The sequence below is a fragment of the Raphanus sativus genome, chromosome 9 (assembly GCF_000801105.2).
Source record: "Raphanus sativus cultivar WK10039 chromosome 9, ASM80110v3, whole genome shotgun sequence".
In the NCBI taxonomy this organism is placed as follows: domain Eukaryota; kingdom Viridiplantae; phylum Streptophyta; class Magnoliopsida; order Brassicales; family Brassicaceae; genus Raphanus; species Raphanus sativus.
Window position 1 is genome coordinate 29,042,667 of NC_079519.1, and position 72,089 is coordinate 29,114,755.

Here is a 72,089-nt window from a genome sequence, read left to right on the forward strand (position 1 = left end):
ACCCGGGTTTGCGGACGAGAAGGAGAAGAGGCACAGTAGACACCATTGTAAGAGCAAACATCCGAGCCATTCCAGTTAGCTGTGAAGTTAAAAGGGTCAGAGAAAATAGCTTGTTTCCATGATTGAAGAGCAATGTAGGCTTGACGAAGACTCGGGTTTTCGAACGTGAGACTCGGGTCAACCTTGATATTGTCACCACTTATATCACCTTGGCCTTCTTGAGCTCTTGTATGCAAGAAACAAGTGGAGAACAAGATGAAGAGGAGGAAGAAGAAGAGACGAGGAGAAGGTAAAACCAACATTGTTGTTCTTTGTTTTCAAAAGTTTCAAAATTCAAAACAAGAAAATTGAAAAGTTTTGAGAGGGAGAGAGAGAGAGAATAACATGGGACAAGAGAGACCCACCTCACTAATTGTGACATCTAAGATCTCCATGTGCTTCTTTATAAAAACAGCAGAAATTATTTCAGAATTCGTATCTTTCTATTTGTTTATGAATTTTTTGTATTCATTAATGACAAGTTGGCACGTCGAGGAAAATACAAAAGAGACAAGAGACTGGCCTTTAATTACGCGGCCATAGATAGAGCCACCGTCACCGACTTTACTATATAGCTTGGATGCATGTCCCCAAAGATTCTCTCTCTGAAAATATAATAAGCCGTCACAGACCTACAAAACGCGTCTATCGATAATTCAATCAAAAATTGTTTAATAACTCAAAAGGACATGAAATCACAACTGGAGTTACAAAAAAGTCGTGGCCACGGAACAAAAACTTGGATGCATGTCTGTTGCAACGTATATTACGTTATATATTATATCTTCAAATACAATTCATTGTAGAGAACTAATTAACACATGTTGTTGGTAAGCATTCCTCTGTTTTAAGCTACAAATGAATTTTTTAACTCATTATACAAAACGCTCTGTGCATTGAAAGAAAAGTTTAGACTAGCCGTTACTACACTATCTCTAGAATTATCACCCTATATTCTAAGTAAAGCGCCCTCTTCGTGAGATATTTGGGGAAGAGTTCCTCTGTCTGTTTAAAAATAAGAAAACATAGAAGAACAAGAAAATCGCAATCTAAGCGCATTAATATGACCTTCCACATGCTGAGATTTCAAAAATCCTTCTCGATTATTCTGCTCAGTATGATGATCAGTTTGGTTATAAGAGGGGCTGTCATGTATATGTGAATGGATAAAGGTCAATGAATTGTTTCCTGAAACCAAATTGGTCTTGGAAACAATAATAGGTGATGGAATTCCTTTTATAATAGTTTTTTTTTTGAGTTAGAGTAGGTAAGGTATCTGGTAGTGGTGATGAAATCGACTAAGAGTTAGAGCTAGTAGCTACTGTTATTTTAGAGTAGGTGGAGAAGTTTGCTAGCGTTGAAAGATCTCGGTTTAAGACTCACTTGTGATGTGAAGTTTTTGATACAACATTCTAGAAAAGTAAAGCAATGTGAATTAAGAAGATTAACAAGCGAAGATTTGACAAGAGCACCAAAACTATTTTTTTTTTCTTTTTTTGTCACTGAACTAAATTATTTCTTCTAACTAAAATAAATGGAATTAAAAGAGTTGTAGTTATATATGACACTACGATCGAGAAAAAAAAACTAGGATAGCTACTTTTAGGGTAAGACGCTTTCAGCATATCAGCGAATCTAAAGGAGAAATTTGACTATATTAAGTCTTTTTAGTCTGAGAAAATTGGCCTTGATCTCTAAAACTTTTAAAGGTTTTTATTTTTTAATATAGGTATAGACTTCTATTTTTTTTTTTTAAGAAGGTATAGACTTCTAGATACCAGATGAAACATTGGCATTGATCTCTAAATTTTTATACAAAAAATTAATACAGGTATAGATTTTCTATATTAAAAATAAATTATTTTTTAAAATATTTCAAATTCCCAAAATCTTAGATCGGACCCTGAATGTAAGACTTATTGTATGAACATAAGATACATTGTATTAAACACTAATATTATGATAAGAAACAGCAAAATTAATTAAAATTAGCGTTTTTTTGGAAACTCACGATTTTCGAAATTTGATTGTAGTCTGCCATGCTCACTAATATTGTGAGTTGAATGCTGCGGAACGGTATATAATTTTGATAGGTACATAACACGTCCACTTTTTCTATATACATATGAAAAATTACCGTAGAAAAAGTCAGCTGAAGACATAAACAATATTTATAAGATCAGTTAAGAATTAATTTACAAAAAAGGAGATCAGTTGAGAAATGTTACAAAACAACCACTTAAGTTTATCCATAAATATGTTACTAATTGACTATAAAATATTCTCGTATAAGGAAAAAAGTGTGGTAAAAATGTAAACCTTTATACTTTAAATCATTTTTAGTAAGGTTTTCAAAAGTGTTGGTTAGATCTTTCTTACTAAAACAGAAACAATCTTCTCGACTAAACTTTTTTGTACGTTTTTAAATTAAATACACTTCTCTATGAAAAAATTATTATACTACTACTCATGTTTCCAAATAACATAATAATTAATTTTGTGTCCAAATGATATAAGCACACTAGATCTCATCCTTTTAATAACTTTTGTCAATTTTCTTTTTAATTAATTAATTTAGATAAGTGGCTAAACATTCAAATAATTTATGAAAAAATAAGTATAAGTTGTTTTCAGGTTTAGATACTACAGAAGAATTTCAATTAAATTAATGAATCGTTTTATTTATGCTTTCATAAATAAAAATAGATTCATTTAAATTTAAATAAACTTCTTTCGTATTAATACAGAAACAATTCCTTATACTAAAATTTTTCATACGTTTTTAAATTAAGTATACCTTCTATTATAAATTAATTATGTAAACAATATTATACTACTATCTATGTTTCTAAAAACACTGTCCAAACAATATAAAACACTATTTGTTTCATAACTTCCTGTCAACTTTCTTTCAAATTATTTGGTTTATATAAATCAAATAATTGACTGAAACATTCTAATACTTTTTGAAAAAACGAAAGTAAGTATAACTTATTTTTGCACGTTTAGATACTACAGAATAATTTCAATTAATGAATTGTTTTATTTATGCTTTCAGAAATACAAAAAACATTTAAAGTTAACTAAATTTCTTAATAAATTAAATAATTTATAAAAATAACATACATTCAATTGACATCAAATATTTTTTAATTAATATTTTATGAAAAAATATTATACAACTAATCAAATAAATTATGGAGATTTTATTAAAGATTCATAATGAAAAGAGTTAAAATAACTAAAATTTAAATTAAATAATATCATATAAAATTTCATTTTTAATAAATACAAACAGTATAATTATATATATAGAAATATTCAAAAACTATAAAACCATTTTTTTAAAAAAATATTACTTTGGTAATTTTACTTTATTAAAAGATATTTGGGCTTTAAAAGTCTATTAAAACAACTTATATGATTGAAACAATAAATAATATGCGTAATAGTGCGGATCCAACAGAAAAAAGCACAAAAGATTATACAAACGTTTATTTATTTTTCCTAGTGAAAAATTGCTAGATGATGAGTTTCAACTTAGAAATGGACAATTAACAAAATTTGTTACGCCAAATATCTATTTATATTCACTTTTCTGTTGGGTCAATTATTTTCAAAAAAAAAATCATGATGATTTCATAAAAATGTATAAAAAATAAAGTTATAGAATATTGTAAAGATAATTGAATAGAATTTACACACATTTTAATCAATTGATTTTTTTTAATTTTATGTTGTAATTGAAATTTATAGAGCAATAGAGTATTTATATGAAATATAATTAGTACAATATATATATATATATATATGAACACAAAAATTTATTCATATTTCTGTATGTTAGAAACATCAGTTATTTTTGTTTGCACTAATCTACAATTTAATGAAACAATATTATATTTATTTAAGAAACATAATAATTTAATAATAGGCTTAGTATCTATTGCACAAAATATAAATATATATAAATACAAATATTATATGTTGAAAATAACTACATTGTACAATAAATATAATAACAAAAAAAAATACAAAGACGTTCAAAATATATATTATATGTTTAACATTAATCGTAAACAACAAATTTAAACTTATTACAATATGAATCAAATTATTAGCAAGATAAATTTACATAAAAGATTATATTAGTTTAATTAAATTCCATAAAATAAATATTATACAATTACAAATTTTTAATACTAACAACATTCAATTAATTTATAAAAAAAATATAACCAATTTAAAATAAAATCAGTGTTAGCATACGAGTCATAATTTAGTTATGGATTTAAACGTGTCATCCTTCTACAAAGTCATGCTATGTTTTTTAATGCGTCATTCCAATTTTGCTAAAACTGACGTTTTAAATCATTATTTCTGAAAGAGAATTATATGTTGTAAACAAATACTAATCAAATTAGAAGAAAGCAAAAAATAAAACAAATTGAAGTAAATATCCATTTAAAGTTTATATATTAGTGAATAATTTTACAATTTTTCAGACTCATATTTATAATAGCCTCAAAACTAGTTTTTTTTATCTTTTATATGAATACATATAAATTTAGAAAGAAAAAAAAATTTCTGAAAACAAAAAGATAAACAAAAGATTTAAAACATTTCCAAATACAACAATATCATTTCAAAATGGATGAATTATGATAAAATATTTTATGTAAAGCAAAATTACGTATAACCTATATGCATATTTTGTCAGATTTTTTTTTTCTATATATTGATAATTTTTTATCCATATGAACGATAAAAACGGTTGTTTCCTAACATATCATGCGAAATTATCTGCCATTGTTTTTTTGAGGTTGTAGTACTTATATAACTTCTAAGTGATTGAAACATTACCTAAGGATCTGGATAGGGCTGGGCAAAAAATCCGAACCCGAAAAACTGAACCGAACCCGATCCGAAAAAGTAGCACCGAACCCGAACCGAAATTGATTAAATATCCGAACGGGTTCAAAATTTCGGTATTTAAAGAACCGAAACCGAACCCGATCCGAACCGAAGTATTTTGGGTACCCGAATGTATCCGCAATAAATTTATATACTTAAATATATACATTATTTTTATATATAATGTATATTAAAATATTAAAAATATATAAAATACCTTTAAGTTTTCCAAAATACTCGAAATATATGCAAATAGTCAAAAGTAAATATTTAAAATAGTTAAAGTATACTGAAAACACTAAAAATAGTTAAATATCTATTGATTCTTTATCCAAATATTCAAAGAAAACCAATTTATATGTTAAATTAAGGTATTTTGACATATATGTTATGAAAATTTATATGTAATATATTATCTTTCTTATAGATTTTGAAAATTTAAAGTATATAATGAATTTTGAAAATTTAAAAACATTTTAAATGGGTTATCCGAACCCGAACCGAACCCGCAAAAATCCGAACCGAACCCGAACCGTAATTTAGAAATATCTGAATGGGACTGAAATCTTTGACCCCGAAAACCCGAAACCCGAATGAACTGAACCGAAACCCGAATAGGTACCCGAAAGCCCAGTCCTAGATCTGGATATGTTTCAAATAAATACAAAAGCAGACCATCATCTACTTTATAATAAATAAACTCTTAGCTATTAAGGTAATGATTGTTTTTCTAATTTTTAGATTTTGGCTTATGATTTTTTGTTTTTAGTTATTATATTTTGGTTTATGATTTTGTTATAGACTTTAGTTTTGAAAAAAAATTAATAGTGATTTTAGATTTTAGATTCCAGATTTTGGCTTTTTAGTTAATAAATAAAATAAAATTTAAAAGTAAAATATAATGAAAAATAAAAAGAATTAAGATCATACATTTGATGAATTCGTTTCTAAAACAAAATTCTGCATTCATATTTCGGTGGTTATTCAAAAACAAAGCCAAAAGACATTTTAAAAACTACAAGCAATCAGTCTCTAAAATAATAAGATTATTCTATTTGGGAGACAATTTGTCGAATTAAACAGACCAAGACAGGTAAGTCCATGTGTCCAGCAATTCTGAGATGATTTGGCTTCTTCTCTGTTTATTTTGGGATATCCAAATACTGGATACTCATTTCATTTCTAATAAAATTATATCATAAACTGATATAAAATAATAATAACTAAAAGTTTAGTTTATGCAACTTATATGTTTTTCTAAGCATTGGCTGTATTATATTATCTCTTTATTCGGTACTGTGAATGAAATTGGAAATCAGTAGTTGAAATTATCATATCACATTTTCTTTACTAAATTTTAAACAGTTGTCTTTAATAAAAATTGTTTTTAGAAAGAGTCTTTATGAAAGTTAAGGGAATACGAATTTCCTTTCTTTTCTTTTTTATTCTGGGAAGCGCTTTATGAAAGCTAAGGAATACAAATTATTCAAAGTTGATACTTTTGGTCTCCATACATATATATGAGAAAACCGCATAGAAAGCTTCTAAAGTGATTAACCACTTACGATTAGGGCTGGGCAAAAAATCCGAACCCGAAAAACTGAACCGAACCCGATCCGAAAAAGTAGCACCGAACCCGAACCGAAATTGATTAAATATCCGAACGGGTTCAAATTTTCGGTATTTAAAGAACCGAACCCGATCCGAACCGAAATATTTTGGGTACCCGAATGTATCCGAAATAAATTTATATACTTAAATATATACATTATTTTTATATATAATGTATATTAAAAATATTAAAAATATATAAGATACCTTTAAGTTTTCCAAAATACTCGGAAAATATATGCAAATAGTCAAAAGTAAATGTTTAAAATAGCTAAAATATATTGAAAACACCAAAATAGTTAAATATCTATTGATTTTTTATCCAAATATTTAAAGAAAACCAATTTATATGTTAAATTAAGGTATTTTGACATATATGTTATGAAAATTTATATGTAAGATATTATCTTTCTTATAGATTATGAAAATTTAAAGTATATAATGAATTTTGAAAATTTAAAAACATTTTAAATGGGTTATCCGAACCCGAACCGAACCCGCAAAGATCCGAACCGAACACGAACCGAAATTTAGAAATATTCGAATGGGGCTAAAATCTTTGACCCCGAAAACCCGAAATCCGAATGGACTGAACCGAAACCCGAATGGGTACCCGAACGCCCAGCCCTACTTACGATTATATAACTAACATTTTTAATCATTAAAATGATATTTATATACCTCAACATTTTTAAAGTAGTTTTATTTGTTCATCACATCATAATTTGATGAGTACTATTCATTTACTAGTAAAAAAACAAAGAAGTGATAGATTTTATAAGTTTTAGTATAAATAAAATATTAGAATTCTGTTAGTCTAGTGGATAAAAAACATCTTGCGCACTCTCATTTTCATAGGTTCGATACTTTCCATATGCATTTTTATTTTAGTTTACAAAAAAAAATGTAAATAAAATAATAATTATAGATAAACTTGATTTGTTTTTGTTCTTAAATACTTAAATAATAAGAAATCTCGATTGGGCGTCAACTAAACTTTTTTTTTGGTTTTTAGTAGCAGCAAACATTCTCAGTAGAATTTCCAGGAAAACCACAAGCAAACAGTTCTATGATTTTGTTGTTATGATTGAATGTACTAAAACATTATCTATTCACAAACTATATCAGTATCTCATCGTCTATAGTTTCCAAACAAATTGGTACCTATTCGAACTCGTTTACATATGATTCCCTTTTTAATATGATCGATTTTTTTCAGTTTGAACAAAATTTTGATTTGCTGCAGAAACCTTTTTTAATAATTGTAAAATTAAATAAACTCAAAAACGTGTTTCTTTTTTTTTCAGTAGAATGTAAAATTAATTCGTGATGAAAAAATGGTTTTTTTGTTTAACTTGTTGTATCATTTTCTTTTACTTTTTTTTTGAAACTACCAGCCATTTTTCTTAGTTTTAGGGGCTATTTGATTGTTTGCACAATGAGAAGTGTGTAGTGATGAGTATTTTTTTCTACTTTCTAGTAACACCAAAACTAGAAAGAAGGCAAGAAAACAGAGGGTTAAATCTGAGCAGGCAGTTCGAGGTCTTGCGGCTAACCATAGTACCATACCCGTACTTCGTCGATCAGTTGATCTGCTGACTGCTGTGGTTGTCATGAGTATCATGTCTCCAAGCATTTCGTTCCCGCCATATGGTATGAACAGAGACTTGGAAGACATACTAATGAATGTTACGAGATGATCGCATGTAGTGTCCATGATGAAAGCCATGATTTCCCTCCAGTCTATAGTAAAATCATCTCCTAGCAGGCTGCGTGTGAGCGAAGTCCAGATAGTCTGAGTGAGAAGGACCATGAATAGAATAAGTGGTCTCTAGTCTCTACTGGGTCTTGAGAGAATCTACACACCATGCTGAAACAAGCGTTTCGCTTGTGCACTGCAAGCCAAGTGCAGAACATCTAACGAGGAGTGCATGGGGAAAACCATATACTTCTATATGCCATTGAACCTCCGGTGATGATTGATGAACCCATAGATGGTTCCATGTTTCCTTTGTACGAAATCTTGGTTTGTAGGTGTCTCCTTTAGCTTTCCATAGCACTTTTGTCTTCTACCAATTGGTCATGCTCTTTATACTTTGCTAGAAGGAGTTGCTCAATCGTTGCAACTGATCATCCCTGTGCCTCCGCCTTTGTCTGATGGACCATACTTCTGTTACTGTTGCGTTAATTAGTATATCCATATCGATCACTCCCCTCCTGCCTGTAATATCAATTAAACAGCCTTGTTATGAACCAAGAAGCTGTAGATTTAAACCACATATCTTCTATCAGTATCTACAACGAAAGTATAGGTAGTCTTGAGTTTCCAGCGGATTCTTGCATAGAATATATTAACTTAATCTTCTGTAAACATCTTTTGTGTATTGGCTAGGGCAAAGTGATAACATAGTTCATAGTTCTTGGGAATGGCATACGAGAATCAATTCTCAGTTTAGTGCACAATTAGGGTGCGCTGCATGCTAAAATTGGCTTGACCTACGTATCTCCTTTTCCTTTTGACAACCTCGCATCATCCCTTGGTGTAAGGCCTTGTGCACGCAATTTTGTATATATGAGTATGTTCAAACTCGTAACTCTATATATGACGCCTTCTTCTGTAAGTCTGTACTGCCAGCAGCCAGCTCCACTTGAATATCCACATTGATACCAAGTTTAACGCATGTTAGGTCGATCAAGTTCCTAATTCTCTCGGTCTTCTCTTATCATTTTTAATCGTTTCTACAATAGTTGAATAAAATTTAGCGACTCTGGAGGGTTTTGGATAGATATACTAATCGCAAGAGGCAAAGACGTTTATATTTTTCCTCATCATCAATCAATTGAAAAAGAAGGACCACTTGCTTATAATATGAAGTGTTAAGATGACTTCATCAAAAGGCTTATACTGTGCTAGTAAATAAAGACAACACTCTATAAATTAAACCATGTAGCAAATCTCACTGAAGGAGTAAATCGTTTCACATAAGTTTGTGTCCTCGGATGAAACTGACTAGCGGCTTTCCTTCAATGAATGGTTGTAGAAAAGCAAAGGAGATTCTGGCAGGGATTGAGAGTAACAGCCAAATACCTTAATAAAAATGTCCCAACCAATAATATGGAGTTATATAGAGACAGATAGTTGTAGTTTTACCAACCTATATATATGTGGGAATATAATATGTAATAAAAAATAAAAAGCTTAAAACAGTTAGCACTGAGACAGAAGATTACAACTAGGTTTTCTATATAATTTGAAATCTTCTTTTCATTTTTCATGGATAAAATTATAGAAAAAGCCAACAAGATAGAATTTTCAGATGTGTGACCAAAACAAAAACAAATTCCCAAAATGAAGAAAAATAAACAAAATAACAATTCTTCAGTTTTTGTTAGGTCCAATAATTATAATTAAAATGATTTTTAAATGCCTCGTGTTTACTCTCTCTCTCTATTCCAGAGAAAGGAATAAAAAAAGATCTCTTGGCTGATATTTTTTTTTTCTGCTTGCCTTCGCTTTGCTTTGCTTTTCCTCTCCACAATATTCTTTTTTTTTTTAAATAAATAATATTGAATCTTTCGCTTCTCTGCAAATCTCATCGTTCTCGTCGCGCTGAGTGTGTGTGTTTCTCCGATCTCCGCCTATTCAAAACCTCGCGAAAAAGGTATGCGCGAAAAAAAATCAAACTTTTGAATTCGAATTGGTCTCACTTGCACACTTTCGAATCTCTTCACTCTAGTCTAGTATTAATCGTGTTCCGAAGCCGATTAAAATTAATTTCCTCTATTGGATGGAATCTGAGTTGAATCGAACCCTGGTTGCCATGCTAAAATCCAAACACTCGTTCTCATCTTCGAATCTGATGGTTTATGTATATATTTTTGGTTTGGTTTGTAAGCTCTTTGGGAAGATCAGATGTTCTCCTCTTAGATTCAATCCGGCAAAAACCTAATCAGAGAAAGACATGGAAGAGGAGAGCTCCCCTTCGACACCAGTACAAAGGCTTAGGCATCGAAAACGCTCCTCTACTGAGGTTCCTCTCTTTTCTTTTCATTTATATGCCTTTTCAATCTGATATGACTATTAATTAGTTGGAGATCTGTTATATAGACTGTGGTGTTTAGCTTAGTTACTGCTAATAAGTCTGTTAATAAGCCTCTAGGTGGAAAACGTTACTGTCTCTGCCCAATGAGTCTGTTACTGCTAGGGGTTCTAGGATGCCAGATACTAATGACAATATGTCGAACAACTGCTGTGCGGTCCTAATAATAACAAAAAACATATAGATATATTGAGATTTTTGTTACTATTAACTGCCATGTGTAAAATATTTCTTGTAACCGTAACGTATTCTGAAAAACTACTTCCAATAATAAAGATCCCTCTTTACTTGTGGACGTAGCCAATTTGATGAACCTTGTTACATTTGTGTGTTATTTTTTTTTTAGCCAATAATGACCCCACTGTATCATTCTCGCATCCGTTATAACAGTAACACTCATGGTAAACTAGTTTCATCGATGTTAAAAAAAAAAGGTGAAAGTAAAAGTTGATGAGTTTCTTTTCTTGTCTTGTTTTGCGGTTATTTTGATTAGATTCTGGATGGGGATAAAGTGAGTGCAAGCCCTCTGCTTGTTAACGATCGAAACAAGTACAAATCTTTCATGGTCCGGACTTACTCTACGCTATGGATGATCGGCGGTTTTGTCATGGTTGTCTACATGGGGCATCTCTACATCACTGCCATGGTGCTTGTTATCCAGATCTTCATGGCCAAAGAGCTCTTTAATCTGCTCAGGAAAGCACCTGAGGATAAATGTCTCCCCGGGATCAAACAGCTGAACTGGTACCTGTTGTTTAGACTATATTGGCTCAGATGATTTATTAATAATCTTATTAACACGTGTTTGTTTGTTTTCTCTGCAGGCACTTCTTTTTCACTGCCATGCTTTTCGTGTATGGCAGGATCCTTAGTCAACGGTTAGCTAATACTGTGACTGCAGACCAGTTCCTCTACAGGCTTGTCAGTGGTCTAATCAAATACCACATGGCTATCTGTTACTTCTTGTATATTATAGGTTACTCTCTTGCTTCACTATCTTGTTTTTTTTTTTTTTGTGGATTCTGGTTTTTAATCGTCTGCGAAAAGGGTCTTAATCCCTTTGATTAAGGAGTCTGCTTTTAATGTAATTGTAATGAATCTCAGGTTTCATGTGGTTCATTCTGACATTAAAGAAGAAGATGTACAAGTACCAGTTTGGCCAATATGCATGGACCCACATGATTTTGATAGTCGTCTTTACTCAGTCCTCCTTCACTGTTGCCAACATATTCGAAGGAATCTTCTGGTACGTTTATAACAATTCCAACATATTATAAAATTAATAATCTCGACCACCTTGCTTCCTACACTTTCACATTTTTGGCCCCAATCTGGTTTTACTTTTGTTCTTTGTTAAAAAAATGTAACTGTCTTCTTGATTGATCAGTTTCCCCTTTTGAACTGCAGGTTTCTTCTTCCGGCATCTTTGATTATAATCAACGACATCTTTGCTTACATTTTCGGTTTCTTCTTTGGAAGAACACCCTTGATAAAGCTGTCTCCTAAGAAAACATGGGAGGGCTTCATCGGAGCCTCTGTAACAACCATCATCTCTGCATTTGTTGTGAGTATTGGTTACCTCTTTCCCTATTATTCATTTCATTGTAACTTCACCAAACCCTCTGAATGTTCTGTATGCGTAATGTTTCAGCTGGCAAATGTTTTGGGTCGTTTCCCATGGTTGACATGCCCGCGTCAGGTTAGTCCTTAAATTGACACTGATCTTAAACCTGATCTTTGAGGGAACTTACATTAAATCTTTGAATCATTCTGCAGGATTTGTCCACTGGCTGGCTACAATGTGATGCTGATCCATTGTTCAAACCTGAACCTTTTACTTTACCTGCGTGGATTCCTGGATGGGTAAGATTTAGTATAATGTTACATTGCTTACAAGAAACTCACCCATGTTCAAGAAGACATAATTATAACTGTTCAGACATTCTGGAAACTTTCTAAACTTGTTACTACAACTTTTGCAGTTTCCTTGGAAGGAAATGGAGGTCCTCCCTGTTCAGTGGCATGCTTTATGCCTCGGTTTGTTCGCATCAATCATAGCACCTTTCGGAGGGTTTTTCGCTAGCGGGTTTAAAAGAGCATTCAAAATCAAGGTTTGTAATCAACAACCAATCAATTTGAGCTAAAGCTTTCACTAACGAGTTAAGATACACATCTAACCTCTAACAAAACCTCTGTTACATAAAAAAAAATGTAATCGCAGGACTTTGGTGATAGTATTCCAGGACATGGTGGAATCACTGATCGAATGGACTGCCAGGTAACTCTCTATCTAATGAACTAGTTTCTCCTCATAAGCCATTATACTATCTAAATCTATGCTTACTAGTTCATTTGTTTTTTCAATAAAGTGACTTGATGAAAACTATACATATTCTCTGTTGTTTACTTGCATCTTTAACATATTAAGACTTTATTCTTTTTCTAATGTTACAGATGGTAATGGCAGTATTTGCTTACATATATCTCCAGTCCTTTATCGTCTCCCAAAGCGTTTCCGTTGACAAAATCCTGGACCAGGTAACTTTAACTTGTCTTATATACATCTGGACTTTGTTATCTTCTGTAAACGAAGCAATCCAATCATGTGATGTCGTTTCGTTGTAGATATTGACGAACCTTAGCTTCGAGGAACAACAAGCTCTCTTCACGAGATTAGGGCAGATGATTGGTAACTCGTAGTTTCCACTGCCCAAAAAAACTTCTCTTCAGATTCTGCTCTGGATTGTCCTTTTATCTATATCAGTACTAGAGACAAATAAGTTTGAAAATTGGATAAGATTTGTTTGCTGGCATTGTAAATCCTCTTGAAGGGTGTCCAACGTAGAAGTTTATTTTTTAAAAGTCTTCACATTTGATACAAATAGGTTTGAAGGTGTATCTTACTATCTACTTATGTAGTAGCATCGGTGCTTCATTTGTTTTTTTTTTTGTATATGGTTAAAGTTCAATCGAACCTTTTTTCATTCCATTTTTTGGTTTCGTGGCTCTGTTTGTTGTGAAATTTGAATGCATTAAAACGATTACGTATTGAGCAAGGAGGCTTTGGATTGTAATGGGCTTTATTTCATGGCTCAAATTATTTAAGATTTCAATCTTTACAAATTTGGGAACTTAATTTTTCTTTTTGAAACGACGAATTCTCTTTCTATACAATTTGTTGGAATTAAAATTAATTCATAAATCAATTATTAACACGAAAGAATCACCTCAAACATTAATTGTAAGTAGACCTGGACAGTTTAACGAACCGGAAGACTCAAACCGGAATTGAGCCAAAATACAGGTTTGAGTCTTGGTCCAGATATATGCTAAAAATACAGGTTTGGGTCTGGATCCAGATATATGCTAAAGTACTTTTTTTTCCGGGTATATTAGAAACTATAAGAAACATTACATAGATGATATTACAGCTGACCATTCTACCTGCTTTATGAGAATTCATGTCTGATTGCATCACCCTGAGCTGCCCTATGAGATTCATTCCTGACGGTATTCCTTGCGCCATGCTAAAGATCCTCTGTAAAACTTGTCTCCAATATTCTGCATAATTCGCCTTCTCCGAGAATTGAAATCCAGACCTCTTGGTGTAGAAATTGCGTTGTCTGGGATTCGAACCTCAGACCTGGGTGTAGAAGCCTAATCCTTGACCACTAGGCCACGGTGTTTCTACAGTGCTAAAGTACTTGATGAGTCTTTTTTCTCTGGATTCCACGGGCTTTGGTTGAGTCCATATCTTACTTGAGATTCGGTTTGGTACTGGAAATAAAAAAAAATTACTGTATATATTAGATATATTTGGTATTTCAGATATTTTTAAAAATTTCATATTTGGGTGTATGATTTCAGGTTTTAGGTAAATTTTAGATTTTCAGAAAATGTAATTCGGATATTCGCATAAAATCTCGGGTGTCTTTGAGTTCTTGGGTCTAGTTTTGGATAAAGTTTTGGACATTATTTTGCGGTTTTCGGTACTTTTGCAGTTCTTCGAGTATTTTTTGGAGTTTTTGAGTATTTTTTTAGTTTTTGGATGCAGTTCGGATATTTTATATCTTTTCAAGTTTTAAGTACCCGAACTGATTCAGATCCAGATCCGAAATATATCCAAAAATAATGGATATTTCATAGGTATTGGACCTATACACCCGAACCGATTTAGATCTGACAACCGACCTAGAACCGACCCAAAAAATTATAGAAACCTAATATGGATCTAAATTTTCAGGACCCAAAGAACTCGGACTCGACAAAACCCCACCCGAAAATCTGTATGTCCATGCCTAATTGTAAATCATCACCTATATTAACTCTATTTTAAAATGTAACCTAATTTAGACAAAAACACAGCTCAAACTTAGGTTATATTTTAATTTATGGTCCAAATTTATATTATTAAAACACAAGACTTGTTTTGAGATATCTTTAGTTTTTTAAAATATTTACAAGTATACTTCTACTATCTAATCTATTAAAATTGAAGTACAAATATAAACTAACCCTTAAAACAATCTTTTAACTACACCTAATGCCATTTTCATTTTTCATTTTAACCATAACTAATTTTAATAAATGAACTTACAAAAACATAACAAATATCAGTCTCCTTAAAATTGTTATTTGTTACACCAAATTTCCTAATTTTATGCTAAAGTCAATCTTCTTTTTCTAAAACAAAATTGCAATCATTTTCAAAAAGCTTTTATAGGTGTCAAACATTTGGCCATATAATATTCTTTGGATTTCATTTCTCCATGAGGTCAAGCGAATAATTAAACCAAAATGTAGATATATTATTATTCAGTTGAGAACTTGAGATAATTTGAAATGTGTTTACCATTTAGCCATCTTTTCCACTTAGCGTAACTGTTTTTAATATAAAACTTAGCTTATGTACTGATTATTTTTTAGTTATATCTTATTGTTATTTATAAATTTATACATCAAAGATCTATTATTATTAGTTAACGGGTTCATGCGTAAATTTGAGGCCATTAGAAATTGATTATCAAACCATTCATTTTAAGTTAAAATACATTTATATATAATTATATAGTTATCAACCACTGTTATTTCTTGGTTTATATATCATACATGTATCAGTATTTATACATCAGACAAATGTCAGTATTGATATTTATATACTATTTTATACAAAAAAATATTATCTTATTGCAAATGGACATAAAACTTATACTGTCAATTATCTTAGTGTAAAAACACTAAAACTCATTTATGATGCACTAAATGAATATTTTCAATTGAAATATAAATAATATCAAATTTACACTAGAGTTAACAGAAAAATTTACTAGATATAATCACTAATCTTGATCAACGTTTAATGTATAGATCATAAAAAATAGATTTTCTACTTTAAACAAAAAAATATAAATAACTCCACCTAATTAGCATATCAAATATATAAGTGAATAAAATAAAAAAATCTCAATAATAATTTTTCAAAAAATATTATGTACAATATTTTGTTTAATTATTTTTAATAGATAAATAAATGTTTCATATTAAAATAAACACAATATTCATATTTTATCATTTTTTACTCATAAATTTCCTTTATTTTAAGACTTTAAATTAATTATGTTTTGTGTAAATGCTGCAAATATTAAAATTATTTATAAAACAAATAATGATCCACATAAAAGGGAATAATATAGTATATTACTTTTCTGTGAAATCTGTGTATTTTAAAAATATCATTTTTCTTACTTGAATATCTAAAAGTTATTACTTGAACAACTAATACAATGTAGAAAAAAAAATTAAAATCGATCTTAAATTTTAATTATAAAAAATGAAAACACCTGTGCGGACGCACAGGTTAAAGTTTAGTTTAATTTTTTTTGGGCAACAGTTTAGTTTAATTTAAAAACAAATATTATGGTAATTATTTGAACTAGGCAAACAAATATTTCCTATTAATATGGCATATTTGGTACACAACTTGATTCTGCTTTTCTATTAACATGGCAAGTAAAAAAAATCGAAAGACATGTTTCATTTGTCCTTATTAATCGCATATGTAACATGTATTGATTATTTTTTTTAATGTAAAAGTAATGCCACTAACATTTTTGTATTAATAACATTTTAACTTATATTCGTAAATTTAAGACTGAAAATTAAACTTCTAAAACAGAATAAACTAATATTTTAAAATCTAATCTGGATATTAAAACAAATTATTCTTTGGGATATCAAGTCACCGGGTCGACTGTGATCAAATCACATATTAATACATTAATAAATTATAATAATTATAATAATTATTTTTATATGATTATACTATCCTTAACAGTTAAAATTTGAGATGATATCAAAAATTCATGCTTTGAATCTTTTTTATTTAAATTTTTATTTGTGAAAATAAAAATATTTGACAAATTTGTAATACTAAACTAAAAATTTGGCAAAATGTTTAGATAATAAATAACTACAAAAACATTGTAAAATTAAATTTATAATCTAAAATAAAGAAAAATACAAACTTACAATAGATCATATCATTAAAATATAAACTAATGATGTTATATTCATTAGGTTTCTCATTTTCATCAGTTTCTTAAAATGACATAATAAAAGTTTAAACAAAGTCCAAAAATCACAAATTAATTAATTTATTAAATTTATAATATAAAAATTATATGAGAAGTTTACTCAAAAAAATTAGAAATATTATCAGATTTTTCTCTTAAGGTTCTATCGATTCAAGCAGTATCTGGTGAAGTGGTAATGGTGGGGTTTTGAGTTTTTACCAAGTTTTAACAGGTTTTTAATTAATAGTTCTTTCCATAAAATATGAACCATATTATATACGAGTTTCTGAGTTTATCGGTATAACATCATATTTTAGTAGGGCATGAAAACATTAAATAAAACTAGAAATGACAATTATGATGATTGTTTCTCATATTTTTCTTAATATGAATGAAAAATTTAGTGCGAAGCTCATTTTTTCTCTTTTCAAAATTCAAAAATTTAGCACACAGAAATAACTGAAATAAATCATGTATACGAGTTTTAAAACACGGATCAAAATCTAATATTTATTAAGTGGGGAGAGAAAATTTCATTCCATCCGGATAAAATCTCTTTAATAAATCATCTAAGCATTATCACAAGTAAATGATACTGTTTGTAATCTGCTTTTTGAGTGGTGGAGGCGAGTTGTGTGTAGATGGGTCTAACAAGGTTGATGATGACTTCTTTTTTCTCACTCCCAGTCCAATTGACAATTGCTTGGAAGACCGTTTTGGTTAGCGACTTAGGGTTATCCACCATTGTTGACCAATCTGAATTAGTCCACGTTTGATGTCAGTAATTCGGTTGACTCTCCGCAAAGACCACATGGTCGAAAATCTCCCACATACGGAGATTCAGCCATGAGATTTAGAGTCATAAATAGTTTATTAAAAAATTTACTTGTTACAAATTTGGGGACTTAAATTTTCATGTTGGATCTATATGTATTTTTCTTTCAAAAGGTTTGAAGCCATAAGATCAATGTTTCATTCGGCTTTGATCCGGACTGACCCTGCCACCATACCACGCTGCTGACAATTTTTGTTGATCTTCTTACTGATTTAGTCTCAAACTTTTTCATGATCTTCTTACTGATTTGGTCTCATACAAATTTGACAATAAATGGATTAATATTTTTATATTTTCCGGGAGCAAAACCATTGTCCAGAGCCGGTTCAGTATATTTTATAGTATATAAGGCAGTGGTCCAATAAAAACAAGCCAGTGTTCCTCGGCGAGCTGCGGTTATAAGGAAACAAACTCTTATGAGTCGCAGACGACTTCGTGGAAACAAGCCAGTAGTTTCCAGTACAGTCAGTCTTATCCAATATTCCTTTGACATTTCCTCCTCTCTTTACGTATATTTTTTTTGCTTATATATATATGAACAAGGGACTTGTTGTTTCCTCAACCACTATCATACTTTCTTCAAACTCTCTTTTGCTCCTCTATCTCTGTCATGGCGGCTTCTTCTTCCTTGCCTCACTTTGTCTTCCCGAGCTTCCATGGGCCAGATGTTCGTAAAGGAATCCTTAGTCATTTACACAATGTCTTTGCGAGGAAAAAAATCACCATGTTCAATGATCAGGAGATGGAGAGATGCCAGCCGATTGGATCCACACTCATACAAGCCATTAGAGAAGCAAAAGCTTCCATCGTTTTGATCTCGAAGAATTATGCTTCTTCGAGATGTTGTTTAGATGAACTGCTTGAAATCTTGAACTGCCAAGAAGCTTCAGGGCAGATTGTGATGCCGGTTTTCTACGACGTTGAGCCGTCGGATGTAAAGAAACAGAAGGGAGACTTCGGGATCATATTTAAGACAACCTGTGATGGTGCATCAGAGGAAAAGAAGCGGAGATGGATCGAAGCTTTGACATGTGTAGCAACCATAACTGGAGAACACTCTCTTAAGTGGTTTGTTACTTTTCTCTTTTGGCTCAGTGAAAGAGAATATTTTTCATCTTCTTAATATGTGATTCAATGGTGTAAAGTTTCTATAATTTAATAATATTTCGGTTTTCCTTTTTTTTTTTCAGTCATGATGATGCTGAGATGCTCGAAAAGATTTCCACAGTTATGTTGAACAAACTGAAAATGGAAAAGCTCAAGGAAGAGTTTGGGATTCACGATGTAGACCAGAATGGTTTCATAACTAAAGAAGAGCTTCAATATGTGATAGCAAAAAGTGGGGTCAAAGTAACTGATAGACAAGTTCGTAAGACCATCAAGGCAGCTGATGCTGATCATGATGGTCGGATCAGCTATGATGAGTTCGTCAAATTCATGGAAAAGTGAGGGTTTCTTAATTCTTTTTAAAAGCTTTAAAACTGAAGAACCAAAAATTATGATGTTTAAAAAAAAATTATGATGTTTTTACTGGGAAATTTCACCATGATTTAGAACTTTTTTTGTCATTCAATAGTGGAGTTTCTGTAATTTAATAACTTTCTGTTTTTCTTTTGACAGGGTTGATATAGAAAATGTGCCATGGTGGGAAAGTTCGCACTGTCATGGAAGGAAAATAAAGAAAATTTTCAACAAACTGGCAGGCTATTGGATGTAAACCAGAATGGTTTCTTAAGCTGCAGAAGACTATCAAAAATATAAGTTGAAAATTATTTAATAGAATATAATTTCGCAAAAAAAATTGAAAATTATTGGGCAAAAAGAAACCGATGAGGATGCTCGTAATTTCATCAAAACATTTGATGTTGATTGTGATGCGTGGTTAGGTCAGCTATGAAATGATGAATTCGTCAAACTGACGAGGTGATGCCGTGCATTCTTATCTAGTTGGCAGGTTACATTGTGGGTGTTTGATATGTTCTTCAAGTCTTAAATTGGTTTTCTATTTTTCTTTTTATCCTAAAAAGTGTTATTTCTTTTTCTTTTGTTAGAGTTTTTCTATAGCTTCAACTGATGTTAGAAGTTATAAAAGAAAGAAACCATGAATCCTTGTTTGCACTTTTAAAAAAAAAAACTAATAGAAACCCGAAGGAAAATTAAATTTCACATAAGAATGTGTTCAAATGTGTAACCAATCCTATTTTTAATATTAATGGTGCGTTATGTATTACATAATTGTGAGGAATCGCATACTGGATTTAATTCGCATGTTGCTATATCCAACACTAATAGTGAAGAATCGCATATATTAACTTTATTTAAAAATGTAACATCATTAGTCAAGATTGTGTCTTAAACCAACCCAAAAACACAGCTCGAAACAGGTCATATTTTAGTTCACGATCTGAAATTTTATCCAGTCATTGGGGAGAGGAGAAATTTTATTCAATAACATCTCGTCATTAAATCATCAAATCCTTAGCGCAAGTAAATGATATTGCTTTTTATCAGCTTTTGAGTGGTGGTGGAGGCGAGTTGTAGAAGGGTGTAAATGAGGTTGATGATGACTTCTTCCATTTTTCTCTCTCCCAGTCCAATTGATGACAGTTGCTTGAAAGGCCATTTTGGTTAGCGTTATCTACCATTATGGACCAATCTGGATTAGTCCACGGATGATGTCAGTATTGCGCATAACATTGTGCAGATAGTTACATGATCACGTGTTTCGATTGCCTCTCCAAAGACTACATAGTCGAAAATCTCCAGTGACCTTATTTTATCTCATGTTAAAAGTTATTAACGGAAGAATTTTTTTGTTTTATCTGTACTCCAAAGTACTGAAAGTATGCACGATTTCGATATTGGCCCCAGAATCAGCTCAGAATCATTAGAGGCACCATCTCTCAAAAAAAAAAGAAATGCCCCGAAGTTTAATATACTCACTCCAGCATTGTACTGAAGTAAGAAAACTATAGCGGTATAGCCATTGTTTTAGTTTAATATACTTACGTTTATATATCTATATTTGTTTTCTTACATAAAATATTCTATTCTATTCTATTCTATTCTAATGTATTAATATTTAAAAATATAAAAAGTTTGTTTTCTTTTAAATGTAGATCCCACAAATATGTAGGTCCCATACCAATGTCTCGGCAGATGAAGAAGATTTTGTATGATATATATAAGATAAATATTAAAGAATTTGTTATGAACCAATTGGTTCAGGTGGATGTTTATCCAAAAGATACTTACTAGGTTTTGGGTCATTAGTGGTCCATCTTATAGTTTCCTATATAATGAGTTCATAATCTACATTAATAAGACACACACATTCACAACACGTTATCAGCACGAGCTAAGCTCAAAACCCTAGCAAAATTCGTAGGTCACCCAAACCTTAAAAACTAGCCGCATCTTAAAACAGTCATATCTCCCTAACCGTAACGACCTAGACGGCGAGCCACCTATCAATCTGAAGATCTCGACGAGACGAAGCCAGCGCCGCTAACCTTGCGAGGATCCGATCCCAGACGCGCCGGCACGCTCTATTTTAGTACGCGCCGTCAATTGCTCAAGAACCCTAATTTTGATGCAACTTAAAATTGATCGTTCTCTCAAACCATAACGATCCAAACGACGTGCGACATACCAACTTGAAGATATTGTAGAGAAGAATCCATAGCCGGAAACCTCGCATCGATCAGATCTCAAACGCCCCGCCAAACTCTGTTTTAGTGTGCGCCGTCAATTGCACAAGAACCCTAATTTTGACTCAACTTCAAATCGATCGTTCTCCCAAATCGTAACGATCCAGAAGACGTGCTACATATCAATTTGAAGCTATTGAAGAGGAGAATCCAACGCCGCAGACCTCACCTCAATCCGTAATCAGACGCGTTCTCTACGACAGTTACAAGCCGTGCCGTCAAAATCAGAAACTAAACCTAAGGCTGTAAACTTCTCTTTCTAGTTTGTTTATAGCTGATTGTTTTTCATATTAGTAACTTCTCTTTGATCAATTTGTTTAAGGAAAACAAAGTCAGACCCATTGAGATTAAAGAGAAGCCAAGGAGCAAAATCGATCGAGTTTAAGGTAAGTTAACAAAATCCAAACTTCTTTTGATTACTTGATAGAACTTGGTTAATATTTTGAAAACTTGAAACCGATTTTATAAAATAAAATTTGAGGTTTGAGATTTGAACTAAGTTGAACTATTGTTCTTGCTTGATTTAAATCAAATCGTTAGATTGCTAGATTTTATAAAATGAACCGATTAATATTCAAACCATAAAACTTATGAAATTAAAATTTTGTATAAAACCCTAACCAAATCGGATTATGAAATCCTTTAAACCATATCCGATTATTAAACCCTAATCTAAACCGGTTTATGAAACTTATAAAAACCAAATCCGAATTGTGAAAACATTAAACCAAATCAGTTTATAAATCCCTAAACCAATCGATATTATAAACCCTATTTTGGTAGATAGAAAGTTTACATTTCTAGAAAGTTTCCATTTTTAGAAAGTTTCCATTTTTTAGAAAGTTTCCATTTCTAGAAAGTTTCTTTTTTTAGAAAGTTTCCTTTTATAGAATTTTCTGGAAAACTTTTGAAATCAGTTCCTCAGAACATATTATTAAGATCTAACTAGAGAAACACTAAATATTTTAGATGTCGAATTTCCTCCATCATAATCTCAGGAGAAAACTACTTGCAATATATGCAATGGGCACAAGATATTAAAACCACACTTGAGTCTGATGAACTCAGTGAATGCATCACAGATGATAGCATTGCAAGAGAACTCCTGAACACTCGCCATCATATTTGTGAAAAACTCAAAAGTCTATATCTGACCGATGATCCCTCAAAGCTTTGGACAGATCTAGAAAATAGAAATTGTATCCAAGAGGTTATACATACCAAAGCTTTACGAGAATGGATCAACCTCAGATTCCGAGACTATAAAACTGTGGGAGAATATAACTTTGCCCTACTCAAAATAGTTTTCGAAATGAAACTATGTGGTGAGGAAGTGACTGATGAAGATATGTTGGAAAAGACATTCTCCACATTTCACCCTACCAACTTATTGTTACTACAACAATATAGAGAAATGAGTTTCACTACCTATACATCTCTAATAGCAAGATTGTTGCAAGCTGAGCAAAATCATGAATTGCTAATGAACAATAGTGAAAGAGAGTTTACGAGGCCAACTCCATTACCACCAGCTTATGCACTACCAGCCAAAAGGGCTGATCTAGAAACCAACCGTGTCAAGAGAGGATATGGACATGGGGAATGGTCTAAGTTGTGCAATTGTGGAATGGACAACCATTTGGCTAAGAGATGCAGAACTCCTAAGTATCTAGCTACTCTTTATCAGCAAAGCTTTAAAAGAAAAGCTAAGATGGTTCGGAAAGATGAAGGAAAATTGTCAAAGATGTTCTCATGGATCATGACAAGTGTGATCGTATGGATCACAAGAAAGGATGATCCAACAAAGCATAAGAGAATAGATCACCATATGGAGTAAGACATGTTGACTCGACATCAAGCCCTTAGTGTTCTTACTTAGTTATTTCACACCTTATTATTTTCCTTTTAAACATTATTCACTTCCTTTGGTTGCTATCTTTGAAAGAATCAATAAATAAAAGCTTTTATATCATAAACAAAATGTCCATTCATGTGAATACCCTTATGATGTACAGTGGATCAAACCACAGACATCTTAAGACACAAAATCCACGACCAAATATCCTATTGCCTCAAAGGTACACAAAGAGAGGACGTGTACAATATAGAGGCCGTGTGCATTGTATTCACATTTGAGGCTATGTACACAAAGAGAGGACATGTACAATAATCATTCTTATAAGTGAAAGACTTAAGAATTGATGAATGGATAGTTTCATAATGAATCCATGGGCAAAAGAAACAAAGTGTTTCCTTAAAGAGAAACCGCCCAAAAGAAGATTGTATGATGGCAAAGACAACAAGTCTTGGTAAAAGCTAAGTGAACTCACATCTAAAAGTATCCAAATATGATATGTCCATGGGGGTAAGTGTTAATCACTCCATGTAACATGGACATACACAATATTGAAACATCAAAGAGTTCACAAGAACAAAGATAGTCTTATCCCATTCGGACTAAACTAAGGATAAAGGAAAACATGTTACTTCAAAACGTCCAAGTGAATATAGATTAAAGTGCTCACGTCCCAAAAGGGTTTGATAAACATTATATGATCATGAAAAATGTAGAAAACATCTCATGACTCAATGTGGACACGAATATTCATAATGAAAGGACAAGAACAGAAAGAAAAAATCGCCTAAAAAGGCTACATATCTTTAAATGATTCACATTCTAAAAGTATTTCAAAGAGTATGATATGTCCATGGGGGAAGAATAAGAATAAAACACACCTTTTATTCTACATGGACATACACACACAGAAGTGAACATTGATACCCATCCCATTAACTGAAACGGGTCAAAGGCCAGACACACCTCATCTTAGCACATAAAGAAGTGCCACTTATAAATTCTATCGCTCCACCACAGAAATATAAGATGAGAGGATGGGAATAGATGTTGGATATGATATAAGTTCCCCACGTTTCTAAGTACCTTGAGCCATCCACGGACAAGTTGTTTAAAGGCTAGGTACACGGATAGTCACCTAAGTGAATCCGAACATCCAACATTAAGAGAAAGCTGGATAATAGAAAATTATATGGAATCAAAATATTCTTATATTGGCAAGATCCTCAGACTCTAGAATGAGTTCTAGAAGTCCATAAAGTTTATACAAAAGCTAGCTTAATACAATTGCCAGATTCCTGACCCGAATAGAATGACTAAGTCATTTCTACCAGCTATGAATGCACCAAATAAGATTTGATGTTCAATAGAACACAATCAAGTTGCTACTGAATCTAAACAAGTTAGATCAATAAGTTCTAAAGATAAGATCCCTCGGATAAATATAGAAAGGTGCAAATGAAACCGTGGATGAGGGACTCCTAGACATAGTCGATCGAAAGATGGACAAACCTAAAAGCCGTGGCCACGGATGAGGAAACCATAAGATATGGTTGTATCTAAGGTACCTAATGATGCTTGGGACGCCAAGCTTCAGGGTATTAAAGGTCATAATAAAACCTCAATAAAGTTATGTCATGTCTAGGACACAAAGGAACAAACGAGTACTCGAAACAAATGATATACTATGCGCAATGTAGCAATTGAGATCATAAGATCAATGAGGATCATAAACCCACGTCCATATGAATGCATTCAAACATATGAGATTAAGATCAAATAAGAAAGTAGACGTGGAGTTAAGAGAGGATAGGTCCATAAGTACGGACACCTCTAGATGTTAAACCAGTTGGACAGAAAAGAGTCTTTGTGAAAGAAATTTTTATGGCGAGATATACTTAATATAAGGCATGACCATATGCATGATATTAAGCATGGTCATGTGCACAAGGATTATCACAGAGACCAGGAATCAATTATAAGGAGACAAGCTCCTTATGGTGGATGCAACAAATATTGAGATTCCTAGATAAGTCTGGCACATAAGAAAGAAAAACTTATACTTGCGGTTCAAGGATGTAAACCGCCTAATTATAAGTCCACTAGATAATATATATAAGTCTCAGAGGATATAGAGTTGTCTAAAGCAACAAAGTTCTCGAGAACTAGAGTATACAAGAATATTTTGATCTAAAGAAAATATCATAGGAACCTCTGGAGACACTTCCCAAAAGACTATCTAAAGAGAGCATTGAAATGAATGTTTTGGGAAAGATTAAGTTTTGGGACAAACAAAGATTGTTTGGGACTACAAAGTAAGTATCTTAAATATACTTAAAGATGAAATCCTTGTGCATGAATAGGGCATAGATTAACGATAGGCATGAACCATTATGTAAAGCCTATAAGGTTCATTGACCCTAAATGCTTACTATAAAGTCTATGGCTCGCCCCACTGTATGGTAACATAGTCCCATAGTCCCTATATCTGGACATAGACCCATTTGGTCATAAGGACGACAAGAAAGTTGTGCCTTAGTCCGTATACAATCCAATGCAAGACTCATGGTCGAATGTTTTCACTTGGTCCAAGTACTGACCCACTTTGTTCTAAGAAGGAACATGGTCACGAGACCACCTAAGATAGGTCACGGATCCTTTGATCCTAGATGTGACAGAGACATATTTCCTTGGTCTAGAAAAGACTCAAGGCACATCCGGATGTAAATATTCACAAGTGAAACCATTGTTAAGTTTAAACTTAATACTATACATCTAAATAATTTCAAAGTGCAGTATGATCATATATGTTGTTAAATGATCAAACCATGAGGCATTGGAAATAAAACCATACATGTCCTTTGCCAAAGGTGCCATTGGCGCCTTGCCTTGATGTGTTTGTTATACACATACGAACATGAGCTTTGAACTAAGCTTAAGCTATGTCCAAATATAAAGGCAATGGGACAGGATTGAAATATCATTTTATTATGTTTGAGATTATTTTATACTAACCAAACCCAAAGATGTGTTTGCTTGGTTTTGTTTTTGATTATGATACAGGTTATAACATTGGATCCATACATGGATAGTTCTCAAACAAGCAGTATGCACACGTTGGAAAACAAATATGAAGAAGTACGAGTCCAACCAAAGACATGTCAACCGGCTTCTTCACCATGTCTACAACAGCACCACGTCCATGAGACCTTCCTATCAGTCCATGACGTGCACATTAAAAGACCAGCTCAGAGACTTGGCGCCCATGAAGTTACCACCAGTCTACTCATGCGCTAACCTCAAGAGCATATACGGAGGTACAAATCAGGGGAAGTGATACATGTTGTACTCTTTTTCCTTCACCATGGTTTTGTCCCAGTGGGTTTTCCTGATAAAGTTTTAATGAGGCAACACCAAGTAATTGGTAAAGTGTATCACGAGCCCAAAAAAGATTTGGTATCTGGCAAACTCAAGATGGATTCAACATCCAGGGGAAGTGTTATGAACCGACTGGTTCAGGTGGATGTTTATCCAAAAGATACTTACTAGGCTTTGGGCCATTAGTGGCCCATCTTATAGTTCCCTATATAATGAGTTCATATTCTACATTAATAAGACACACACATTCACAACAGAATTAGTGAATCTGTATATTTTGTAAATTTTTTAAACTTAGTTGACAATTATAATGACACAAAACTTAGGAAAAGAATATAAATGTCATAATTTTTTTTTCAAATCATATGTTAGAATAATAATTATATAATTGTATACATTTAAAATTTTAAATATAAACAAGATATACATGTATTTATATATTTTCGGATCGGATCGGATGTTCGCTTTTCCAAAATTTTAATATTTGTGATTTACTTCGATTTTAGTGGATATTGAATTTTAGTATTTGATTTGCTTCGAGAATTTATGGATATCCGAAATTTTCGGATCAAATTGAAATGAATAACGGATCAAATCAAATTTAACGGAGAAAATGCTCAACCCTAATATAGTACATATTGAGATTTGAAGAATGAACATAGAAAAAACCTACAAAGTTATGAACACAATTAGCAATTTCAAGAGTTAACTTACAGCGCAAAAAAAAAGTTACACAAACGGTAAATATCCCACACAGACGCGGTCAAAACACTACTTTCTTTATTATACAAATTAGCCAGCCTAATTAATTACGAGGAAAACGAATCATAACATCGCGTAGATGAATAATGCAATTAAATCAAAACTATACTAAAAGAGTCATATGAAGCCCTCTTAAAGCATCCACGTCAGACTGGAAATTCCACCAATCAGAAAATCCTATACCGCCACATCATGCTTAGTCAAACTTATTATTGGGCTTCATCTCTCCTCTCAAAAAAGGAAAAGAAATCGTGTTCTTCTTCTCCGACTTCTCCACTTCCATTATCCTTCCATATTCCAAATCTCAACATCGCCATCTACGCTTATTATAATCTGCAAACCTAATGATTTGTAAACGGAGAAGTCGACATCACTGTCCCCGTGGTTGACATGCCCACGTCAGGTTAGTCCATAATTGACACTCATCTTAAACCTGATCTTTGAGGGAGTTTACATTAAATCTGTGAATCATTCTGCAGGATTTGTCCACTGGCTGGCTACAATGCGATGCTGACCCATTGTTTAAACCTGAACCTTTTACTTTACCTGCGTGGATTCCTGGATGGGTAAGATTTCGTATAATGTTACAGTGCTTACAAGAAACTCACCCATGTTCAAGAAGACATATTATAACTGTTCAGACTTTCTGGAAACTTTCTAAACTTGTTACTACAACTTTTGCAGTTTCCTTGGAAGGAAATGGAGGTTCTCCCTGTTCAGTGGCATGCTTTATGCCTCGGTTTGTTCGCATCAATCATAGCACCTTTCGGAGGGTTTTTCGCTAGCGGGTTTAAAAGAGAATTCAAAATCAAGGTTTGTAATCAACAACCAATCAATTTGAGCTAAAGCTTTCACTAACGAGTTAAGATACACATCTAACCTCTAACAAGACCTTTGTTACATTAAAAAAAAATGTAATCGCAGGACTTTGGTGATAGTATTCCAGGACATGGTGGAATCACTGATCGAATGGACTGCCAGGTAACTCTGGTGAACTAGTTTCTCCTCATAAGCCATTATACTATTTAAATTTATGCTTACTATTATAGTTCATTTGGTTTTTTGCATAAAGTGACTTGATGAAAACTATACATATTCTCTGTTGTTTACTTGCATCTTTAACATAATCAGACTTTTATTTTTTTCTAATGTCACAGATGGTAATGGCAGTATTTGCTTACATATATCTCCAGTCATTTATCGTCTCCCAAAGCGTTTCCGTTGACAAAATCCTGGACCAGGTAACTTTAACTTGTCTTTTATACCATCTGGACTTTGTTATCTTCTGTAAACGAAGCAATCCAATCATGTGATGTCGTTTCGTTGTAGATATTGACGAACCTTAGCTTCGAGGAACAACAAGCTCTCTTCACGAGATTAGGGCAGATGATTGGTAACTCGTAGTTTTCACTGCCCAAAAAAACTTCTCTTCAGATTCTGTGACTCTCGATTGTCCTTTTATCTATATCAGTACTAGAGACAATAAGTTTGAAAATTGGATGAGATTTGTTTGCTGGCATTTGTAAATCCTCTTGAAGGTTGTCCAACGTAGAAGTTTTTTTTTAAAAAGTCTTCACATTTGATACAAATAGGTTTGAAGGTGTATCTTACTATCTACTTATGTAGTAGCATCGGTGCTTCATTTGTTTTTTTTTGTATATGGTTAAAGTTCAAACGAACCTTTTTTCTTTCCATTTTTTCGTTCCGTGGCTCTGTTTGCTGTGAAAGTTGAATGCATTAAAACGATTACGTATTGAGCAAGAAGGTTTTGGATTCTAATGGGCTTTAAATTATTTAAGATTTCAATCTTTACAAATTTGGGAAGTTAATTTTTCTTTTAAACGACGAATTCTCTTTCTATACAATTTGTTGGAATTAAAATTAATCATAAATCAATTATTATAATATATTTATATATATATATATATATATATATATATGGAAAAATCGCATTTTAAACATGAGAGTATTAATTTCTAGCATTTTAAATACTGAAGGTTTTTTACTAGTATTTTAAATTTTCAAAGTGATATTTTTAGGCTAACAAACCTCTAATATTGTTTTTCTATTCATATGTGACATGTACTATTCATTTTACGGGTAAAAATTTAATAAAAATAATAAAAATACATAAAATTTGAATAAAATTTGAATAAAATTGAAAAAAATTGCTAAAAATTTTAAAATAAAGTTCAAAAAATCTAAAAGTTCAAAAAAATAAAAATAAAAATTTCAAATTTAAAAAAAAAAATATTAAAAATTCTAAAAATTCTAAAATAAGATCTAAAATTAACACCTTATGTTGCGTGATGGCTCGTCGTACATATTAAGAGCAGAACCTTGTTTTTGGGACAGCGTAAATCATTGGTGTACGGTATGGATTGTACTTGTAAATTTGTTCATATTCCCAAAAAGGGATATATACTGCGATTTTGTAATTTACTTTGTTCACTTCACATTACTGGATTTTTTCTTTATCGGTCTACGGTTTAGTTGTTAAACCAAATGGAAAGTCGGTATCCTTTAATTAGAATCCTAATTTGAATCTTTCTAGTTCGTCATCCTTTTTTTTTTGGAAAATTAAGTTCGTCTTCTTGCTATAGTTTTTTCAGCTCTGAGCTCATTCAGGTAGATTCTTCACCATAAAATGTGAGTTTTAAAAATTTATATTCAAAACGTTTACCAATAAAAACAAGCCAGTGGTCCTCGGCGGCCATAAGGAAACAATAGTCATTATGAGTTTTAACATTTCCACGGAAAACAAAACTCTTATGAGTCTTTGTGCGGTTTTAACATTTGTACCCAAAAAGAAAAACTCTTATGAGTCGCCGACCGACGACCTCGTGGAAATAAGCCAGTAGTTTCCACTACAGTCTCGTTCAATATTCCTTTTGACATTTCCTCTTTTGTGTACGTGTTTTGCTTATATATATGAACAACTAACTTGTTTCCTCAACAAGCCAGTAGTAACTTTCTTCAAACTCTCTTTTGATCTAGCTCTCTCTCATGGCTTCTTCTTCTTCTTCTTCTTCTTCTTCTTCTTCTTCTTTGTCTCACGTTATACACCCAATCTTCCCGAGCTTCCACGGGCCAGATGTTCGTAGAGAATTCCTCAGTCATTTACACTGTGTCTTTGCACGGAAAGAAATCACCATGTTCAATGATCAGGAGATGGAGAGATGCCAGCCGATCGGATCTGTGCTCATACAAGCCATTAGAGAAGCAAAAGCGTCCATCGTAGTGATCTCGAAGAATTATGCTTCTTCGAAATGCTGTTTAGATGAACTGCTTGAAATCTTGAAGTGCAGAGAAGCCTCAGGGCAGATTGTGATGCCTATTTTCTACAACGTTGATCCTTCAGATGTAGGGAAACAGAAGGGAGACTTTTGGCGTTGCATTCGAGAGAACCTGTGAAGGTGTAACAGAGGAAAAGAAGCGGAAATGGATCGAAGCTTTGACATGTATAGCAACCATAGTTGGAGAACACTCTAGTAACTGGTTTGTTACTTGTCTTTTTATGCTCAATGAACTACAATCCTTTTATATCTTGATAAATAGCTTTATAATAGCATTAAAACACCTTTTGTTTTAAAAGTACGTAGCACACAAGAGAGAAAATCTCAATTTAACATAATTTCTTAAAATCTAAAAATAAAAATTAATACATAAAACATATAAATTTGTATAATGTATGCCAAAATATCTAAATTTAACATAAAAATTGACTTGGCTTGAATATTTGGATGGAAAATCAATAGATAATTTAAGTATTTTGATGTTGTTTAGCTATTTTAGATATTTATTATGACTATTTGTATATATTTTAGAATACTGTAGACAACTTCAAAATATCTTATATATTTCGAATATTTTTTGGATATAAAATCTAAAATAGATAAGATTTATAAACATAAAAATCTGATTAGGATATATTCGGATAAAAATCTGAAATATTTCTGTTCTGGTTATTTAAATATCAAAATTTTAAACATGTTTGGATATTTAACAAATTCCGGTTCGAATTTGGTACTACTTTATCAGATCAGATTTAGTTATGTTCTTCGAGTTCAAATTTTTTTTCCACCCCTAATAGCCACATAAATAATTTTTTTTTAAAACAGAATTAGGTAAAACTAAAAAAATTATATTTTTATTTAGGTTTGAGTTTAGTGACTAAAATTTAAAATTTAGTATTTAAGAATTATGGAGGGGGGGGGGGATTCGGCTTAGAAAATTTATTGTATAATTTAGGCAGTATAATTTTTTTATTTACCTTTAAGTGATGTAGTTTTAAAATATACTAGAACTTGAACCGTGTTCCCACGCGGGTGTTTGATTTAACTTGTGTTCAACATAAACTCATAAACCGTTGGGTTTATAAAAAAAAGTTTAATGTATATTTTTTATGTTTTATAATTTACTTATAGAGTAAAATATATTATTTTATAATATGATGTTTGATAATAATTTTTTATTATTTATACATAATAATATATTAAAATTTTATAATTTGATGCAATTTGATGTAATTATACTATTCATATATAACCTGTTCTTTTTTGTCAAATTTATTTTAAAATGAAATAACATACTAAAAAATTAATTTTTTGCATTTGTTTTCTATAAATTATTATTAATTTTATTATTCTTTTTATATTTATTTTTATTTATAAATTTGTTCAAATATATTAGGGTAAAGGGTAAAGGTTTGGAATAATTTAATCAATTTTATATTTTGATGGGTGTTATTTTGGAGATTTTTCTCCAGATGATATTTTTGTTACGATTTTTTTGTGCTATCTATGAGTTTTGCTTCTTCTTCTTTTCTTGTCTCTCTTAATCAGTGATTCAATGGCGGAGTTTCTATAATTTAATAAGATTTTGGTTTTCTTTTTTTTTTTGTCAGGAATGATGAAGCTGCGATGCTCGAAAAGATTTCTACAGTAATGTGCAACAAACTGAAAGTGGAAAAGCTCAAGGAAGACTTTAGGATTTGCGATGTAGACCAGAATGGTTTCATAACTGAACAAGAGCTTCGATATGTGATGACAAAAGATGGGCGCAAAGTAACCGATAAAGAGGTTCGTAAGATCATCAAGGCATCTGATGTTAATGGTGATGGTCGGATCAGCTTTGATGAGCTCGTCAAATTCATTGATAAGTGAGGGATTCTTAAACCCTTCTTAAAAGCCTTTAAATTCACCGTGGTTTTAATCAATGATTCACTTGAGTTTCAATATTTAATAAATTTCAGTTTTTCTTGGCAGGATTTTTGTAGAGAAAGTGCGATGGTGGGAAAGTTTGCCACAGAAGTTACACTGTCCTGGGAGGAAAAGAGAGATATTTTTCAAATTTTTAGGTCTGTAGATGTAAACCAGAATGGTTTCGTAAGTGACTGCAGCAGACTAATCAAAAATACATGTTGAAAATTATTGGGAAAAAGAAACCGATGAGGGGTGCTCGTAATTTCACCAAAACGTTTGATGTTGATTGTAATGGTCGGGTCAGCTACGATGAGTCAAACTGACGAGGTGTTTGATATCTTTTCCAAGTCTTGAATCGGTTTTCAATTTTATGTTGGTTTTCTATTTTCTTTTATCCTAAAAAGTGTTGTTTTTGTTTGAGAGTAAGTTCTATAAGAAACCGTAAAACTTTATTTTCATATTTTCACTACGTGAAATATTGAACCCCACATGACAAAGCCATGTATATCTTATACATGACACCATCTTTCCATTTAATAATGTTATACAGTTAACATCACAAGCTTAGTTCATTAATCCAAAAATGAAGTGGACGTTAGAAACAACATTAACTTTGTTTAATTTTCATGTTCGATTAATTAAAATCTAACTCACCTGACCATAATTTAACCAAAAAATTGAAACTAATATTTGATACAATTGAAAAGCAACTAATATTTGATACAAATTTTACTTAGATATTTGGTGAAATTCTCTTTGGTCTAATGATTTGACTAAAAGTTCATTAATTCTTCTATACCAAGAGATTTGGATTTCGAGTCGCACCGTCAAACGTGAATCCAATATGCTAGCTCAAATGATGCAATCGTGCATGAATCCTTATAAAACATGTAAAATCGTCTATAATATTTTCATAGTTTGTAATAACATAACTATTCATTTTAAAACAAAAAAAAACATTTTAACCATTTAATGTCATAATTGTCAAATCTACTGAAACACAATCAATATCAATAAGAATTCATTCTCTTATTAATCACTTCAAAAGTCTAGAAAAATAACTCAAAAACTAAAGCTTAATCACTCACACAATCCGTTAGTGATTCAACAACATATGCATCTAGTTATTAAGACTAGATAATCTTATTCTCAATAGTAATAACACTTTCAATATTTCCTAATCCTTTTAGATAAACATAACAAGTTAGGATTATGATAGTTTGTGTTTCAAGCTAACACCAAGCTTAAACCAACAAAATCTCCACCGTTAAGACTTGAATAGACGTAAATACAAATATATTTAGGACATTCCCCAACATATCTTGCATAAGGTGACCCAGTACAAGAGGGGTTAAAACAGTCTTGCTGCCCGAGGGAAACGTTGTTATGACCGCAAACAGTCTGGATATGGTGGTCAGACCAAGCCCGTTTTCCACAAGAAGGCTAAGAGAACCAAGAAGATTGTCCTGAGGCTCCAGTGCCAAACATGTAAGCATTTCTCTCAACACTCAGTTAAGAGGTGCAAACACTTTGAGATTGGTGGAGACAAGAAGGGAGAAGGAATGAGAAGAGAAATTATTGACTATTAATATAGATTATACAAATTTAACCAGTCTAATTAATTATGTGTTAACCGAATCATGGCACGCGTAGATGTTATGGTACTAAACAACTTTGAATTACTTTTGGCAAAAAAAAACTTCGAATTATTAAGCATTTACAGGAACAGAGGAGGAAGAGGATGTTGAGCTGATGGATGAGACGCAGCCTTTAAGGCGATCAAGAATAGCGTTTTTGGTCTTGGTGAGGCTTGCGTGTGACGTCAGAGGCAGTCCTTCTTTGACACACTCGTCGTACTTCTCTAGCACCGCCACAATGTTTGAGAAGTCCGGCCGCTTGGAAGGGTTCTCTGACCAACACCTCTTGATCAGGTGAGCAAGTGCTGGTTGACAGCTCGCCGGCAGTGGCGGTCTCTCGTTCTGCTCAATTTAATAGAGAAATATTTCACCTCAAGTATGTTTAGCGTCACATAAGCCGGCCCCAGAGATTTAGAGGGCCATAGACATTTTAAAGTGAATCTTAATAACTTTTTTATTAGGATTAGAGGGACATAAGACCTATGTTGTTCTTTATTTTTTTTTGTAAACTTATGTTATTAGTTCTTATAAATTTGGAGATAAATATTTCATCGTGGTTTACCTAGGATCGGTCCTGTAATGAAATGGACAGAGACTGACCTTTTCAGCGACTGCGAATGCGGCTTGCACTGGAGTCATGCCTTGGAACGGAAGCAATGCAGTGGTGAGTTCCCATAGAACGATACCGAAGCTATAAACATCGACTTTTCTTGTGTAAGGCTTCTCCTTGATCATCTCCGGAGCCATCCACCGATAAGTTCCCATATTACCCTTGGTCTCTCTGCATTGCGTCTCAAGACAAGAGGTCCCAAAATCTGCAACTTTGACTCTCATTTCATCATTCAAAAGCAAATTGTTGGACTTTAGGTCTCTGTGGATAACACCCTGTGAGTGAAGATACTCCATTCCCCTTGAGATGTCTAGAGCCAGCCTTAGCACAGTCTCTATCGAGAGCGAGTAAGGCTCTTTCTTGTTTAGGTACATTCGGAGGTTTCCTTGGGACATGTACTCTGTTATTATGCAGTATACGGGAGGTTTCTTGCACGCCGCAATAAACTATGTATCAAAAAAAGAACTAGTGGTTAGAGACCAATATCATGTTCTAAAGACAAGATCTTTGTTTTTCTAACCAATATCTTACTTTATAAAATAAAATTAGGTTTAGACTTTGGTAAGAAGATAGAGAGTTTAGACCTGGACGATGTTAGGGTGAAAGAGACGAGAAAGCAGAGCAACCTCGGACTTAAACTGCTGTTCGAGTTTAGCCCTTGTCTCTTCCTTGTGTGTAGGGATCCTCACCATCTTCACAGCGACGGCTCTTTGTTTGTAGATCCCTCTATAGATTCTGCTGTGCGCTCCGGAAGCAAACTTGTTTCCGATAAAAAGCTGCGAAAGATCTGCGGTCCATTCCTCTCTTTCGCCTTTAGAAGCTTCCCACGTCTCCACGTTCTCGGACTCGAGAATCATCGACCATGACTCCATACTGTCGAATCTCTTCTTCTCCATCGTCTCGCTTTCTGCGTACCGGTTGGGTTTTGAGGAAGACGGGTTAGCGGATAAGTCCGAGAAGGAAGGCTGTGGAGAGAACTTGGATCTTAGAGACCGTCGAAACGGGTTGAAACATGAACCAGGCATGTTGAAAAAAACCAGAGGAGAGTTTTTGCTTGGGTTACAAGGTAGGGTTTTTTGAAAGCAGGGGATCTAGGGTTTTTGTTAAACTAGGGTTTTCCTTCTGAAAGTGTGAATAGATTTCAAGAAGTGCATGAACTGATTCAGAAACATGGGTTCGATAGGATCTCCCGATTATATAGCGGCCGTTTCATTAATTTTCTCGGGAAAAGAAAACAGAATCAGGGGAAGAAATGTTTAAACAGAGGTTTTTAATAAGTTAAACAAAGAAAAGATTATGTCAAAAAGAGGAGACTTTTACAGGAAGGAAACAGAAACAGAGAGGGAAACAAATGGGTTTCATCTTCTTTTTTTTCCTAGTAGATAGAAGAACACAAGGAAAGTTTTCCGGGAAAATCAACGTAGGAGGGAAGAAATTTTCCGGGGAAAAGGACACGAGAAGATGGAAATGCACCAGAGAGGTTTTGATACGAGTTGTGTTTTGGAAGTTAAAGGAGAAACCAAAGTGAGCAAGGAACGGATCCAAAGTAAGAGATATTCAAAGGTTTCTCGTGATTGCTTTGTTCAAAAGCTGGCCTTTTCAGAGAAAGAGTTATAACTTCTCATGAGAACAAATCAAATCGTGCTCGGTTTGTGTTAGTTATGAATATTAATTAATGCCAACTGGAGTCTTTGTAAATTGGAACTGATTTAGTCACCAAGTTACCGACTTAAACCAAGCGCTCGTAGCTTGGTGGTAAAGGAGGTATAGTTGTACTGCCCGCCACCCGGGTTCGAGCCTTGGCCACAACGGATTTAACATCCCTTCCATTGGGACGCTGGACCTCCTTCAGAGGGATAGTTGAGAATCTGACTGTCCAGCTATCAGAGTTATCAAAAAAAAAAAGTTACCGAATTAAATTGTTACATATCATTCAATCGATAATGATATATATATAAACAAAGTTATACTATTTATTTTGTTAGCAAAAAAGTTATATTTATCTGATAGTATATAAGTTTTGTTCATTGTGGATATTCCAGATTCTAATAACTCTATAATCTTTCACATATACAGTATATAAAATTTGGTACCCAATGAGATTTTGAACCTGAGGTATAAAGAAACCAAATGAACTTTTTTTTTCTCTTGAGAACAAATCAAATTGTGTTTGGTCTATGTCACGAATGTATACTGGGAAATAGTTAATGCCAATTGGAATCTTTTTTAAATTGGAACTGAATTAAGTAATTAACTAGTCCTCAAGTTAACAACTTGAAATAAATTGCTGCATATATCAATAGACAATGATATATACTGTACAAAAAAAGTATATTTATTCAAACTTTTTTGATTGGAATTTAAAATGGACTTAATATTTTCATGAAAACAATAAATTAACCGGTTATTTATGCAAATATATGCACTAGAACACATTCTTATTCTAAAAATTATAGAAATTTATAATATTTTTATGTTTTTAATAAGTGTCACTTTGACACTTTTCACGGAGATTAAGAAAATTGTATAATAAACTAATATATCCATATTTAATGGATGATTAACTAAATGAGAGTAATTTAAAATAAAAATTTATTGTTATTTAAAAAGATAAAAATAGATTTAATGTACAAAATTGTATTAGAATTGTAGAATGATACTTATTTTGAAAACAAAATAAAAATCATCTAAAATGACACTTATTATAAAACAGAAGCATTACAAAATTTAGATGAAGATAGGCTTCTCAATAATCAAAATATTTATTGAAATTTTGAAACGTTAGCTGGATTAGAATAGGTTTTGAGTTTTGAGTTTTGAGTTTTGACACTCAGCTACCACTACCAGTTACCACTACTGTATTTTGTTTTCATAGAATTTTGTATTGATAAAACTATCTTGTTTTAACTTAGTTTATTCATTACATGGAACCAAAACTATTTATGCAAAATTGTAAAGCGTTGACAAAAATCCTACTTATAAATTACTTTGATGTTGAAATTAGTTGGGTGATGTGAATGGAAGCAACTGCGCAAAAGGCGAAGTATTTACTGTACTTAGCGAGTAGCGACAACCATTCGTGAACAATCCGTGAGTGATCCAGTTCGCAACCTTTTCGTACTAAATTATTATCATTCAGATAAAATATGTTTACCAAGTGGATTCGTACAGGTCACCATAATGGAACCACGTGGAAGCTACATACAGTTGTTTTGGTATTCGTTGAACCTGAAAAAGCTTGTATGTCTGAATGATAGGTTACTACGTTCGTTTCAGTGATGGGCCTGTGAATTTTCAGCCCAATAATAACAAATATTTTGTGAGCCTATTATTAAAGTGAGCTAAAATTTGCTTAGACATGCTTTTGAATTACAGTTCCAATAAAGAAATGCCAAAAACCTAAACGATGGATGGTATTTAATCGAGCTGTCAGATTCATCTGTAGCCTTTGATTGTTCGTCTGACTTATGATCAGGACAAACTTCCTCTGAGCTAATATTTTCAGTCATTATACAATTGAACTTCTAATGTAATTGTGAATGATAAGAGTATTAATGATGCGCCTAACTCACATCCAAAAACTAGCTCAAAAGTGGAGGATTGTCCATACACGTATATATTTTCCAAGGACTATCATTACATACGATGTGAGACTCTAATAACCCCTCTCGAGATGTGGATGGGAAACGGTCTAATGAAAAGAGCCCAAACCCAACATCTCGAACATATCACATCAAAATGAGCTATTTTTATAGGTTACATAGGTAGACAACTATTTATATGGGAAATCATCTCCTAGGCTTTTACCATAGGCTCTGATACCATATGAAGCTAGATGGGCTTCACAATTAAAATCAATCGGTGATTAGTGAAGAGGCTCATCTATCTTATATATTATTAAGGATCTCTTCCAACTACCGATGTGGAACAAATGGTATCAGAGCCCGATCCACATCAATCAGGCCTAAAGTTGGCCCATCGATCCTTGCCCGAACATTTCGAGATTGAAGCTCAGCGAACCATCATTTCGAGGGGACGTATTAGACATAAAATATCCCACATCGATAGTTGGAAAGGATCCTTAGTCCTTAGTAATATATAAGATAGATGAACCTCTCCACTAATCACCAATTAGTTTTAAGTGTGAAGTCCATCTAGCTTCACAAAGAGAACGTTTCATAAATACATTTTGTCTTCTCCTTCAAACCAAGTTCTACTTTTCCATTTTGGTAACCTGGCTCTAAAAGGTTAAGATTTGATGTTATGTGCTATGAAACAGAAACCGATTCTCCAATAATAAATAGTTTGTGATTAAAAAACAAACCTCAAAAATGTGGGAAGATTGAACCATTTGTAACTTATCTTGGATATGATGATTCCGAAGAATGATTTTAACCTTAAAGTGATTAATTTTCGAGGGCACTTGTTTTAGTAAAAAAGGTTTCAAACAATCTTGGTTTTGTTTTAGTTTCTACTGTGAGGAGTGAGGACAAAAGCTTATTTAGATTCATTGATGTTAAGGTTCTGATTTATGAAACAGAGAGCTTCAATTAATTTGGTGATATAAACACATTTGATCTCTTAGAACAGTTATCATATTATTCATTATTATTATCATCTTCAATAAACATAAATAAACACACCACATTTTAAAACACCATTGACCAACAATTAACCACCAGACATCTTAATTATATCAACAATAATATCAGTCTTGTAACTTATTGACGTATACACACACATACCACAACACACATTTTTGTTTCTTTGCTTTCGCTCAAACTCAACTTTGTTTTTAGAAAGTCTCTACGGCTGCTGTTGGGTTCAATTCTGTAACTGCATTTGCATTCTTCATTGCCTCGAACCGTGGCTCCTTAGGCTGAAACTTGACCCCAGCATAGAGCTTCATGTAGTCATCAAAAACAAAACTCGGGTACTCGGTTTCTTTGCAGACAAGCGATGAAGCTGGAGAGATCTCAGCATCGCTTCCCGGGTTGTAGAAAGATGCAATGGACATTCTGTTTCCTTCTTGCTGAGTCACCACACGGTGCATCACACTCTTGTACCTGCCGTTGGTTATCACCTACATTCAATAAGGAAAAATATTTTCCGGTTAAACTTACACCTTAGCCATTTCCAAAGAAACCATTTGAGGATAAAACAAACAAAATGTCCCAAAGCCATTTGATTTTCGAAACGTTGCTCTTCTAGTTTAATAAACTCTGTTCTAACATTTACTACTCATTTTCTCCAGTTACATCAAACCCGGACCAAACCAATACCCAATACCGAACAATTGGGTTTTTAGAAAAAAACTTTTTTTTTTTAAATGTGGTGTGAACATATTCATACCTCAAGTTGGTCACCAAGATTGATGACAATAGAGTGGTTGAGTGGAGGAACATCAATCCAGTCACCATCTTTAAGAAGCTGGAGACCACTAACCTTGTCATCTTGAAACAACAAAATGATGCCTCCTGCATCAGTGTGGGCCCTTAGACCTTTGATCATCTCTGGCTTAGGACAAGCTGGATAATTGCTCACCTTAGTCCCAAAGGTTGGACCTTTTGTTCCATGAAACACTTTCTTCAAGTACCCTTTCTCTAACCCTAGATTTTCACACAATAGATCCAACAAATCCTCAGCAAGATTCTCCAATCTCTTCCCGAAATCTTTCATAGCCGTCCTGCCAAATAAAAAATTTTCAGTATGCCTCTTTCAAAAAAGTGTGTTTGAGTTTTTAGACGTTTTTCTCAACTTTATCTTCATTACATAAAAAGGATGTTCTAAAGTGAAAAAAAATTCATTAAAACTGTTTTTACCAACTAACATATTATAGTTATTCTGTTTAGAAAATAAAATATCACAAGAAGCTTTTTAATATAGGTAAAAGAAAATATGATGTCTTTTGGTTACCATATCATATGACTTAAAGTTGACTTTATAAGAAAATATATATATGTACCGGTATTCATCAGACATATCAGGAATGTCGTAGAGATTGGACTGAGGGAGATGACGAAGGTAGAAAGTGCTTTCCCAATCGACATCCTCAACTTCTCTCTCAAGATTTTCCAAACCTTTGGACTTGAGCATGTCGTTGAACTTTTGTTCCATTGATTTCTTGTAATGTTCCTTTGTCATCTTCTCGACGTTGTCCATCAAATCATGTGGTACACCATGGTTCACTATCTGCAAAATCAAATTAACCACCAAACAGAAAGATCCACGTTACCATTAAATTACACAAACTCAAAGAGCTAGATATGCATCATATATATTACAAGTACATGTATGTCTGTACCTCAAAGAAGCCCCAATTCTCACAAGCATTGTTGATTAAAGCCATGGTTTGGTCTCTCTCTTCACCAATGAGCTTGGACAAGTCTACAACTGGAAACTTAATGTTCTTCTCCATCTCTCTCTCTCTCTTCTTTGAAAGTATTTGGTTGAAGTAGCTAGCTCTGTGTGTTGTTTGATTGTTTTGATGTGAGAGTACTTGAGAGAATGAGAGAGGGTTGCTATTTATAGGCGCAAAAGAGGAGAAATGTATAAATTAAATGTAAATAATGTGTGATGATAGTCATAGTCTCATAGATAAGATGTATAAAAGGATTCATCTAAATAGATAAAAATTAAATTAAAAAGGAACAGAAGTTCGTGGAGCATGTATATGAGCACATCAATAGTGGACCTATACCCTCTACTTTTCTTTATGAGATTGATTCATTTGGCATTTTTCCTTTTGGGTCTCTCTCTATCTATGCACTTCAATTGGTTTCTTTTTTTCTTTTGTTTTCCAAATATTTTAATTGGAAATAACGAGGAAGGTCTACGAATAAGAAAATCTAAGGAGTCTATTACACGACATCATTCGAATCACAACCACATCTAATGAATAGTTGTTGGAAAAAAAGAAACTATTACTATCACTCGTAGACTTATATTCATCTTCGGAATGGTGTCTACATTTACAATGTATCAAAAAAGACATTCTCTCAGACTTCCGATTAGTATAAATTTATTTAGAGTTCAAGATATTAAAATATTTTCTACGTTATTAGTTTAGACTTATTTTAAAAATCATCTCCACTGGAGTTTGACTAATTCACCTTCTGAATACATTTTTTTATATAATATAATTATAAAATTGTCATAATAAACTTATTTTTTATAGTTTTAGATTTATGTATTTGATGAAGAAGATATATCGTTTTAGAAAATTATTTTTACTATAATCATAAATAAGTTTCTTTTTAAAATTTGTCTTAGACCATTAAAATCCTTCTCACAGTACTATTCATCTTTCCTTTTTCTTTTATGGAAAGAGACTTATAGTCATCTTTTGCTCAAGAAAAAAATAAGAATTATAGTCATCTTCAAGATGCCGAATTTGAAAAGTTCATCGTTTCTATTGGGATTTTAACACTAAAACCCTTCAACTATATTTGTTTTGGATTAAAACCCCCAAACTAACTATTTAACGAAATAACTCTCAAACTAACTTTATTTAATGAATTAAACCCTCCCAGGTTATAATTACCAGTACTACTGGTAAATCTTTAGTTTAGGGGTTTTTACATTAAGTAAACATAGTTGGGAGGTTTTATCATTAAAATTTTTTTAAAAAAATCCAAAATAAAATAACATTATCTAAAAATTAGTAACTTTAATTTTCAAAATAATACTTTTTAATTTATATAGATATGTGAGTCTGATATTCTTTTGTAGATCAACACTATATATGTATAAATTAAAAATGTAAAAAACCAAAAAATAGAAAAAAATAATCTAAACCTTTACCTGTAATAAAAATTATCTCAAAATTAAAAATGTAAAAGACAAGAAAATATACCAAAAATTATATATTATCTACTAACTTTAATTTTCAAAATTAGAATTTTAAAAATTTCTATAAATATATGAGTCTGATTTTTTTTATAAAAAATCAACATTATATATGTATAACTTTAATTATATATTTTTATTTATACATATATAATGTTGATTTAAAAAAATCAGACTCATATATTTGTAGAAATTTTAAAAATGCTAATTGTGAAAATTAAAGTTTCTAGATAAGATATAGTTTTTTTTATTATATTTACTTGTCTTTTACATTTTTTATTTTTTAGATAAATTTTAATACATGTAAAGCTTTAGATATTTTTTTATATTTTTTTTTGGTTTTTAATTTATACATATATAATGTTGATTTTAAAAAACAAATCCGACTTATATATCTATATAAATTTTTTAAAAATGCTAATTTTTAAAACGAAAGTTACTAATTTTTAGTAATATTATTATATTTTAGATTTTTTTTAATGATAAAACCCCCCAACTATGTTTACTTAATGTAAAACCCCCTAAATCAAAGATTTACCAGTAGTACTAGTAGTTATGACTTGGAAAGGTTTAATTCATTAAATAAAGTTAGTTCGAGGATTATTTCGTTAAATAATTAATTTGGGGGTTTTTATCCAAAACAAACATAGTCGAGGGATTTTAGTGTTAAAAATCCTTTCTATTGCTAGTTAAGCCAAAGATATAAGAATAAGTATGCATAACTACCTAATTACTCGAGGTGGTTTTTTCTTTAAATTATACAAATTCCTCAAATCTAATCTCACTTGTAATGCATGTAACATCATTACCTCAGTCAAAGATTTTGTTCTTCTAATAAAACAAAGATCATCCTAAATTGAAAGTCATTCTTTCTCAAAAGAAAAGAAAAGAGTCATAATCCAAAAAGCAAAAAGAAAAAAACATAAACATAAACATTCGTTTTTCCATGGCACGTAAGAGGTTTACGGATGACCTGACGTATCATATCCAATCAAAGTTCAGAAATATTACACGATTATACTGGTATTATGTAAGATAATCTAATCAAAGAACATAGTAAAATAAAGACTAGTGGATTCTTTTGTGTAGCTAATAAATATCCGATTTTTACAAATTAACTAATGTATGGAATTTGTTTTTTTCTTTGTCAAGTTTTTGTATGGAATATAAACTATCAAATTGACATGGTGTCTTGTTTGATAATATGCTTGATCCGCCATTTTTTGATGAGTCAATTTACCTTTTATTTCCTCCAAATTCGATCGGACAAATCAACAAATACTTTGATCTGATGTTTCATCATTATAGTATCAAATAATATATGCAAAGTAAAAGCTAACGAATCTTCACAAACTCAATTTGAAAATATGTAAAAATATAACACCAGTGGCGTCTTTTAATAATACAACTTAAGCATATTAACATAAATTTGATTAACAAAAATTACTTTATTCTGAATAAATATGAAATTGGCACCCGTAATCTTTTATCCCACCAATATACGGCTTTATACAAAATCTAATTCAAATAATTTGAAACCACCCTATATAATACCATATAAAGTAAAACTTTTATACATTAATAGTGTTGAAATTATGATATTTTATTAATATAATCTTTTTAAATAGATGTAATATACGTTAGCTAGATTTTATAGATGTAATTGTACTCTCTTTCTTATTAGATTATTTTGTACTTTTATTTATATAAAGTTTTAGAATATAGATGCGTTTTTAATGTACTTTTACAAAATAAAACTAAACTATTAAAATAAAACTAAGAATAAAACTTAATTTTATTTGTAAAAAATAAACAAAATATTTTAATGTTGTATAAAATTATTTAATCCTTATATGCTAATTATTAATTATAGTTTTAATGAAATCATATATTTACCTAAATATTTCTAAAATGATTTGTTTTATTATCTTATCAAATTATAATACATTTAGGAAAATTATTTTATTATATTATCAAGTTATATTATATTTTAAAATTTAAATTATAATTGAAAATTATAATTATAATTTTTAGTTTATTAATTATTATTTTATAAAGTGTATATTGTATGTTACTTAATTATATACTCTTTTAGCTTTATAGACCATATTGTTTAAGTCAATAGTGCACCCAAACAGAATATCAGAACCAAAAGCATCGTATGATTATACTATAAATTTTTATTAGATTGATTAGTACTTGCTGCAAGGTAATAATAATATAGTCCACAAGAATATCTCATTCTCTCCATACCTTCTTGAAAACGTTAACCCAAGTGCGAAACAAAGACTCCTGTCGTGGCTGCTCCCTACTTTTCTTTTGGGCGACTCTAGACTCATGTGTGTTTTATATATTTCTTGTTTCTTTCAATAATTGTCTAAATTTTGGTACCCATAATCATGAATAATATCTTTTTAATAATATATATATATATATATATATATATATTAATAACCTCAATACTGGAGTAAACCAATATCAGAACAGTTACAATCGATCAATTTTGGACAAAACACGACAACCAAAAAGAAATAATGTTCATCTGAGGTTGGGAAGAAGGTTGGGGAAAAGGGTGAATGATAGTTCAATGACGACTGAGTTTTAGAAACCGAGGAAAAATAATTCTTTAAGGTGTTTTTATACTAGTCGCAAGTACTATCTAAAATATACAAGAAATGTTATGTAAAACGAAACTGTGTAGCTGAATTGAAGATTGAACTTGTAGTCCAAAAGAAATAGACCAAGATTGAACTTGTGTTACAAAAAAAAAGAACTTGTAGTCAATTTAGAGTTGAACTAACGATTATTTGGAAGCTAAGCAATCTATGATTTATATTGGAGAAAAAGTAAATCATCGAAGAAAGATTTCTATAGTACTTTAACAAGATTTGAAAATATTTCATGGGAAGTTGGCTAAGGTTAACCATGAAATCTACTAGTATAACTAGAAAGAAATGTGCATTAGGTTAGGCACCACTTCAGAAAAATGCTGTAAGTATAAGAGCATCTCCAATGGTTGGCTTCATTTTTTGCTTCAAAATTGCACTTTATTCAAAATGAAGCAAGAAATGAAGCACATCTTCTCCAATGGTTTGCTTCATTTCTTTTTTGTAAAAGGAATATTTTAAGAATATTTTCTTTCTCTTTTATCATTAATTATTAATAACACCTTATACTTTTTTATATTACTAATTTTACCCAACTATTTTGTTTTAACAATAATCCAACATAATTGTTATAGATTCAACATTATCATATAAATTATTACACATAATTTGACTCCATAAAAGATCCTAAAGTTCGTGCTTACATGCAATCTGAAAAAATCGGATTTTATTGGAGAGGAGTGAAGAACAACAAGCTCAACAACCTCCTCAAACTTCAACTTCATTTGGGCAGCTTTTTAATAATCTTAGTGGATCAGGAAGTGATTTACCAGATTATTAAGTATCATTTTATGTTGTAATAAATATTTTATGTTTAGTTTGGTGTTATCAATCATGTATTTCACTTTTATATTAATAATTTAATGTTATTTTTCATTTAATATATGTTTTTAAAATATTTTAATATTATAAATTAAATAAAATTATATAATAAATAAATATTAAAAAGTTAATTGGGTTATATTGATTAACTTATTTTATTTTAACAAAATGTAAGAACAAACAAAAGTTAAGGACCAATTTATAATTTATAAAGTTCAGCTTCAAAAATGAAGCAATGAACAGTATTGCTTCAAATTTGAAGCAGTACTGTTCATTGTTTCATTTTGAAGCAAAAAATGAAGCACCATTGGAGTAAAAATTACTTCAAAATAAAGCAAAAAGTGAAAAATGAAGCACCATTGGAGATGGTCTAAGGGTTTTGGTGTTAAATGAAAGTAGACACAAATCATATGGACTAGGGATCATGAGGAGTTCTTGGGTTGTGAATAGATCTAGGAACGTGTTAGGCTCTATTTGAGTGTGAGATGCTAGTCAGCGCGGAAGAGAGTTAGTAAGACATTTTTTATTTTCAAAGAGAAATCATCACTATTGTTTATAATGTAGTTCTTTGTGAAATAAATAAAACATTATACCTGTACGTATTTCTCTCGGTATCAGATCCATCTTGCATTATTAATTGACAGTAAATCTAAGCATAAATTATGAATATAAAATTTCAAAATCAATCTCAAATCTTAAAACTCATTTCAAATCTTAACTCTAAACTTAAACACTATATCCAATATCATAAATATAAACATTAAACTCTGTATCACAAACTCTAAACTTAATTCCAACAACTAAACTTACTTTCTCTAAACTAAAATATTGTAGATTAAAATATTTACAAATGAATCTAACATAACTAGTATTAAAACCATCATCTGAGTATCCGAGAGAGAGAGAGAGAAAGAAGATCTACTTTACTCCGGCGAGCGGCCGGCGCGTGAGCGTGCGTGCCGCCGCCGGAGCTTCTCTTCATGTCATCAAAGTTGTTCGTCTGGGGATTCTCTTCCGTCTCCTCCCTGGTTTTGCCTTGTCCGAGCTCTGGCTCAGTCACCGACGGTCGCCGCTTACTCGTGTAGTGAACCGACGTCTTCGGTGGTCTCGATTCTGGAGTAAAGACGCAAACTGGTGGTGAGGATGTTGCGGTGAGGTCGCTTCTGCAAGTGTAGAGATTCGATTCCGGGAGGCGGAGGCTTTTAAAGCTCCGTCGCCGCCGGTCTGTCTCCGGGGGGTTGGGGCTACGTAAGCTCAGCCGACGCCGGCTCCTGCTTCTGGGTGACGAGGGCTTCCACAGTCTCGTCTCGTCAGCTCTTGGTGCCTCTTATCCGTGTGAGGTAGGGTTTGGATTCAGTTTTAGAATCGGGTTTAGATCGTGGTTCGTGGATGCATGTGGTCGCGGCTTTGAGTAAGCGGATGAGACTTCGAAGAGATCGATGTAGCTCTCTGCAGTGAGGACAAAAGCGAAAAAAGCGATGGTGGTAGTGGAGGCTCGTCGGGAATACGAGCTCCGGTGAAACTAGGGTTTCGGAAGCGGTGCTTCGGTGGCGTTGTGAAGCAGCGGCGGTCGGGTGGAAGCAGGAGTGACGCGTGGTGAGCTGAGGGTTTAGATCTATCCACGTGTCCGGCTCCTTGACGCGCGGGCTGGCTTCAACGCGTTTGGGCTGGAGTGGGCTGTAGGCCCAGTTAGCTTGTTTGTGGAGGCCCTAGATGTATAGGCCTTGTTTGTATTTCTCGTTTGGCTTCGGCCCTGTTTTAGTTTGTATGCTCTGGGCTTGGCCCATTTCAATTCTAATAAAAACTCTGTTGACGGAAAAAAAAAAAAATATTTACAAATGTGTTTAAAATACAAATGAAAAGGATGGACTCTCATTGGTTAATCTATGGAGGTAGAGATAACCTTTTGTTTAATTTTGGCCATCGATAATTTTGAATTCAAGGGTACCAAATACAATGAATACTTTATTAAAATTCTTTCTTCTCTTGGACTACTCATCTCCCTCATTTACACAGATCTTACAAAATCTTGTGCCTACGCCATCTTGTAACCAACACCACCGCCACATTTATCACCATCACCTCTCCCTTCAATTCCTCGCCCTCATCACCACCACTACATGTCATCTCTCGTCATGTCCACCGTACCCTTGGCTCACAGATCTGCAGAGTATCGATTTCAACATTTTTTATGAGTTTTCACGAACTTCATAATTAGGTTGTTGGTACGCCTCGACTCAAAACTTCACCCTTAAACAACTCTTCTACATGACAAGCTGTCACCAGTTGATATGCAACTCAATTGGTGACAGCTTGTCATGTGTAAGAGTTGTTAAAAGGTGAGGTCATGGGTTCGAGGCGCACCAACAACCTAATTATTGAGTTAGTGAAAACTCATAAGGTAAGGGTTGGGATCGATGGTCATATCTCTCTCTCTATATATATATATATATATGTTTTGAATCAATTTTGTTTTGTTCTTCGTAAATGGAGGAGAGAAAACTCACGGCTAGACGAAGATGACGACAAGCTTCTCAAATACTCCATCAAAAATCGTCAGAAGCCATAGCCGTGTTGACTCTCTCCACTTCTTAGCCGTGTTGACGCTCTCCCCTTCTCAGCCGTGACCAGCTGCCGCCATGGCTACTCTTCTCTTATCAACTGTAACTAGCTCTTCTCACCCCTCGAGTGTATGACTCTTCTTTTGTCTTCTCTTTCTTCTCCTTTCAACTCTCTCTTCCGTTCATGAAGACAAAGTCACATATCAGAAAATCATAACAACAAGGTCTCTTTCTTCATCTCGTCAAGGTTGAGACAGAGAGAACAGACCTGGAGGTGGTGTGAAAGAACGGCGTCTCTCTCTCCCTCTCTCTTTCTCTCCTTTGAATCTGATTTGATTTTTTTGTTAAAGTGAATTGGAGGATGCACAAGAGGCTTGACTGTGGAGGAGGCAAGGCGTGGTCTCGGCAGCAATGGTGCAAGGCGTGGTCTCGGCAGCGGTGGTGCAAGGCGTTGTCGTAGTTGTGGTGTTGTGGCAGAGAGAACATGGTGTTCAGGGTTTAGATGGGGCTGTGGTTTAATTGTGTGGTTTAGGTTTAATTGTTTTTGGTTAAGGTTTATTTTTTATTTTTTAAATTTGATTTAGTTTGTTTTAGTTTGATATACTTGTTATAAACATGTAAAAAATTTGATATGTTTTTTTATTTTTTTTAATAATGCTATGTTAGCAATTATTATATATTATTATAAGTTTTAAAATTGCACAATTAATAAATCGATATCAAAATAATTAATTAGCATAGCATATATAAAACGCTATATAAAGTCCATAGAAAAGACTGCGAGGGCAGAAATAACGTTCACCATAACACTATGCTATTCTGTAATAGTGTTTTACTTACACTATATAGTAACAATTTCTTGTAGTGTATTGAATATGTATTATAAAACACAATAATCAAGGGATTGTTAGTGCAGTGGTGACTGAGTTTTATAAACAAAAGAAAAACAACTCTTCAAGGTATTCTTGTACCAGTTGCAAAGTACTACATAAAATAGTACACGAAATGTTACGTAAAACGAAGATGTGTAACATACTTGAAGACTGGATTTGGAGCCGCTTAGAACTGAACTAAAGGTTACTTGGAGACTAAGCAAGCAATAATTTGCCTAGGAAAAATGGTAAATCATCAAGGGAAAATTTCCAAAAAGCTTTGAACAAGATTTAGAAATAGTCCATAAGAGAATTTTGGAACTCTTATGGAAATATCTCTTCATTGGGAAGTTGGTTAAGGTTAACCACGAAATCTACAAGTATAAGTAAAAATAAATGTGTCTTAGGTTAGACACCACCTCAAAAGAAATGTTGTCAGCATAAGGGTTTTGGTGTTGAATGAGAGTAGACATAAAGCATAAGGACTAGGGATCATGAGATATTCTTGGGTCAATGATAGATATAGGAACATGTTAGGCTAATGTCTCTATCTGAGAGTGACATGGTAGTCAATTCGGAAAAGAGTTAGTAAGACAATTTATCTTTGTAAAGAGAAATTTTCACTATGTTTTTGTTGTAATATGTTATGAAATAAATAAAACATTGTACTTGTACGTATTACTCTCTGTGTCAGACTCATCTCGTACTTTCAGTGAACTCTTCCATTTTCTACTGACAAAGCGAGGAAGGAAACTTCAACAGCGTCAGAAAAATACCAGAACTGATTTGTTTAGAACTAGCCACCGAACCACCCACAACAACGTCCAGTCCTTTCATGCTTTTGGAGTTAACCTCGCACCCAAGAAACACTGATTTACCTCATGGGAAATAACCGACCTCCAGCCAACACACTGAAGCTCCGGATTTTCTTCATCGACACAAATCTCTGAGACACTGCACACTGCCATACCATTCATCAGTTCAGCCAAACAACTCATGTTCCAACAAATTAACCTTCACTAAGAAAAATCGCCATCCTTTGGCAGAACAACGCCTTCACACATAGTCTTGCTTGAACCCACCTATCTAACGAAAGCAAATCTTTCTCTCATGCCTTTGGCAAATGTCTCCGCCATCTTCTAACCAAAACTCTACACCGTTCAAACAAAGTCGGACCTAGATTTTTAAAGTCTAGAAGTCCAAAACGAAAAAATGGCTGGAAAAATTGTTGTAGACGGGATTATTCGAACTCGGGGTTTGGGGTCAAGAACAAATGCTTTTTAATCACTATACTAAAGACGCACATTAGAAAATTAGTGGCTGATTATATTGATATTATTTATCGGCCGGAAACTATGTTTCTTTTTCTTAGGTCCAGCGCCGGCTCTGCTGCCAAAACCGACCGTTTTATCAATAAGCTAGTCATCATAAACCAACTTGTATATAATACTTTCTCTTGGGCTTTAGCATCATTCAGACAGTCACAAAGTTTTATATTGTTAAAACGTCTGCTAGATTTATACTGATGGCTATTGAATACAATTCGATACTGACCATTAAAACCCCACAAAGACTAGTTTTCAACTTACGGACTATCTAATACGTTTACGAAATAAAACGTATAAAAGTTTCGTTTAGATATCACTGATAATAAATAAATATACACAATTGTCATTATTCCTGTGGTGGTCAGAGTTTTAGTCAATTGTTTTATGCCATATGAGTGGTTGAAAACGTGGCTTACGACAAATCAAATCATACGAATTAAATAAATCACGAGGGGATATATGTCAGGTACATGAACTTCGTCTATTTCGTTTCTTTCATCATCATTTTGTTTAACGTGAAATTATGGACCGGTAGAAGTATCTAAAATAATCTCACAAATAAATCATCTTTTCTAAGTATTCAAAGAACGGTAAACCACAAATTTATATGCGCGTAGCTTATATAATAAAATACATTAGGTTATATTCGAACTCAGATTGCTTACTAGTCCAAAGCTTTTATGTCACTAGACGAACATCAAATGTTTATTTCATTTATCACATTCAGCATATTAGTTTATGTGTATTCCAATATCTATAAAACACAAGAGAGATATTGAAAGGGGAATTCCTTTGGTTATTCTTTTGTAACCAAGATAATTTCCTTTTTAATATATTGAATATGCATAAAAGAAATTTTCAAAAAATTATTATCAGTAAAAATGGTAGAGACTTTAATAACCACTTCTCAAGATTTATTAATCAAAAAAAAACTTATCAGTACCAATCCTTTCAATTTTCCATAAATTCTTGAAATCCTTCCGTTGCACCTTGCGAAGGGAGTTTTTGCGTTGTGGCGAGGACACGACACATCCTTGAACTCGAACTTGTTATTTTATAAATCTTTGAGACGATGTCATAATCATGTTATAGAGGATGGTGATTTTCCAATTTGTTTCTAGATCGGCTCCATAAACTATAGGTTTGTTTGTTTGAAAGAGTTAGCTCTTGGTTTTCTTCGGGCTCACCGTTAATAGAAACAGATAGCATTACAGTGGTGGCTATGAAATTAAGATGATCAATTGCACATTTTTTCGCCGCATCTTGTTTTGCAAGAAGCTCCATCAGGGTTTTCATCATGGTCATCACGGTGGCAAGATCTGTTATCAGCGGGGTAGTCCATGTGCCACTGAGATCACCTCCTGTCATCTTTAATATTTCGGCATTGATTTCTAAATCTCTACTGACAGTGCCAATTGTCTTCCTTTCAGAAGGCGAAGTTATGCATGCGTCTATTACGTGGTGGTGGGTTCGATCCTCACATGCAGAGTCAATTGCTTAAGAATTTGATACATATGGGAAGTATACTCAAATTCGACGGTGAGATATTTGAAAGACATATATTGATTGATCAAAGACGATCACAAGAAAAACAAACTAAGAAATCGTTAAGTATGATGAATTCAACAAAAAAATCAATAAGCAATCAAAAATCTACATCTTGTGCCAAATTGTGTGTGTGTTTATGAATATCCTTTTTATCCTCAGTTTTCTCTTTTTATAGTAAATTTATTTTATTTTATTTTCAAATTGGTATTGACTGACTTTAAATCAATTAGGATGCTCCGAGAGATATAATCCATTTCAACATTAATCGACCATAAATCATAATCTTTGAGGTCATTCTATCATAGAATATAAATAAGTTTTAAATTAATTTATGTTAATAAAAATTATATGTTCATTAACTTAATACTGAATATCTAATATGATTAAATCAAATATGATTCTATTTTATTTAAGCCAAGCGGAAATGAAAAAAAATAATTAACAAATTCTAGAATTAGTTTATATTTCCAACCTGATAACTAATGATAATGATCGTCATAAAACGTAGCAAATCAAAATAGCTGGAAAATAAGGGTAGCGAAAATGAAAGACCAACGCATGCTTGAGATAAATGATGACAAAGACAAAATGTGAAATTGTCAATCAATTTTTCAGCTTTGCAACTGCGGCCAGTTTAGAATAATATATTCCCTCCCTTCCAAAAATATCCACGTTTTATAAAAGAAGTTTATTTCAAAAAGATGTGTATTTTAGATTTTCAATACATAATTTATGGTAAATTTGTAAATTTCAAAATAAATTGTGTTTATTAAATTTATTGATTAAAAATTATGAAATAAGTAATTATAAAATAATGCATTAATAATTACTATTTAATATTTTTATTATGTTAGAGGTTATAAAATTTACATTATATTGGAACAGGAGGACTAATATTTAATTATATGCGATTAGAATGTTTTTTCTTATTATAAGTTTTTTTATTGTAAATCAATTAAAATAAATGTTTAGTATCTTATGAACTGTGCGTAATACATACCGGACAGAATGTTCAACAAAAAGGAAATTCAGCCTAAACTCTGAAATGTATAAATTAGATATAAGAAAATTAGATGTGCCATACAATTGTGTAAAAGGTGGATGAATCATTTACAATAAACCGATTCGATCCCAGACATATACTTCCACGTCTTTTAGATATTCAAATATTAAGTGACTAGGTATAATTAAGTAGAAATACTCAAATACCTAATGTCTGAAAAAAAAAATTCAAATGCCTGCTGAGCATAAATAAATCAAAATTTTGTTTTAAATATTAATATACAGACCATTTGATTTTTGAATTCCTTTTCCTTTCAGAACGAGTCTTCTGTAGGGATGGCAATTTGGACCGCGGTCCGCGGGCCAGTCCGTAAAAAGCCCATTCGAGGCGGGTTTGGGCTTTAAGAACTTAGGTCCGGGAAAATGCGGGTCTTGCGGGCCGGACCGCAATGTCCTATGTTGTAAGCGGGGCGAGTGTTGTGGGCAAGGGTCAGGCCGTCCGGAAATATGGAACTGAGGTTTAGTCCAATAATTCGGATTGGTATCTGAAACAAAAAAGATAGATTTTATAGGTTTTTATGAGTTTTTATGATGCAAACAGAAGCAAATATGAATATGAATCAGAATGATAATATGAAATACAAATAGAAAAGGGATAGATAGATGGAGATGGGATCTTTGTTGCTGGACTGAAGTCTCTCTCAACAAGAATCGATGGATGGAAGATGGCGTGAAGGTGGAATCCGGCCTGCTGGACTGAAGTATCTCTCAAGAATGATCAGTGGATGGAAATGGAATGATGGATGCCACAAAGCTCTTGAAAAGAGGCTTTGATAAGTCTGGTTGCTCAAGAGCTGCTTCTCACACACTCAAAAGACTTAGAACAATAGTTTTGACAAAACTAGAAAAACTGTATTATTCATTCATAAAATTCAAGGGTGCTTTACAAAGATGAAAAAGACTGAGCTTATATAGGCCTGACAGAATAACTCTCTAACAGTCTAAAATTGACTAAAGGAAAGAAATAAACTTGAAATAAAAGTTTTGAAAGCAAAGCTTTGATGGCTCCAAAGAAATAGCCATTAGCTTGATTTAAGCCATCTTCAAATGGGAAACTTGATATGATCTTGTATCTGGATATCTTCAGGATGTAGCCACGGTCAAGGAGTCTTCCTGAGATGTCTCTGAGTTGCCTTGATGAAGAATATGGCCGTTGGTCTTGAGCAAAAAATCAGTAGAAACTCATTTAAGGCATTTGGTGTCCATGCTGCCAAAAATAGAAGGTTGGTGCAAATGAAGATTCTCCTGATTTCCTGGGTGCTGGTGCAGCTGAAGACGTCTTGGATGTTTTCTGTATGGTTAAGATGATTTCCTGGCTTCCATAGATAAGTTTGGTTTGGACCAAATCGAATTGGTTTGCAACTTTCCCAAAATAAAGTCGGTTTGATCGGTTTTGGGAAATTGATTGTATCTTGGTATTTCCTGAAGAAATTCGTCTGATTTTGGATTCTATGGATAGCTAATAAATCCCTCTTGAATCCCATGATTGATGATGGAGAAGGCCGCTTCATAGTTGGGCTGAAATCTTCTTCTAAACTCTGGTACTCGTTGATGGATAGGCTGGAAAACCTCCATTTTGTAAAATTCATAACTTCCTGGTCCGTGAAAGTTTTTTTGAAATTCCAATTGGTCATGACTCCTTCTTGAGTGTATAATCCATGAAAATTAATTTCATGGCAAAACACCTTCTGGTTGTTGAGATATTCTCCTTGGACTGAACCTCGGTCGTTGGTACCTCCTAGATGACTGGTTTGGAAGGTTTGGTGAAACTCTGGTCGAACTATGGATTTCGTTATCACAACAGCGGATTTGGGTCGAGGGTTTGGGAACCGCGGGTCATGTCGGGCTGACCCGCAAAGATTCACCAGAGATAGAGACTGCAGCGGGGCGGGCCAAAGCGGGGCGGATGGTACCAAATGCCATCCCTAGTCTTCTGCAGTGAATAATTATTTCCGCTCAAATTTTCGGCAAATTTTCGATAAGATACTGTAAAAATCAAATTAAAGAAAAAGACACCTACATAAGTTTAATATAAGAAATAAGTAAACTATATTTATTGGTAGGTAATTTTGCAGTTACACAAATAGAAATGATTTGGAACTTTAGTATACTACCTGACATGATTTCAAGCAATGCAAAGATTCGAAAATAGCAAGTCCTCAATATATATTATTATTTCAAGGTTTTGGAATTTGGACTAAATTCTATGAATCTTATAATAGGTTCTCATTTTACCCTTAAATTTGTAATAGGTCTCGTGTCTTTCCTCTTTATGGCACGACTCGTGGGGTCTCACTTACATTACATAGGTCTAGCAAGTTTGCCTTTATAAAGTTAATCGACTTGGCATTTTTCTTAGACTTTACGTTATCATCGTTACACTTACATACATCAAAATACTATTATAAGACATGCGCAAAGTGCGGTTGAGTTTATATAATAAAAACTAAAACTATATAATATTGATAAATTAAATATGTATATGTGTTTGAATTTTTTAATATGCAAATAGTTATGTTTTCTTTATATAATATTTTTTATATTAGACTGAGCATTTGTAATTGTAATTCTAGATCCAAATCTATTTTGAATTCTAGCTTAAAATTTTATGTTACCGTGTTAATACCTATAAAGCCGTAATGTGGTCATCAAGTGAATTTTTTTATATAAATAGATTTTACAATTTTTTCGATACTTTACTTTAATATCAGTGATAACCATTTTAATAGTTTTATCACCATATTTTCAAAATCGAATTACTTTGACCTTAGTATTCCACATAATTTGAAGGATTTCAACTGGACGATTAAACTAATGCAGCCTATTTTCTTGTTTTAAATCGTTAGCTGAATATATATATATATATATTTCAAAATCGAATTACTTTGACCTTAGTATTCCACATAATTTGAAGGATTTCAACTGGACGATTAAACTAATGCAGCCTATTTTCTTGTTTTAAATCGTTAGCTGAATATATATATATATATATATATATATATATATATATAAAATTTAATTTGAATATTTATTAAATAAAATTCCATATTAACACAATTTTATGATCATTTTATCTTATTATAACAAAACAAATTAAGCCATTAATCACAAAATTTTCAAAATGGTATTTTAAAATTTCTAATAATTTATAGTCGTTTTAAAAAATCAAAATATAACATATAAGAAAAAAAATCTATTTTTTTAATATATAATAGTTATGTTTTCTTTATATAATCATCTATATATTGTGCTTAGCATTTGTAATTGTAATTGTGAACCGAAATCTATTTTAAATTTATGATGAACCTGAGATCGATTTGAGCTTAAAATTTGTATCACTATGTTTATACCTATAACACAGTAATGTGGTCCTCAAGTGAATTTCTATTACAAAGCAAGTTTTACAAATTTTTAAATATTTTACTTTAATATCAGTGAGAACCATTTTAATGATTTTATCACCATGTTTTCAAAAATCGAATTCCCTTGACCTTAGTATTCCACAAAGTTTTGAAGGGTTTCAACTAGACAACTAAACTAATGAAGCCAATTTTCTTGTTTAAATCGTTAGCTGAATATATATATAATTTAATTTGAATATTTATTAAATAAAAATTACATATTAATACAATTTTATGATCATTTGTATCTTATTATAACAAAATAAAGTAAGCCATTGATCACAAAATTTTCAAAGTGGTATTTTAAAATTTCTAATAATTTATAGTCGTTTTAAAAAATTCAAAATATAACATATAAAAATCTAATTTTTATTATATAGTTAATGTGATTGTTTAATGTCTTTTAATAATATAAAATGAAACAAAAAGAGCTGAGATACCTAAAATGTTATCAAATATTTATTATTCATATCATTAATTGTCATATATACGTTAATCATATTAGGTAATTCCGTAGCTTTTATTTAAGGAAAGTGCGAGAATATTCTTTTGTACACTATTTATCAATTGATAGTTAATTTAATAAAAAATATAATATAAATTAAAATGGACCAACCTATTTTAAAAAAAATTCTGAATTTCATTCTCATGGTGACATGTGTCTATAAAATAATGTTGTAATGTTTCTCCATTAATATAGAAGGGATACTCTTAACTTTTATCATCAATGGCATCAATCAAGCGATATGGCTATACGGAGCGGATATTTGGAACTTTAAGGATATTCGTGATTTTATCTGTTCTGTACGAATAGACAATTTTTCATTCTATTTCATTCATAATCTTTCGAATATTCGGTGTTACAGATATCCGAAAAAATCAGTATATTTTATCGGATATCCGATTCGATCTGTCGATCCGGTAAAAAATAATAAAAAACATCTTATGAAAAATATTAAAATGAAATGAAAATTGTAATATAAAATAATAATATGTCATTACAAATTACTTAGAAACTACATACTTTAAAAAACTTAACGACCAAATAATTAATTTAGTTGATAAAATAATAAATATATATAGAGATATATAATTTTATATATACATATATATGTATACATTACGGATCAGATCGGACACCTGTTTTTTAAATAAGTATTTGTGATTTGATTTTTATTTGACTGATATTGAATTTTAATATTTGATTCGATTTGCAAAATTACGTATATTCAGATTTTTCAGATAGAATCGAAACGACTGAAAGATCGAGTCAAATTTTACGGATATTTTGCTCTTCCCTATATATGAAAAGTAGACTAAAATAATCAGATAAATTCCTCATTCAATTTTAATTTAATATTCCTATATTTCTAAAATATCCTTAACTGAATAAACTAAATAATCTCAAATAGACTATTTTAAATTGTTAAAAAATTGAATAAATATAAGTGTGGACTAGTGGATGATTAAGTTTATATGTTATGTTTGCTTACTGATTATAAATTAATATAATAAAATAGTCATAAATAAAAACGAATTTCAAATTTATTATACCAGATAAATCACTAAAAATGATATAATAAAAATTAGCCAAAATTAAATACATTTTAAAAATAAAAAGATAACTCTTATATATAATTTTGTGTTGCTATCCAAAAATAATATCATTTAATGAATTTTAAAAAATAAAAAGATATTTCAATATACATATTTTGTTGTTATCCAAAATGCTATATTTTAATTATAAAAGTTTAAATGTTAAACACATAAAACACATAATTAAATTTTAATAAAGTAAAAATCTTAATTTTATTTAATTAGTTCAAAATATAACATCAAAACCAACCTGCAATTAGTGAATACACATTTTTTACGATTACAGATTTTTCAGTGAAAGCTAATGTTGATTCGAAAATATTCTTTTGAAGATTTTTTTGGTAATATGTTTGTTAAATAGTTGCCAACAATATGGGAAACCATTGAGTTTTGTTAGTTTGGTCGACAGATATTTAATAGATGTAATATTTCCTAGCTTCTTTAGTTAGAATATTTTTTTTTTTTTTTGACGGCAAACGGCTATTCTATTACTCAAACTTGAGGTGGTCTGGGTAACCAGACCGGAATAGAACAACCAATAAAATGTAACTTCCTATGGAAGGATCTAGCTGTTTTAGCTAAAAAGTCTGAAATTTGATTACGCGCTCTAGGAACATAAGAAATCTTGAAGTCGGGGAAGCATATCAGCAGTGTCTCTATCCTCTCTAGCTCCGTAGCAAAACATGGCCAAGCATGAGGTTCCCTGATCATCGCAATCAAGTCCTTGCAGTCTGTTCCAAAGTTCTGGCAAGTTGAATGTTGAAGCATATTCTCCATCGCCCATCGCAATGCTTCCAATTCTGAGTGCAAGAGCCGATTCTCTTCTATGAAAATTCTGTGATCCCATGAGTTGCGTGTTTCCCCCACTGTCCAACCAGACCCATCCACATCCACTAAATTGAGCCTGAGATGTCCAAGATCCATCCAGCAAACAAATATTACCCAAGCTTATGACTTGAGGTTCCTCTACATTACTCTCTTGTACCGCTGATGGTACCGTTTCATTAGCATTAAACCAGGCTTGACACTCACTCTCAGCGTGTCGTACTAGCTCCAGAGGATCTCTATCTATGCCTCTAAAAAGTTTATCGTTTCGAGCCTTCCAGATGTACCAAATCAGCCAGGGATAAGGATCCCTGTCTTGTTCTGGTTCAAGCATGCCATTCTTTTCCCAGAAGAGGTAGTTCATATTCGTGTATATACTTGGTGCTGGAAATACAGCCGGGCTCGTCGGGCTTTAGTTAGAATATATTTAAGGGTGAATAGTTAATAATTATATATGTTTAAAAAAATACATAAACTATTGTTTTAATATTCTACCTAGAATCAAGTTGGGTCCAACTTTTTTTTTATCAACTTTGTGTTTCTTTTTTAACTTTTGTGTTTCTTTTTTAATAGTATAGATTCCCACTAACACCTCCTAATTAATTTTAGTCTCTGTGATTCAGCTTCAGAAACAAGGGATCACCTTCTTCTTCATTGCGAGATCAGTGAGCATGGGAATTAAGCCTCCGAAGATTGGGATATACTCATTCAGGCTTCATTGGACATCACTTATTGAATGGTTATCTCTCACAGACTCCACTGCCCCTTTGGTGCTCAAGAGGCTTGTAGTTCACGCAACAACCTATACCATTTCGGCTGAAAGGAATAAATGACTGCATGACGGTATCTTGTCAACACTTCCAACGATTTACAAGCTCATTCACCGAAATATTAGAGACACAATCTAGGGGAAACAACAACAAAAGAAGAGTTTCAGAACACTTATGCTTTCATGGCTAAGGAATGCTTAGGAATCCTTCTCCTGTCATGGGCTTCACTTTGTTTTTAATCTTTTTTGCTAAAGTCTACCCCTTCTAGTTTTTTTCATTTTGTAAAGTTTTACATCCTTTTTTTTGGCAAAGAAAAATTATCTTATGATAGTTACGGTTACGTTTATCACCGAATAATTACACCCCACAGCTCAAAACTCACTCTTATATCGCCATAATGCTAACACTGCAGATATTTATTATCATGTTGTTCTCGCACTGTGATACAAATCAAATCATCTAGTAAGATTTCCTTTGCTAGACATGTAATTATTGATTATCTTTCCCATATCTATCTGCAATATTATTACTCATAAACAAAACATGTAAAAGTCAAATATTCTTTAATCGCTTAAAATATTTAGAATTTCAATGATACTAACATTCGTGTTTCAAGGAAATCTAATTATGTAAATTTTGCTCGCTTGTTACTACTTTTCACAGTTCGGTTTAGACGACATATAAACAGATATTTTAACCCTCCCAAATATATTTTTAGCATATATCAACATGTTTACACTACTCTATTTCTGAACCTAACTACTTTATTTGGTCGTCTTGATGAATGATTAATAGTGAAAATGGAAATTAATAAGTTAAATGGGAAGATTGCCATTTTAGGAAAGGTGTGTCTCGTTAAATGTGTTTGGTGCATGGGAGGGGCCAAATTTAAGGTTTGTGCCAAACTGGTTAATTAACCATAAATGGGAGATGGGTTCATGCACATGGACGACATTGTCTCAACTTTATTTTGGAACTTGTTGCACATGCCTTGTTCTCATCTATACATACATAAATACATGAGACACCTTGTGTATTTTACCTGGGTCACATCCATGACACATCTCCTACCAATAACCACAAATAAAGCAGCACCCAATTTTGACATATCTTTAGAGTTTACATCTACATATGAAAATCATAATTTCAATTATTGCAATCGTTCACCAACGATTTTGTTTTATAATTTACGTTGGTATATATAATTGAAATTGATGACACAAAGTGTGAGAAATTCTTAGCGAGAAATAAAACGGTAAGTGGTACCAAAATCGTCAGAGAAGGTAAAATACATTGTAAAATAAAACGAGGGTACTTTTTTTTTTGATCAAACCTTTCATTTAAACCTTAGAACTTAAGAAACAGAGTTTGCAGACCCCAAGTGGGTGCTAGACAAAATAACCAGAGCAGACTTTACAGGTTTATCTGCTTGACCATTACAATCACGGGAAATAAAACGAAACGAGATAGAGTTAAGAGATCGGCTCAACACGCATACGTCATGGAGGATCCCTTTGAGAGCAGTCACAGACTTGTTTCCTGTGAGCAAATTGATTAGACATTTAGAGTCTGAGAAACAGACTATGTCTTTAAAACCCGCCAAAGTGGCAGCAGTTAGGCCCTCCTTCATAGCTTGGGCTTCTGCAGCAAGAGCTGAGGCCACAATTATTGATACCTATTAAAGCGAAATACAGTATAACATCTTTAAATTAATAATCGATAGATTAATATCTCTATTAATTAATATAATTTCATAGTCCCAAATTGAGTTTTGGTTTAATTAGTATCTCGATAAATTAATAATCTCTATAAATTAATAAAAATTATAGTTTTTGTGTAGTTCCAATATTATTAATTTATAGAGATTTCACTGTACTGTATATATACCAATCAAACCCGTTAACAACTAAAAGCGGAAGAAAATTGTTCTAAAACCATTTTATTGATTATAATAGTGATAAAGATCGTTGTTTCATTTTTTCATATTTTTTAATATTCGGAGGTTGGAGAAACCTGAAACCACAACATTAATATTAGTTTCGTCGCATCAATCATTTGAACTGGGACTTCTAATACAATTGTCAAAGATTCTTTCCAGTTGAGATGATAACATCTAGTGATCGTTGTTCCATTTATCAAAACAACTTTTTACTGTAATATGTACTCCGTATGTAAGTAGTATCTTGGACACATTAAATGAGATAAGACGATTTACACTTAATTTCATGTGTGTTATTAAAGACTAATTACAAGTTACGAGACATTCGAAAATGATACTTGAAATAGTAAAAGTAACAAGGCGAACAGAATCATCGACTATGTCGAAGACTTTCGATTTGTCAATTTATATGTACCACTTATTGAATTTGAATCAAAACAGGTTACGAAAGGTACATATATCAGTAGCTCTCCGTCACGATCGCACAATAAATGTCTGAAATTGACAACAGATTAAAATTTTGATTAATCCACCAAATGTTTTTGGCCACACGGCCATATTTTCTCCAAAATAATATGTTCCTCTAAGTTGACAATTTGAAATAAATTTATATGGAGAAGTATAAGCACTTCAACCAGATTATACTAACTATTGTTTTTTGTTTTTTCCTTGTCAAGAAAAGAATAAATAAAACTTTTCTCAAAAGGAAAAATGAGAATAACACTAAAATGGAATTTTTCGTGTACATAATGTATGTATGATCGAGATATATCAGTCAGTTCGTATTGACAATATTTTAATTTTCCATCAATATACTGAACGGGTTTTACCTGCGCTTTAGAACACTGTTGAATCTTGACCAGATAAATGATACTGTATGATGTGATCTAAACTAAGCATTCCACTAATAACACATATATGCATCTACATATTGCCTGGATTATTCGTATATATCTGTTGGATTTTTATGTAACGCAACTTTAACATTACAAAGTCATGCACATGCCTGGTCGATCATAATTTGGCGCCTAAAGTCCAATGATCTTGAAACCATTTGCAAAATATATTTTATTAAAAGCCACATCAAAGAATTAAGCTCTGTTCCACTAAGACATGTTTTTAGTATACAATCTATTTTAACGTGTTGTTCAAAAAAAAAAATCTATTTTAACGCCTACAACCTGTCTTTACAAGCTTTAGTCTAGAACTGACTCTGGTCATGCATATATGCTTCGGAGATATCGAATTCTTTAGAAACATAAATAAATTGTCATAAGTAAAGTCGAGTGTATTAAGCAGGTACTATACTCCGTTGGATCGTTTGGACCATCTGGAGGAAACAGCGCAAAGGTCAGATTAGTCCGATAATGGAATCAAGCACAAGGAAAGGAAATCAAGACAAACACAAAACCTGGCCATGGACAAAATCAAGCCAACGCAACGGAGTCTTGGTTACATGCAAGACGGATGCAGCATGGAACAAGGAAAGAAACATAGCATGCATAGCCTAGAAATTCATGGGAGACTCGATCGCAACTCCAGCACAAAGATCTACAGTCTAGGAGAACGTGAGCTCACAGCTAACAGCTGAGGTTCTGTCAGTCCTTACAGCGTTTCATAAGGCGGTGGATCTAGAAATCACAGATTTCAAAATCTTTTTAGACAATATAACGCTCATCAGAACAATTAATAATAATGACCAGAGAAAAGAGTTAATCGGAATCATCTATGATATCAGATCAATTTCTTCTGGTTTCATCTCTATCTTCTTCGTTCATATCCTTCTCTCCGACTCTCCAGCAAAGTTGTCTCTTTGTTTAGCCGTATTAAATCCTAATTTGGACTAATTCTCGGATTGGACCCTTATTAATTTAAGTATCTTTGTGACAAAAAAAAAAGACTGCCAGCTAAAATAAATGGAGAAAAGTCACATGAGAGCAAACAATATTATGTGGATATAAAAAGGAACAAATATGTCACGCTAGTAGACCAATTATTTGCACAGGCCCAATAAGTGATAATATAGATAAAGAGACCTACTCCAGTTTTTCATAATCATAACATCTCTGCATATCGTAAATTATTTTCAGTAAAGATCAGGAAGATTGGTTACAGATTTGGGATAAATCAAAACAAAGAAAATATTGGGCCTAAAGCTGAAGGCCTACGCCCACGATATTAGGCCACTAACACCCATTATGCACTTGGCTCACAGTATCATTACTGTATGTACTATTAATTCATTTGAACAGCCCAATCTAGCAGTGATCCCAGAGCTAAATGCAGCTTCGTCGGATTAGAGAATGAAGATCAGTTTTGTTTTGCAATATTATTATGTTTTGGTTATACTTAGAATATATCTAGCTTAAGCATCTCCAATTGTACTCTATTTGTACTTTAAAATAGAGTTTACAGTAAATATGTTGCAATTGTATTCTATGTATATTCTATAATAAAGTGAAAAATGAATTTACTTTATTTACAGTTGTTTTTTTTTTTTTTGGTTCATTACTCTATTTTTCATTCTAAAATTAAGTATCATTAGAATATAACTTAATTCTATTATAGAATTATTTTTATTTTAAAAAATTAGAACGAACCATTGGAGATGGTCTTATCATTTATAGAAATTAGATATTTGGATCGTTACTTATGATTTAGTAGGATTTTTTGTTTATCACTCTCGTTCATTTATTAGGTTCGAGTGGCAAAGCAATACAAACGGTGAATATCAAGCAGAACAAGTGCATATCAAGCGGATTATGTAGGAAAGATGTAGATCAAGCCGATCATATAAGTAGATCAAACAATTGAAGTTTCGATTGATAAAATAGTTCAACTAAAATAAATTAGATGTTTAAATAATAAAATTACAATAAAATATATCAAAGCACATAATATAAAAATATAATATGTAAACAACGACGAATCTTGTACTAAAACCATGTTACTGCAATTTTAAAATCATATTATGAAAACATTAAAATTTAATGGAATATATATATATATATATATATATATATATATATATATATATATATATATATATATATATCTCCACTAGTATACATATTTAAATTATAGTACTATATTTTGCATAATACATATTATAATTAAACACACATTATATAAATAATTAAATAAATATAAATTTTATAATGAAAATAGAATAGAAATATATAGTCAATGATAGTTTTTATAATGCTAAAAAGTTGTAAATAAAATAGAATGAAATTTTTGTATTTATTAAAATAGATAAACATATTTTAAAATTTAATAATTGCATTTTCCCATGCGGCTGAGATCTACATGCATATATTCTGCTTTTTCGTAAAAAAAAACAAAAAAACATTGAATTGGGATCTCTAGCTAATTACATTTTAAAAACAGAAAAATGTAAATGGGATTTAAGTGCGGGAGAACATCATTTGTCCTATCCTTCCATTCAAACACTTAGGTTATAAATGGAGGGGGCAGGAGAGAGGCGGATCATATTGTATTGCGGAAGAACTGCATTTAATCCACATTCACCATTTTCTGTTTTTAAAATGTATTTTGCAGGAGATCTGCAAGCACTACAGATTTTTTTGTCTTTTTCTGAAAAAGACATATCTCCTACATGCAGTTATATCACTAGCATTTGGTGATGGTTTATCCATTTTTTTCCTTTTTAACAAATAAATTATTTTATTGCAAATTAATAATATATTTAATATTCTTCTATAAAAAGCATATTTCATTCTATTTAACTTACAATTTTTAAAATATAAAAATTCTCATTGTTTACTTATCTCTTTTTATTTATATATATATATATATATATATATATATATATATATTAATGGAAGATAGATATATTTGGTTAATTACTAATATTTTATATTTTAATCTTAAAAATACAGTAACATAGTGTTAGTGTGATATTTATTGTTATTTATATATTATGTATTTTATTGTAATTTTATTATTTAAATTTGCAATCTATTTTTAAATTTATTTTTCATTATAAACTGTAATCAGATGTTAAAATCGTGAGATGGTTCGATATTAAAATCAAGTATTTTTAGATTCAAATAAAAATTGTATTTTTTTAAAACATTAAAAATTCATATCTTTCTAATTTATGTCTAAATAAATTAATTTTGTCATATTTTATATCATATTTTACTTCATATCATTTTAGATTATACAATGAGACAAAATTGTATCAAAATAATTTATAATTATACTTATATATAGATATTTAATTTAAATTAAATTAAAATAAAAAAACCCAACTGGTTCCGTCCGACCATTGACCCAAATATAATAAATGTAATAAATTGTTTGAGCCGCTTGATTTGCAGCTGATCCGCTTGATCTGCATAATTTACACTATTTTAATTGCTTTTACCATTCGTACTCTTAGTCTTAAAAATAATTTGAATAACAGTTATTGAGTGCCCAAAATCCAATGTTGGTGATTTTAAAAGTAAAACCCTAAAGAAATGTGACAAATATTTTGATTTATTTATTTAAAATGTTGCATTTTACTCTATAAGAGTATTTCCAAGGGTTCACTCTACTTTTTACTCTAAAATAGAGTGATTCTTTAATAGAGATGGAATTTGCTCCAGTAGTACTCTATTATAGAGTAAAAATAGAATGATGAACAAAAAAAAATAACTTACTCTATATTTGGAGTAAATCTATTTTCACTCTGTTATAAAGTGAAAAATATAATACCATTGGAACATTTTTTACTCTAAACTCTATTTTAGTGAGAAAAATAGAGTGAAGTTGAAGATGTCCTAAATGTTAATTTTGCCACATTGATCTTTTTCTTCTCATATGGTCTTTGAAATTCTTTGAGTTTTATATACACTTACAATGCTGAAATTTTATTATTATTGTTATTTTATTATTATTTATTTGTACTACCAAACAGAGGTATAAAATTAGTGAAAGTAATATGTGCACTGAAAGCATATAGGAATGGAATAATAGGTAAGGTTGGGTGGTCCAAATGTAAGCCATTATTGTTTGAATGTTTGGTATAAGAGGGGAACAGAGAGAATATCTATTTGACGTTTGTAGTTACCAATCAGTCTCTTATCTTATGTCGTTTCTATCATATCCTAAGTTAGAGTTTTTTTTTTTGACTAGTCCTGAGTTAGAGTTGCGACTGTGAACTATATAATTATTAGTATTTCACTTAAAATTTACCAAATTGCTTTTGAATCCCAGTCAAACCTAAGAGTTTCGTACGTTTTACATGATTAGTAAATACCTTTTGGCCGTCTACTAATTTGATTCTTTTTGCTCACAGCCTTCATGGGTTTGAGAATCCAAAACTCACTAAATTCTGTTTTTAACGACATACAGTTCTTTTACATATCTTTGTTTGAGTATCCCATCATCATCCCTTATAAAGTATGTTCTGAATATATGTTTCCTGAATTAGTTCCAATTTTTGATTTTATTTGTATGTAAACTTGATATATCATTTATAAATTCTAATTCGCGATACACTATAGTAGGTATCGAAATTCAAACTATTGGTGGCAATTTTGAGATTCTTCTAAAAACGTTGTTGTTAAGAATTTTGTGATATAATGTTTTCAAAAAAGAAGAATATTGGGATATAAGTAAATTTTGTAAATGAAGCATAAAAAGATTAATCATATAAATACTGACAAATATTTGAGAAACATGACTAAATTAAATTATCCATTTGTTAATAATCTATTTAATTTCCGACGGATCGGCAACTATTTATAATTTACCACAACGATAAGTAGTATATATAATTTTTTAAAAAAATCAAAAGCATCATTAAAAATGATATGATCACCACTATCTTCTAGTCCCTCCCTTTTATCGTTCAAACTATAGTATTAACTCATTTTGTAACGCGATATATTTTTAGATAAAAAAATTACGGTTATGCGTCACCAATCAGCTCCATCAATCTATTTAAAATATTGGAATTTAAATATGCTATGTAGAAAATATTAGTACATCGTTTAAAAATGCAAAACAAAATAACAAATCTTCCAACAGTGGACAGAGGTGACGTAAAGCAAGGTAGAGAGAGAGTGAGAGATTGTAATTTGTCTCCCTCTTCAATGACGTCTCACAACCTCACCTTTTCTCCTTTATTCTATCTTCCCTCTTTTTCATGGATACACATTTCTCCTACACAAATACGTATATATGCATGCATACATATATACAGCATATATATACCTTTTGATTTATAAGTATAACATATATAAACGTGTGTATGTATTTACGTGCTTGAGTGTAAACATGTGGATATGTGTATTTGATAGTGTTGATAAAAACCCTAACCCTAAAACCCGCCACATAATTATAGCCTGAATTTGCGGGGGTTTCTAGAGGTTTGAGCTTTCTGTGTAGTTACGCTATATGGTTATTCGTTAAGGACTAATCATATATCTGAATTAAAAAGAAAATCCACTAGGGAATCGTTCATATTTTCAGTAGTTTTACAACAACAAAAGAAAATACTCTGATAAAGAAAAAGAAGAAAAAAAAACAGGACCACTACTATTTTAATAAAGCCGTAAGATGTAGCAAAATTTCATATTACGCGAAAATATGCTGATACTGATGTGGGTACGGTAATATCTTTCACGGGGAACTCTATGACCCTACTATGATTTGAAGGTTACCATCATGTATTTTATAAATATGTGTATATACTATATCATCGTTATCATCAGCATCATGTTGTTGAAGATGGTAGGTATATCATCATCACCGTTATCGGCTCTCTGTCATATCATGGTTGGATCACGTCCACGAAACAGATTGTTATTTTATTAAATGTCAGTATCAGTGGATTCTAACAGTCAAATTGGAAACGTGTAATGGAAAATTTCCATTACAATAATGTATTTAAGATGCTCTATAGAGGTAATTGAACTATGGAATGTAGAATTCTTCATAACTCTGTAACAACCCTTTTCTGCTAATTAAGAAAGTATGTGATTTGATTTCACGTAAATTCCTTTTACAGCGAAAGTAGAACTTAAATTTTAAAAAGGGTCAAGACACTAATAATATTTCGAATCATTACAAAGCATCAAAGCATATAGAATCTTCGAGACATGCATCTTAACTTTTTTTTGTCTTGTTTCTAATCCTCAAGCATCCATTATAACACAACCTAGCTGTCTTCAACAATTTTGCATCTTTATCAGAAATATGAATTTCTTACAGATTCGAAAAATTATACTAAAACGTAAAACAAATAAATAGAAGATATATATTTCGTTATAGTTTGGCTTTGAATAGAAATACATCACAAACGTATATATTTTTTTGATCAAAGACACAAATGCAGATAAATGCATTACATATAGTAAGTCATATACACTTTAGACTGCATTTATTAAATGCAAAACAAAATTAAATTATAAAATAATAAATGATCTGAATGAAAATTAATGCTATTGCTAATTTTGCAGAGATAAAAAAGATGCTAAAGAGACTCAAGTCTCTCATAAAAACATGCACAGCACAGTAGTTAGGTTTGTGAGTCTATTTCTTTTTTGGTCAAATTAAACATACACAGCAAAGTAAATTTTCAGACTCTATCGGTGATTTTAATGATAATCTTCAGATCAAAAAAAAAAAACATGCACAGCACAGTAGTTACGTTTTGTGAGTCTTTATATTTTTTTTTAAAGTAAATCAATGCAAAACAAAAAAGGAAGAATTTATTCTTCTTAAAGAGACTCGATTCTCTTCACGAGAAACTATTTTTCGTGTGTCAGCCTCTAAATCGTTAGTTATATAATTTAAAATAATATTTTACTTTTGTTGAGAAACCCAAAACTATGTTCAACACTAATAAAAAATGTAGTTGTTTTAAAATGAGTTACTATTAATTTATTTCATTCATTTTAAAAATGAACAAATAATCTTTAAAAATATGGTTTAGTACTTAGTTACATTTGTTTATATATTTATTTATTTACTATTTTATTAATAAAATAATATACAAATATTTTTGTTTTACATATATACTATTTTGTATCATCCAAAATATATAACTTCATTACAGAATCATATATAACATTTACATGGATAGAAATTTTATTTTCATTGTTGATAGTAATTAACATAAATTAAATAATTAATATTTATTTACAAAAATTTTATTGCTAACTTATGATATTTGCATATAAGTTACTTTAACAGATTCGTGCATGTTATTTAATAATTCATAGTTTAATAGAATATATTTTAAAAAATTTAAAGTTATTTATCACCATTGTGTATTTCTATGAAATTATATATATATAATTCTTTTATTAACATATAACACATGCATTTTATCTTTTGTTTAATTTTTGTTTTTACCTTTTTACAGATTACCTTATATATCTACAATCATCACATTAATTTTAATAATCAAAATACGTTTTTGAATTAGTTATGTTTCATGAATTATTTTCTATTTAATTAGAATCAGTATTTTTGAATATTTAGTTTATATTATTAAAAATATTATCATTATTTTATTTGATCAGTAAGATATATATTTTCTGTGATTTATATTTATTTAATATAATTTATATATTTTTAATCTATATTAATAGTGTGATTTGTATTTTCTTATTCTACGTAACCATTCAAAGACTTATGCAGTTTTAGACTTGGACCATCATTTCATACAATCTGTTTTCGAGATGTGCGAGAAGTACAAAATGCGCACAATTTTGAACTTTGTTTTTTATGCAGTCTCAAGTAAGTCTTTTTTTTTTACTGGAACTATGAACTTCTATTTTCAGGGAAAACATAAAAATAAGAGAAATGTTTTCCAAAAATATATCTTTTGTGTAAAATGGTTTATAAATAGTATTCACTTAAATCTAAAGAAACACTATTTATAGCTTCATTTCAATGTTAATCTTTTTATAAATTGGTCCTTAAATTTTCAAATAGTTTTTTGTTTTATGTTTTTGAAAAATTAATCTTTTTGTTTTACAGTTTAACAAACTATTAATTTCCATAATATAATTATAAATTTATATAAACCACTATATATAGTTTTTTATAAACTCAGCTAATGTATACAATGATAATTTAGTTAAAACAAAATTATATATAGGTAAAATTTGTAAGTTTTGTAAAATAATAGACATTGCTATAATTAATAGTCATAATTAATAATAAAATATTTTTGAAATATTTTTTGAGATAAAAAATGATGCAAACCATTAGAACAAAATACAAATTTATTTTGAATTTATCCATAGAAAAGTGAGATAGCCATTGAAGATGCCCTACAAAAGAAACTTAATCATTTGATGCTAAATTAGGTATATTAAACAAAAGATATTAGTTTTTATTTAGTGATTATTTTTATTTTTTAAGAAAATCCAGTTTGGTATAGGATTCTTAGAAATTATTATAGATTCTCAATGAGAACATGTAATTCTCGCCTGTTTGTGTTTTTCATAATTTATAATTTTATTTATTCTGAGATATTTTGTCTTGAATCCAGCACTGAAAATGCTGAAGGCGTAAGAGCATCCGCAAAGGAGGATTTAACCAATTCTTAGCGCGATAACATAGGTTAATTTGATTAAAATATTAATACATATGCTC

At 31.5% G+C, this 72,089-nt stretch overlaps 6 protein-coding genes and 1 pseudogene across 6 annotated transcripts in view; 4 read left to right on the forward strand and 3 right to left on the reverse strand.

Moving 5' to 3' along the window:
* Positions 1-444, reverse strand: part of LOC108827831 (leucine-rich repeat extensin-like protein 2) — a 2,678-nt gene extending 2,234 nt beyond the window's left edge. Inside the window, exon 1 of the mRNA XM_018601329.2 lies at positions 1-444. This exon is cut by the window's left edge and continues 2,234 nt beyond it. Coding sequence (XP_018456831.1) covers positions 1-302 — 302 coding nt within the window. The 5' untranslated portion in view covers positions 303-444.
* A 9,571-nt stretch (positions 445-10,015) lies between these two features.
* On the forward strand, positions 10,016-13,606 carry LOC108823369 (phosphatidate cytidylyltransferase 1). The gene is made up of 12 exons (XM_018596549.2): positions 10,016-10,226; positions 10,461-10,595; positions 11,158-11,408; positions 11,489-11,640; positions 11,769-11,910; positions 12,072-12,228; positions 12,316-12,363; positions 12,441-12,527; positions 12,647-12,775; positions 12,886-12,942; positions 13,119-13,202; positions 13,290-13,606. Exons 2-12 carry the CDS (start codon positions 10,527-10,529, stop codon positions 13,362-13,364), a joined length of 1,251 nt encoding a protein of 416 aa, XP_018452051.1. The 5' UTR covers positions 10,016-10,226; positions 10,461-10,526; the 3' UTR covers positions 13,365-13,606.
* Positions 13,607-18,516: 4,910 nt separating this feature from the next.
* Positions 18,517-20,177, forward strand: LOC108825781 (disease resistance protein ADR2). The gene is made up of 3 exons (XM_018599129.2): positions 18,517-19,139; positions 19,262-19,516; positions 19,692-20,177. The coding sequence occupies exons 1-3, from the start codon at positions 18,682-18,684 to the stop codon at positions 19,786-19,788; spliced, it is 810 nt and encodes a 269-aa protein (XP_018454631.1). The 5' UTR covers positions 18,517-18,681; the 3' UTR covers positions 19,789-20,177.
* Positions 20,178-27,038: 6,861 nt separating this feature from the next.
* On the forward strand, positions 27,039-29,470 carry LOC108826647 (phosphatidate cytidylyltransferase 1-like). Its single transcript, XM_018600030.2, has 7 exons — positions 27,039-27,053; positions 28,141-28,179; positions 28,256-28,342; positions 28,461-28,589; positions 28,701-28,757; positions 28,934-29,017; positions 29,106-29,470. The coding sequence occupies exons 1-7, from the start codon at positions 27,039-27,041 to the stop codon at positions 29,178-29,180; spliced, it is 486 nt and encodes a 161-aa protein (XP_018455532.2). The 3' UTR covers positions 29,181-29,470.
* A 1,254-nt stretch (positions 29,471-30,724) lies between these two features.
* On the forward strand, positions 30,725-32,941 carry LOC108826330 (disease resistance protein RML1A-like; annotated as a pseudogene).
* Positions 32,942-34,262: 1,321 nt separating this feature from the next.
* Positions 34,263-36,844, reverse strand: LOC108825974 (serine/threonine/tyrosine-protein kinase HT1). The gene is made up of 3 exons (XM_018599335.2): positions 35,812-36,844; positions 35,218-35,673; positions 34,263-34,959 (listed from the first exon to the last, which is right to left on the reverse strand). The coding sequence occupies exons 1-3, from the start codon at positions 36,250-36,252 to the stop codon at positions 34,690-34,692; spliced, it is 1,167 nt and encodes a 388-aa protein (XP_018454837.1). The 5' UTR covers positions 36,253-36,844; the 3' UTR covers positions 34,263-34,689.
* A 2,962-nt stretch (positions 36,845-39,806) lies between these two features.
* Positions 39,807-41,734, reverse strand: LOC108828443 (1-aminocyclopropane-1-carboxylate oxidase). The gene is made up of 4 exons (XM_018602141.2): positions 41,532-41,734; positions 41,193-41,419; positions 40,580-40,913; positions 39,807-40,310 (listed from the first exon to the last, which is right to left on the reverse strand). Exons 1-4 carry the CDS (start codon positions 41,643-41,645, stop codon positions 40,023-40,025), a joined length of 963 nt encoding a protein of 320 aa, XP_018457643.1. The 5' UTR covers positions 41,646-41,734; the 3' UTR covers positions 39,807-40,022.
* Positions 41,735-72,089: the final 30,355 nt, after the last annotated feature.

Coding starts and splice junctions, on each gene's coding strand:
- LOC108826647 (XM_018600030.2), top strand. Junction 28,180..28,255: donor GGTTGACATGCCCACGTCAG/GTTAGTCCATAA, acceptor ATCATTCTGCAG/GATTTGTCCACTGGCTGGCT. Junction 28,590..28,700: donor AAAGAGAATTCAAAATCAAG/GTTTGTAATCAA, acceptor ATGTAATCGCAG/GACTTTGGTGATAGTATTCC.
- LOC108825974 (XM_018599335.2), bottom strand. CDS start 36,252: ATGCCTGGTTCATGTTTCAACCCGTTTCGACGGTCTCTAAGATCCAAG. Junction 35,674..35,811: donor TTCACCCTAACATCGTCCAG/GTCTAAACTCTC, acceptor TTTGATACATAG/TTTATTGCGGCGTGCAAGAA. Junction 34,960..35,217: donor CATTCGCAGTCGCTGAAAAG/GTCAGTCTCTGT, acceptor TAAATTGAGCAG/AACGAGAGACCGCCACTGCC.
- LOC108825781 (XM_018599129.2), top strand. CDS start 18,682: ATGGCGGCTTCTTCTTCCTTGCCTCACTTTGTCTTCCCGAGCTTCCAT. Junction 19,140..19,261: donor GGAGAACACTCTCTTAAGTG/GTTTGTTACTTT, acceptor TTTTTTTTTCAG/TCATGATGATGCTGAGATGC. Junction 19,517..19,691: donor TTCGTCAAATTCATGGAAAA/GTGAGGGTTTCT, acceptor TTCTTTTGACAG/GGTTGATATAGAAAATGTGC.
- LOC108823369 (XM_018596549.2), top strand. CDS start 10,527: ATGGAAGAGGAGAGCTCCCCTTCGACACCAGTACAAAGGCTTAGGCAT. Junction 10,596..11,157: donor GAAAACGCTCCTCTACTGAG/GTTCCTCTCTTT, acceptor TATTTTGATTAG/ATTCTGGATGGGGATAAAGT. Junction 12,364..12,440: donor GGTTGACATGCCCGCGTCAG/GTTAGTCCTTAA, acceptor ATCATTCTGCAG/GATTTGTCCACTGGCTGGCT.
- LOC108828443 (XM_018602141.2), bottom strand. CDS start 41,645: ATGGAGAAGAACATTAAGTTTCCAGTTGTAGACTTGTCCAAGCTCATT. Junction 41,420..41,531: donor AGAATTGGGGCTTCTTTGAG/GTACAGACATAC, acceptor TTGATTTTGCAG/ATAGTGAACCATGGTGTACC. Junction 40,311..40,579: donor ATCTTGGTGACCAACTTGAG/GTATGAATATGT, acceptor TATTGAATGTAG/GTGATAACCAACGGCAGGTA.